Below are 72,089 nucleotides of genomic sequence, written 5' to 3'. Positions count from 1 at the left end.
ATGGTTGCAGAAAAAGCCTTCAAATGGAAAAGCGGATTATCAGTAGGCTTGAATTTGGGAATGTCAGCAGTGGAAAACTTCTCAGGAAGCTTGTCCCTTATGGACGAAGAGGTGACAGGTTGTTCCACATAAGAGAATTCTTCAGAAATCTTACTCATCTGTTCCTTAATCTTGTCCATTGCAGCGGTAGTGACATTGTTTTGATTGTCTTGATCTACCGTGTTGACCCTAGTGGTGAGTGTTTGCATCATGTTAGATAACATTTCAATTGTCTTGTTGATGTTCTCGATATCTTCCTTAGTAGCCATTGGTTGAAAGTAGACTAGAGATGGATCTTGTGGAGATGATTGTGGTGGTTTCCTTGTACGCCTCTTTGGTATAAGAGGTTGTTGAGGTATTGACTCGAACCATAACAATCTACCCCTGCTTCTTGACCAAGTGTTGTGACACCCAAACAAACACACCTTTAATGACCAAACTTAACCTTAACCCATCAAGAAAAATAAAGAATAAAAAAAATTGAATTTTAAAAATCTATAACTTTGAAATTCTATTTATTTATTTTTTTTATTTAAATAAAATAAAAATATGGGAGGATACTGTCCGACCTACTCCGAAAAAAACGACACAAAAAAAGACTACCCTAAAATACGGTCAAAAAGTGGTGCACGACTAAAGAAGAAAGTGTGTGAACATGATATGTGAGTGATTAAGTGAGGTTATGGACGCGTGTTTTGACCGTACAGCTAGACATGACACCAAACTGGACATATAAACTACATACGTACGCACAAAAACCAAAAAAAGACTACCGGGACACTTTTCCTGGGCACCGTGTCATGGTGCAGTCTACCGTCAGACGGTAGAAAGCGCCGTGGCACGGCACTGTTCACCGTGGCGCGGCAGAACATGCCGTGACACAGTGCGCAGTTCCAGGTCTGTTTTGTGATTTTTTCAGATTTTAATCAATTTTAGGTCCTTACTAATTACTATGTGGAGATAAAAACTCTCGATCATGGATTAAACAAAAAAGAGTAAACACATGAAGGTTAGCACCAAACAGCCATGTAGCACTTAGTCACGATGATGTAAAAAAAGTTCGCAACCTAGAGTCAAGATCTATGTTCAACTATTGGTCAAGCTTTGGGTGTCAAAAGGGTACCATGGTTAAGAGTTTGGACGCGTTAGCAAGGCAGCCTCCCTTGAGGGTGTATGCCAACGGGCGGCTCCGCGAGTTCGTGATGAAATCGAACTCGACTCCATGGTTTGGGTGGATTTAATAACTCAGATGAACCCTTATTTCCATGAGCGTTTTTGGGTTGATAGAGCTTAAATCCCCCGAGGCTAAGACACATGTAGAACACACACTTTTTTTCAAAAAATCGAAGGAAGTTGACTGTGAGAAGAAAATAAGCCACCGGACTGATTTTAGGACTGCTGTGACATAGAAAAAATTCTCGTGCCATGGTACTGCACACCGTCAGACGGTGCACTGTACCGAGACACGGCAGCTTCTGCCGTGGCACGGCAGTCAGAAAATCTGACTGGTGCCCAATTTTCCTTCGTACGCAATCAAGTTATTCAATTTTTCCTATGGGACAGACCTAAATGCGACGTTAAAACGTCTATGAATATACAAAAATGCCAAATTAATCACAGGAATATTTTTCAAGAATCTTTCAAGTCTCATCCACTCATCTTAATTAAATACCGATTACTCAAATCGATAAATAACCAAGAATCCTCCTCAGTGGAGTCGCCAAATTGTAGGCGTCGTTCGAAGTGCGCCTACGTAAAATCATGTGGTGAATATGCTTGGCACTCATAAGTGGGAATTGACATTACGATTAGGGACAAATAAAGTAGGGAGCCGCCAACAAGTTTTTAAGAAACTTGTAAACCGTTCACGGATCATAAAAGGCAACCACGATAAAGGGACAATGAAGGCAACAACGATTGACCCGTGAAGGTTACACCCCATTCATAATCCATGATATTACTAACTCCATATGGTTCGGAACCATGAAAGGAGGATCGGGGATGATAGTACGAAGTGAGTCATGGAGTCACATTCGCCCGTATTGGCCTCTACTCGATTCTTATAGTGAAAAGTGATTCCTGCGATCTCAAAGGCATACAAACAAAGTATTCAATTTGCTCCAAACTATTATTAAGCTAAATTGGTTTAATATTAATGCAACATATAACTCTAAAATATTGTGATCACTTGAATTAAACAACAAGATTAAAAAGGAACCTAAACCGGCTCTCCTAATTATCTTATTAGGCGTGATTTTTAATTACATATTCCCTTTAAACATGAAATATGGTGATCATAAAAATAATAGAATAACATCAATATTGGAAGCAATCTAATAATGATTCTAACAATAAAAATCGTTAGAAAAATAATAGAAATAAAAGGAACATAATTCTTACTTTGATTATGTTTGTTTGCAACTACAAAATAATAAACGAGTTAGTAACTTCAAAGAAATAATAACAAAACAACAATTAAATTAAATTAAATTAAATAGAATTGATTTAGGGCCAAACCCTCAAACAGTTCTACCTTTCACGCCTTGGCTTAAGGACAGAACCACGAGTAAAGTATGGACTCCTTGGAGTACTTGAAGAAGGAATTTTGAAAGAAGAAGGGTAGACTAGTGTTTAGGCTAAAGCATAGAAGAAAGGAAAATATCGAATTAATTGATGCCCCGTACATCAGAAATGAGGGGGTATTTATAGAAAAAATGTGCTGAGGGAACACACGGAACCCTAAAATAATAAAACCGTAAAAAAGTATCCCGCGACACGGCAAACTGTACCGTGACACGAGAAGTCCCACCGTCAGACGGTACAAATTCCCATGACGCGGTACAAATTCTGTGTGACGCGGAAAATATTTAGTAAACGAGGGAGAAAACGCGTTAAGGGTTTACGCGGAAAGGACACGGAAATTCCTGTGTCACAGCATGTTTCCCGTGTCACGGGAAATCCCACCATCAGACGGGAAAGTTTCCCGTGACACGGTAAACAGCTGCCGTGGCACGGGAATTTCCAGTCCGCTTTTCCGTCTAAATTCATTTTTAACCTTAATTTCGTTCAGCATTGTAAGTGGCGATTGATAATTTCGGGCCTTTCCTGATTTATTATTATTTGGGCTAAAAAAATAAGAAAATAAGTGAATAAAATAAATAAAAGGTTTGGGATAAAATTAAATAATAAAACAATTAAATAATAAGTTTGGGCTGAAATTAAAACTATGTTTTTACCAAACATCAAGACTAATCCGTGGACTATTCAAAAATACGAATTTAATAAAATACGATTTTTTAAGCACTCTCGGGATTAAATATTGAACCCTACCAATAGTGGCGGTGAAAGGTTGTTCATCATCGGGTTTGGTTTTGAGGAGACATTTTTAGGTGTCTACAATACTGTTATGACTCATCTAGTGGAATAGAAAGATATATTTTGATTATGATGATAATGATATTATGTGCATACATTAAGATAGATCTTGCCAATTTACTTTAAATCACTGCATCTGAAGTGTAGTTTGTATAATCGGTTCCAATAGAAATATGCGATATATGGCAAGATAGTGCAGTTGATACTTTTAAAGTATAATAATAGTATATTAATACCGTAGTGTGAGAAACAACCTTGATAGGTGGTATAGATATCTGAATTATTATAATAGATGGTCTATTATGTAAGAAAAGTTATGATGGTACCAATGAGAAATGCATTAGATATCATAGTAAAATAGCATGTGAAATGTACGCAATTGGAATTTTATGATACCGGTATACAATGGAACCGACAAATAATATGCATATGCATGATAGAATGGACTAGTTAATAAGGGATCTGAAATATATGTCCATTTTGTTGTAGACATAATGATAATGATCAAAAGTTTATTATGGACCAAAAGTCCAATGAAATAATGATTTCTAAATCCACACTGTACATTGTCTTACATTATTTTGAGTCTTAATTATGTATATGTCATGTATGAGTCATAGGTTAATGAATTACTTATTGCATGTGTAGGAAGTTGTTAGATACATACTCATTATATATTTTGCTCAATATCTTATCATGATTTCTATATCTCATATTTCATGCACTAGTTTCTATATAATAATTGTGGTATGTGTGAATATTCGTCCAAAGTATAGTAAGGCGTAATAACAACATTGATGGGAACTTACAAAGAAATATTCCAATGGGCTTACAGTTGTGATGAAATTATTAATGATGTTGATTTAATAACATGTTATGAATCATGTAAAAGGAGTTCCTGAAGAACTTATATACGATGTATTAAATGCCCAGCCCTACAAATTTTTATGCCTTGAATATTGCAATTATTATCAAACTCTTGAAAAGTCTATGTGACTACATTATTGACATCTCAACCTGAAATTTGAGCATATGAGAGTTAGTAAGATTTACTATTTGTATTTACAAGAGAGCTATCATGTCAATTATGAAATGTCTAAATAATATCAATGGAATACTTATGCGCGAGAATGTTTTTTCATGGTCCAGAAGAACCATAATTAACGTACATAATTATATATGTGATATTATAATTCATATGAGATTAAAGAATGACATTAAAAATATCAAGTTTTGTCATCAAATTATTATTAATGAATGTTAAATCAAATAATGATGACTAATATTTATTATTAACTAACGACTTCCAGAAGAAGTCATAACCGCATGAGTATAACCTTTATAATCAACTATTAAATAGAGATTTGCAATGGTGATATTAGATATAAACACATATATGGTGACATGAAGACACTTTACATGTCCACATGAAGACTTGAAGATGCAATTTCAGTTTAGGAGGATCGAAGATCAACAAGTGGTATTTTACCAACTTATTAGAAGATATCCAACATATTGGATTCATTGCTGCGACACTAGAAGATCTCAAGTTATGTATTCATTAGGGGGAGAAAATACGCGCTGCACTCTTTTTCCCTTGACCATGGTTTTGTCCCACATTGGGTTTTCCTGATAAGGTTTTAACGAGGCACAGTCTTCGATAATGGACATCAAAGGGGGAGTGTTATGAAATATTGTGTGGATGCCCATTATACTCCTTGTATCATTCCAGAATATTCTAGATAAATCTAGGGTTTATATTCTTATCTAAGAAAACCCTAATTATATTGTATATATATACCCCATTATATGGTATAGAAATAGACTGATCTATTCTCTATCAATCTCTCTTATATTTCTCCCTTTTTTATAACAATTATTAATTTCTTTTACAACTAAACAATTCAAATGGCACGTAAGCAAAATTGGCGAATGAGATTTTAAAGTTTAAATTAATTAAATACAAAATATTACTCCCTCCGTCCCTAAATTACATTCCTGTATGTAAAATTACACGGGAATTAAGGAGGAAAGAATAAGATAAATAACAATAATGAAATATTTCAATGGGAAATACAAAACATTAAATGATGTTTTTGAGTGAAACAAAGATAGATTAATGATTAATGATGTCATGTCATCAATCCTTTACAAAAAAAAAGGACCAATAACATGCTTCTAATTGAAAATTAAGAACCAATCATATCCATTAGGTTAGTTATGAGAAGTACAAACTTGAGAAAAAAGATGGAGAGAGAAAATAAGAGTGAGATTAGGATAGTAAAAGTGAGAAAACATTAAATACACAGCAGAAAAAGAGACTTGATTTTGGATATTTGGAAAAAAAAAAACTTACTCAATATGAAAAGGAGGAATGTAATTTTGGAAATACCTAAAATAGAAACCAAGAATGTAATTTAGGGACGGTGAGAGTATCTTTTGAGATTAGGAATCTTATCTAATATTTTACAACTAATATAATAACAATTTTAATCACATAAATATGAAAAATATATATTTTTTTTAAAAATACTAACAAATCGTATATTGCACTAGTTTTTCCTTATTTTTTCATTCATGGGTGAATGAAGAAAACCTGCCGTATCATTCACTCACTTAATACGAGAGAAAATCTCTTATTCCATCCTTCCAAAACTTTGAAAAAATCGAATTAATTTACACAAATTTTAAAAAAAAACCGGTGTTCATTATTTTAATGAATGGCGAAATTTTTGGACAAGCATCAACTTCCAATTTAGTGGGTTTGGCACGTGCTTCCTAATGATTGCCAAAATAAAGAAAGAAATAGAACTTTTCTCTCTTCATTCATTCACTATAGCTTTCTCTCTTCGTTTTTCTCTCTCTAAAAAGCAAGTAACTGGCGATTTCGAGCGTTTTCTCTCTCCTCCATTGTTGATTTTCGAGCTTTTTCTTTCTTCTTTTTCACTGGTGAAGTTGTTATTTGCTTAATTCAGGTTCGTTTACTTATTTTTTTGAGATTTTTGTTAGTTTAAATTGTTTTGATTCTTCGATTTTTAGGTTTTTTGATTTTGATTTTGTTTTCGATTTTCGTAGTGTTGATTCTGCAATGGTGAAGAAGAAGATTACAAAGAAGGCTGTAGATGCTGAAGAAGGTGTGTTTACTTAAATTTTTCATCATTTTTTCAAATTTTTCAATTGAAATTTCGCTTATATATGTCGAATTAGTAGTGCATGTTATTTTTTATAGTTTTCAGTTGATTTTTTATGCATATTATGATAATTGAATTTGAATTATGAAGTTATTATGTTTAATTTTGCTTTATTTTATTGTTCATTGCATATAATTGATTCAAAATTTTGCTTATTATTCTTCAAATTTTGTATGTTAGGTTTTAGTCAGAGAATGCTAATTAAACTGATTATTTGTTTAGGTTTTATGTTTTAGTTAGATTATGTGTATAATAGGCATATTCGCATTGTGTTTGTGCATCTGTGTTTGATTAACATGCATATATGCATTGCTCATTGTGTTTGAGTAATAGACATGTGTGTCATTTATATGTTTTGACAATGTTCACTTTATGATGTTAAAAGGGTGACTTTATGCTGTTAAAAGAGTCACTATATGTTGTTAAATGATTAACTTTTTCAGTTAAAAGGGTCACTTTTTGCAAAAAAAAAAGGGTCACTTTTTGCATATAAAAGGGTCACTTTTTGCATACAAAAGGGTCACTTTATGCTGTTAAAAAGGTCACTTTATGCTGTTAAAAGGGTCACTTTGTGATGTTAAAAGGGTCACTTTGTGATGTTAAAAGGGTCACTTTATGCTGTTAAAAGAGTCAGTGTATGTTGTTAAATGAATAACTTTTTCAGTTAAAATGGTCACTTTTTGCATATAAAAGGGTCACATCTTGCAAGATGTAGACCCTATTCATTGGAAATATTGCTGCAGAACTTTAGTCCTGAGCAAAAACAGGCTGTTGAAGAAATTGGTTTTGGAGGTTTATTACATCTTAAATTGAAAACTCTTAATCGTCAAATGCTACCTTGGCTTGTTGAAATGATATGTAAGTGGATTAGGATCGTTTTGGAGTGGCCTAATTCAATTAGAATCAAGTTCGTCACAAAAGAAAACAAGATAAACACTCAATGTAGAAGCGGGTTCTAAATTGCGTGTATGGTGGATAAACTTGACCAAACACAAAGTAAGGCTAGATTATCAAGCTTATACTAACTAAACACTAAGTAAAGAAAGTATAAGTTCGTGAAACACAAAGTAACACAAGAAATTCACAAAGAAAATCAGATTTTGTTGTTTTTAATCACTCTTGCCTAAAACGAATGGCAAGTGTTCTATTTATAGGAAGCTTTACAAGCCTTAAAGGAACTCTTCAACTTCCTAACTTACATGCCTAAAACAGAAGAAACAAGCTTCAATAAAAGCTTTGTAACTCCTTTTACATGCTTAAAAACAAAACTAAAAGCTAGGCATGATTCAAGCCTAGAATCACGCCTTTACCAGGCCACGAAAATGGCTGTTTATTTGAGGCCTTAATGGCAGCTATTACATGCATTCTTTGACAGAAAAAATAACCCCCTAATCAAAGCTTTAAATGACTAAAACAAACAGCAAACAACTCATAATCATTCCCCACAAAAATCGCCATGAACCAAGCTTGTAACCCCCACTTAAATGTGGCTGTTTGAAACTCCTTGTGGCTGTTTGAAAGTCTTCTTGGATGCTCCTTTAACTGGTTACTTTGTCCCCTTTGTCCTCTTCCCATTTAAGGCAAGAAACAAAAGGATTCTTGGAAGAGAATCCCACGAAATTAGCATCCAAAGACTTGGACTTTTCGTGGATGAACAAAGCATGGACCGTAGCTTGAACTTCTTGGACTTTAGTTTGAACTTGATTGCTTGCTGCCATATCATTCTCCCCCTCTTCGAAAAAGTTTGCCCTCAAACTTTCATCATCTAGATATGGACTCAAGTCTCCCACATTGAAAGTTGCACTTGCTCCACCAAATTCACTAGGTAGATCAATCTTGTAAGCACTTTCCCCAATTTTCTCCAAGACTTGAAAGGGACCATCGGACCTAGGCATGAGCTTGTTTTTCCTAAGGTTAGGAAAACGTTCTTTCCTTAAGTGTAACCAAACCAAGTCACCCTTAGCAAATGTAGGTTGTTTTCGGTTCTTATTTGCACGGTCTTTGTAGACTTTGTTCATAGCCTCAATCTTCTCTTTGACTTTGGTGCATGTTTTCTGAAATGCTTCCCATCTCTTCTTAGGTTCACCATGTATCAAGTCTCCTTTAGGCAAAGGAATTAACTCAATAGGTAGTAAAGGATTAATCCCATACACCACTTCAAAAGGACTACGAGTAGTGGTTGATGAAGGGGACCTATTGTAAGCAAATTCGGCATGGGCTAACTTAACATCCCAATCCTTTTGAGTTCTACTCACTAGACTACGTAACAAAGCACCAAGGGTTCTATTAGTCACCTCCGTTTGACCATCCGTTTGTGGATGATGAGAAGTACTAAATAAGAGCTTAGTACCCACCAATTTCCACAAGATTCTCCAAAAATGACTAAGGAACTTAGTGTCCCTATCCGAAACAATGGACCTTGGAACCCCATGTAAACGAATGATTTCTCTAAAGTATAAATCAGCAACTTTAGAAGCATCATCCGTTTTGTGGCATGGAACAAAATGAGCCATTTTAGAAAAACGGTCCACTACCACCATGATACTATCTTTCCCCCTTTGAGTCCTAGGAAGACCCACAATAAAATCCATGCTCACTCCTTCCCATGGAACATTAGGAACGGGTAATGGAGTGTAAAGACCTTTGTGAAAAGTACTCTTGGATTTTTGACAAGTAGAGCACCTTTCCACAACATGAGTCACGTCCTTCACCATATGAGGCCAATAGAAATGTTCTTGAAGCATCTCCAATGTCTTATGTATGCCGAAATGACCAGCAATCCCTCCCCCATGGATTTCACGAACCAAAAGCTCACGCACACCATTCTTAGGCACACAAAGTTTGTTGCCTTTGAACAAAAACCCATCTTGAACCGTATAGTCTTGAGTAGGTTTCTTGAATTTTCCCGAAAAATCCTCATCTTCTCCATAGTGACCTTTCAAGTGTTCAAACCCAAGAATCTTCGTATGCACCATAGCTAAGAGATAGCTTCTTCTTGACAAAGCATCCGCCACCACATTCTTCTTGCCCTCCTTATACCTTGAACTAAATGTAAAAGATTGAAGAAATTCAACCCATTTAGCATGTCGGTAATTAAGTTTCTGTTGGCCATGAATGAATTTTAAGGCTTCATGATCCGAATGTAGAACAAACGGTTTAGGCCTTAAGTAATGTGACCAATGATCAAGAGCTCGAACAATGGCATAGAATTCACGATCATAGTTTGAATAATTAAGCTTAGCACCACTTAATTTTTCACTAAAGTAACAAATTGGTCTTCTTCCTTGTATAAGAACCGCACCAATGCCCACGCCACTTGCATCACACTCAACCTCAAACAACTTATCAAAATCTGGTAATGCAAGAACCGTAGTGTTGCACAACTTTTCCTTGATTTCATCAAAAGCTTTTTGGGCAGCTTCACTCCATTGAAATGCACCTTTCTTCAACAATTCGGTCAAAGGAGCCGTGATGGATGAAAAGTTCTTGATGAAAATTCTGTAAAATGAAGCAAGACCATGAAAACTTCTTACTTCATGCACATCTTTCGGCACCTTCCATGTTGCAATAGCCTTGACTTTCTCGGGATCAACCTGTACACCTTCACTAGATACAACATAGCCTAGGAAAGTAATATGGTTACACATGAAAGCACACTTTTCTAATTTCCCATACAATTTGTTATCCCTCAAAACCCCAAATAAAGATCTTAAGTGAAACAAATGTTCATCTATGGATTTGCTATATACTAGAATATCATCTAAATATACAACAATGAATTTGTTTAGAAAAGGACGCAATACCTCATTCATGAGTCTCATAAACGAACTAGGAGCATTGCAAAGACCAAATGGCATGACAAGCCATTCGTACAAGCCTTGCTTAGTCTTGAAAGCTGTTTTCCACTCATCTCCCTCACGAATTCGCATTTGATGATAACCACTTCTCAAATCAATTTTACTGAAAATTTTGGCTCCACTCAACTCATCAAACATGTCTTGAAGCCTTGGCATAGGAAATCTGTATTTGATAGTAATGTTATTGACGGCACGACTATCAATACACATCCTCCAAGTTCCCTCTTTCTTAGGCACCAAAAGAGCAGGAACGGCACATGGACTAAGGCTTTCACGTACATAACCTCTTTCCATAAGTTCTTCTACTTGTCTTTGCAATTCCTTGGCTTGATCGGGGCTACACCTATAGGCTGGTTTGTTAGGCAATTGAGCTCCCGGAATCAAGTCAATAGCATGTTCAATACCTCGCAATGGAGGTAATCCTTGTGGTAAATCATTAGGAAAAACATCAGAAAATTCTTCTAGCAATTCCTTCAAAGACGGTGAGTTAGTAACATAGGAATAGGTATCATCAACAGGTTTAACAACAAGTAAAAACCCTTCCCCTTCCATAGCAAATTCACGCTCAAACTCACTCTTAGAAACCAAATAGTTAGGTTTCTTTTCCACCATAGGTTCAACCTTTGGAGGTAAAGGAGGTAACCTGATTTTCTTTCCCCCATGATTAGTGACCGTATAGACATTAGAAACACCATCATGCAAAGCACTTCGATCAAATTGCCATGGTCTACCAAGCAATATATGACACGCACTCATAGGCAAAACATCACACCAACGTTCATCATGAAAATTTCCAATTGTAAAAGAAACTAGTGCTTGTTTCTTAACTTTCAAACCGGTTTCGTTATCTAACCAATTTAACTTGTAAGGTTTAGCATGCTCACGAGTGGGTAATTTAAGCTTGCTTACAAGTTCAGTAGAGGCCACATCCGTACAAGAACCACCATCTACAATCACATCACAAATCTTGTCCCGTACCTTGCACTTCGTATGGAAAAGATTCTCTCTTTGTTGCACATCCTTGAGAGGCTCGGAATGTAGGATCCTTCTCACAACACCACACAATGGAGTGGCGTTTTCTTCAGCCCCATACTCCTCATATTCCTCTTCCTCTTCCTCATTTTCCTCGGAATCATACCCTCCGTCATGGATGGTGAGTGTGTTCCGTTTTGGACACTCACTAGCAATATGTCCTTTCTCATGGCATTTGTAACACGTCCTCTTGGGGATTTCTTGCTTGGAATCCGTTTTTCCTCCATAACCTTTGGACGAGTTAGGAGTAAAAGTGGATTTAGAAGCAACCTCGCCTTTTCCCATGGAAGGAAAAGCTTTGTAAGGAAGCCTAGATGTAGGTCTTGGCTTATCTTCTTTGTGTTGTGCCTCAACCTTTCTAGCAGCCTTCACAACCTCTTCATAGGTGGAATAAGGTAGGAGATCCACCTTATTAGAGATTGGTTTAGACAACCCTTTAGTGAAACGGGCAATTTTGAGTGGTTCTTTCTCTTGCATATCACACACCAAACTGAGTTTCTCAAACTCTCGCACATAGTCATCAACACTTCGTTCACCTTGAGCTAGGCGAGTCAATTTGACATATTGATCTTGCACATACTCATGTGGAACCCAACGTTGTTCCATCTTCTTCTTGAGTTTCATCCATGACTCAATCTTATCTTTTCCTTCTCTTCTCCTCTTGGCCTTTAGATTATCATACCAAAGCCCAGCAAGCTTGGTTAACTTAAGAACCGCCATTTTACAACTCCTAGCATCATCATACTCCTTATACTCAAAGAGACTCTCCATCCTACGTACCCAATCAAAAAAAACTTCCGGATCACTAGAACCATCAAAGTCGGGAAGGTCTAGCTTGACACTTCTATCATCTTGGTGACCACGGAATTGTGATTCACCTTGGGTGGGTGTGGAATTTCCTAATTCCTCTAACCTTCTACCTTGTCTAAGGCATAGGTCCGCAATGGCATCCATCCTTGTTTCATGCTTTTTCATTTCGTCATGCATTTCTTGGAGTTTTCCAAGAATGTCTTTCATCACTTCGTGAGATGGTGAGTTGGATGAACCTGGAGTCATTCTCCAAGGCCTTGCTCTGATACCAACTGATATGTAAGTGGATTAGGATCGTTTTGGAGTGGCCTAATTCAATTAGAATCAAGTTCGTCACAAAAGAAAACAAGATAAACACTCAATGTAGAAGCGGGTTCTAAATTGCGTGTATGGTGGATAAACTTGACCAAACACAAAGTAAGGCTAGATTATCAAGCTTATACTAACTAAACACTAAGTAAAGAAAGTATAAGTTCGTGAAACACAAAGTAACACAAGAAATTCACAAAGAAAATCAGATTTTGTTGTTTTTAATCACTCTTGCCTAAAACGAATGGCAAGTGTTCTATTTATAGGAAGCTTTACAAGCCTTAAAGGAACTCTTCAACTTCCTAACTTACATGCCTAAAACAGAAGAAACAAGCTTCAATAAAAGCTTTGTAACTCCTTTTACATGCTTAAAAACAAAACTAAAAGCTAGGCATGATTCAAGCCTAGAATCACGCCTTTACCAGGCCACGAAAATGGCTGTTTATTTGAGGCCTTAATGGCAGCTATTACATGCATTCTTTGACAGAAAAAAATAACCCCCTAATCAAAGCTTTAAATGACTAAAACAAACAGCAAACAACTCATAATCATTCCCCACAAAAATCGCCATGAACCAAGCTTGTAACCCCCACTTAAATGTGGCTGTTTGAAACTCCTTGTGGCTGTTTGAAAGTCTTCTTGGATGCTCCTTTAACTGGTTACTTTGTCCCCTTTGTCCTCTTCCCATTTAAGGCAAGAAACAAAAGGATTCTTGGAAGAGAATCCCACGAAATTAGCATCCAAAGACTTGGACTTTTCGTGGATGAACAAAGCATGGACCGTAGCTTGAACTTCTTGGACTTTAGTTTGAACTTGATTGCTTGCTGCCATATCATGAAAACTTCAATGCTGGTAGCTGCATGTTTACCATCGCTACTGGTAAAGAATTTGTTGTTACTAGAAATGATATATGCGATGTGTTTTGCTTGCCTTTGAGTGATATTTGTGTTCCTGGACTTAATAAAAATTCTGAAAATGAAAGTGTAGATAAACGTATCATTCAGGCATGGAGATCTAATTATGGTCTTTCTGGTAAGAAACCTCTTCATTTGTCAAAATTGGAGTCTAGGATAGTTGATTTGGTTGATGGAGGGGAAGAATTTAAGAGGTGTTTTGTTCTTCAAGCTATGTGTAGCTTTTTAGCTCCTACTACTAATAGGACTGTTTCATTGAAGTTGCTGAAAGCTGTTGAAAAAGTTGATGAAATTAAAACTTTTGATTGGTGTTCATATGTTTTAAAAAAGTTAAAGAAGGCTGTTCAGAAGTATAAGGATGATGAAAATGCTCAAAATGTTAGTGGTTGTTTGCTGGCTTTGCAAATTATGTATTTTCATCGTCTAAATTTTCAAGGTGAAAAGGAAAGTAGTACTCTTCCTTTAATTCAACATTGGACGGATGTAAAGATTAAGAAGCGAATTAAGTTAGAGATCAAAGCTGGTGGTTATGGGCAGGGACCATTGGATACTATTACATATCCTGTGTCACAGTTTAATTTTAGGGGAACTGTTTTTAAGCCAGCTCCTACTTTGGGTTATGATAAGGGTCCTTCTACAAGTGGTACCACTGGTCGCATTGTTGCATTTGAGCTTCCAGAAGGTATTATGACCGATGAAGAAATTAAAAAAATTTCAACTGATGTAAGTGTTCTGTTTTCTTATATGTTTAGTTATTATTGCTTTTTGTTTACAAAAGTTATCCTTTTTGTGTACAAAAGTTACCCTTTTTGTGTACATAAGTTACCCTTTTTTGTGTACAAAAGTTACCGTTTTGTGTACAATAGTTACCCTTTTGTGTACAAAAGTTACCCTTTTTGTGTACCAAAGTTACCCTTTATTTGCACCGAAGTTACCCTTTAGTTGCATTAAAGTTATCTTCAATATTAAGTTAAAAGGGTTACTTTATTCATACAAAAGGGTAACTTTTTACATTTAAAAGGGTCAGTTTATGCATTTAAAAGGGTCACTTTTAGCATATATTTAGATTTCCTACTTATTTTATTATTTTTATTTGTAACATTTTTTTTTCATTGTTCATATGTTTGTAGGTTGTTCATGAAACGTTTCTTTTGTTTAAAATAAATATGGATGTTTTATTATTTGTTCAGTCAACTGGTTTTCAAACCTTGAATGATCTGATTACTTCTCGCAGAAGTGTTTCATTATCTTCTGATGATTTTGTTTCAGTTTCTCAAACTGAACTGCTACTCTCTGATCCTCATTATTTGAAGATTTTAGATGGTTTAATTGATGAGTGTAATAAAATGAAGTCTGTACATGATATGTTTCGCAGTTTTTATGAACCTACAGAAGGTAACAAAGATTTTGTTCCTGAAAAAGAACCTGCACAAGGTTTCAATGAAAATATTCCTAAGGATGATGACAATGGTCATGGAAAAAAGTTAATGAAGGCCTTAATGGTTCTGGACCTTCTGCTATCATTCCTGGTCCTACTCAAAATATTCCTGTCGGGCATATTGATCAAAATGAACCTCCTCGACTCAGAGCAAATAAATCTCTATGCTCTCTGGACTGTGGACATGTAGGTGTGCAGGTGCCTTTTGTAACTCTTTTTGTAAAGAGCAATGCTCGGATTTTCAAGAATTTGCCTCAGTTACATTTGGAAATTCTCGATTATTGTTTGCTGAAGGTTGTTTCAATGGATAGGAAGTTAAGTGTCCTTTTTTATTATAATTATTTTTTTATCTGTTTTTTTTCTTATATTTTTTTTAATGTTGATCTTATTTTTTATTGTTTCAGTGAAAGCCTTGTTACTTTTGGAATGAACTTTTTAATTCCAAGAGAAGACATGGTGTCCCTTGTTGCTCCACTCAGGATTCGATGGTGCGTTATTGATTGCTTCTGTCTGTATTTGAATGAGAAAGCATGTTTTCAGGCTACTGGTCCTCGGAAATTCTTCTTCGGTGTTAGGCAGAGTGTAAGTTATTTCATTCCTTTTTTTATATCTTAACACATTTACTTTATATATATATATTATTGAGATCTTATACTTTAATAGTTTTCATTCTTGCATGTTTGTGACAATATTGGCAAAGGTAACATATCTAGTGCTGTTAAGGATTTGCACGACATATGGGAAGGTTGGGTTAGCTATGAGAATCCAGAATGTAATATAATGGATGCTGATCTGGTATTTTTATTCTAAACTTAATGTAATAAATTTAAAAGAGTTCTCTTTATGATATGCTCTGTTTAAATCTCTTTAATTTTGTTGTTTCAGATCTATTTTCCTGTTCTTATTGAGAATCACTACATTTTGTATGTTATTGATCATACAAAAGAGTTGGTATATTATCTTGACAACATTATCTGGACTGATTCTGCTCTTGTTTATACAAAAGAATTGTGTTCAAAGATGGTATGTTTATGTTTGTTTTTTTTGTTATGTTACTGTTGATTCATTGTTTCCATTTTAACTTTTTTTATTTTAATGTATTCTAAACTTTTATATTTTATGTCAGTGTGTTCAAATGGGTGCTTTTCTTGGCAAAAGAAATCATCCAAAGAGTTCTCAGCTACCTTCTTATGGTTTTGAAGTTGTTGAGTTGGAATGGAGAAAAGAAAAAGTTGACAATTTGGACTGTGGGGTCTTTGTCATGTATCACATGCTCCATTTTTTTGGTGAATCGTTCAAATTCAATGATCTCAAAACAGTAATTATCTATATAGTTTATGTAGTTTTTTCCTTTCTAATGCTTTTATTAATTACATATTGATAATTTTTATTTTTTTTGCTGTTTTGAGATTAATGGAAGGAAATTTTTACGAGGAGAGATCTGTACCACACTGGTACTGTGTGATTTGAATGAATCTAGGAACGATGTGTTGTCAGAATTACACAAGTTCAATGAGAAGAAGAAAGATCATGCTTATGTCAATGGATTTGAAGAAAGATTAAAGGCTGCAATTGCTGCAAAGAAGAAGAGAGAAACAGAAGAAAGAAAAATGGCAGCAGAAGCAGAAGCAAAGGCAGAGGGAGAAGAGGAAAATAACAACGGAAAAAGGGCAAAAAAGCAGGCAAAAAAGTTTACTCCTTCTAAATAGTGAAATAATTGATAGTTGTTAGCTGATTAGTTCAGGGGGTTTTTTTAACAATGAAAAAACTTAATGTATGTGCATACATTAAGTTTAATGATATAATTAAACTTAGTTTAAAGTCTTTAGTTGTTTTTGGAATACTGATGTATGTGAATACATAAAGTAATTAAAAGGTTTATTTTTATGTTTTTTATGGGGTAACTTTTATGCAGAAAAGGGTAACTTTTATTTATAGAAAGGGTAACTTTTATTTATAGAAAGGGTAACTTTTAAGCAAGAAAAAGGTAGATTTTATTGTTAGAAATGGTAATTTTAGCAATGAAAAGGGTCACTTTTATGTAGAAAAAGGGTCACTTCTATTCATGAAAAGGGACACTTTTTTCTGTAAAATAAAAGGGTCAAGGGTTTTATGCATGAAAAGGATAACTTTTAGTGATAAAAAGGGTAACTTTTATTAACAGAAAGGGTAACTATTAGAAAAGAAAAGGTTGATTTAGTGGATAGAAAGGATAACTTTTATGCATGAAAAGGGTCACTTTCATGCATAAAAAGGTTTACTTTGTAGCATAAAAAGGGTTACTTTTGTGGGTAGAAATAATAAGTTTATACATGATAAGGTATACTTTTGTGGGTAGATAGTGTAACTTTTATGCATGAAAAGGGTAACTTTTATTGATAAAAGGGTTAACTTTTATTAATAGAAAGGGTAACTATTGCCAAAGAAAAGGTTGATTTAGTGGATAGAAAGGATAACTTTTATGCATGAAAAGGGTAACTTTTATGCATGAAAAGGGTCACTTTTATGCATGAAAAGGGTCACTTTTATGCATGAAAAGGGTCACTTTTATGCATGAAAAGGGTTACTTTTATACGTTAAAAGGGTAACATAAGTTGATGTGTTCCAATAATTAAACATGTGCTAATAAAAGTGTCAATCACATTTTCATTAAACTAGTCATAGAGTAAAAAAAACAAAAGAAAAATAGTTTAACAATACAAGGTATATTAATTTCGAAAAAAAAAATGTTCTAAAAAAGATCTTAAAAGAGTCGTAAGTTAGGTGTCTTTGATCCAAATTCTGAATTTGGAGGTGGCAGTGCTGGTTTTCTTTTTCTCTTGCTTTTTTCAAGTCCTCCTTTTGCTCTCTTGCTTCTTCCTTTTGTTACAGCCCTTTTAGGATCAAGAATTATTGGTACACATGTGCTTGTACTCGATGCTGAAGAAGCGTCAGTATTGCTTTGAGTGTTGTCTGCCACATCAGGAATGTTAGAAGCAGCTTCTGCACTTTCTTTCTGAGCAGCACTAGCAAGTAAGTCTTCCACTATTTTAAGACTGTTTCTGAAGCTTTCTTCCATAAATGCTCTTGTCTCTTCATTTTCTTGACTTTTTAAGATTAGATTGTAGTATTTCCTCATCATTGTTTGCCTCCATGGAATATATTGCTGTTTAGGATCCTGATTCTTCAACCTATCCCATGCCTCTGTTTTTGCAAACTTAGTCCATCTTTTTGAAACATACTTGTCTGGTATTCTTGTTACTGAATGCAAATGTAGAATTCTGATGCAATGATAACATAACCATCCAGATGCTTCAAAGTTTTTGCAAGTACACCATACAGTTTGGCTCTCTTGTATATAGTTTACTTGATGTGCAGACCATGGCTTGTCTTCTAGTGTTACTTGATAAAGTAGGCATTCTTCATTACTGCCTAACATTTGAACAGTTCTTTCCATAGAGTATCCAAACTCCTCTTCAAAATTTCTAAAGAGTGATAAAGTGAAAACCTGTACATCAAAATCATGTAGCTTCATTTAAATTGCCATATATTAGGTGTAATTTATGTACTTGTCAGTTAACTTTTTACCTGTGCGGCATGCTTTAGCATTCCAGATAGAGGCAATGAAGTGAATGCTATTGACTTGCTACAGGTAAACTCATCATATTTCTCTGTGCTTCTCCAACGATTAGTTGTCTTCTTAAATATGGTATAAAATTCTGTCAAAGTAGTTTCTTTACTTGCTCTGAATCCTATGGCATGATTAGTGCTTTCACTCCTTTGTGACGATAAGATCCCTGCTGAAAAGAAATCTCTACAAAGGGCAGGACACCATTTGTCTTTCAACTCATACACTCTTTTGTACCAAGAGTGTTCTGTCAACTCATATTTTTGCAACATTGCTTGCCACTTTGCTTCGAATTCTTGTTCTGTCACACACATCTTTAAGCACTGGTTGAATGCAAATTTGAATTCTTTGTCTTTTTTAAGAGCTCCAAATCTGGTTATGGCATTTTGCTCCAAATGCCATATACAAAGTCTATGTCTTGTATTAGGAATCACCTGCATTGAAAATAAAGGGGTCACTTTATGCTGTTAAAAGGGTTACTTTATGCACTAAAAAGGGTAACTTTATGCAGCTAAAAGGGTAACTTTATGTGAAAAAGGAAAACTTTATTGTCATAGCTCAAATCTGTAAGATGTCAATATAAATCTTTTACCTCCAGTATAGCATTTGCCATTGCTTGGTCCTGGTCAGTGAATATTGAAGTTGGTTTTCTATCCTCCATAGCTTTGAAGAAGGTTTGTAGTAACCACACAAATGAATCGGTCGTTTCATCCCCAATAAAAGCACAAGCAAACATACAATTATGCCAGTGGTTATTTATGCCAACAAATGGAGCACATATAAGATTATATCTGTTGGTTCTGTATGTTGTATCAAAGACAAGAACATCTCCATATATCCTATAGTCTTCTAGCATCATTGAATCTCTCCAAAAGATATTGCAAATTCTTCCTTCTTTGTCAAACTTCACTCTAAAAAAGAAGTTTGGATCCTCTGATTGTTCCTGACTTAAAATGTTCACTAAAGTTTGAGCATCTCCAGCCTCAATTTGTTCCATTCTTAACCTTGAGCAGAAATTCAGGTGATCTACAACACTATGGCCTATATTCTGTTCTCCTCCAGCCTCTGTAGCCATGTAATTGTAAGTGTCCATTGTAGTTAGACCTAAAGATTTCATTGTTTTGATTGTTACAACTTTTTCCTCTGTCATTTTTCTTTCAGAACGATGCAAATAATGCCACTGTGGCTTTGTTAGCTCGTGGTTATGCTGAATAACATGAGCCACCACCTCAAACTGTCCTTCTTTATTCACTTTTGCTCTTATGCATGCCTTGCAATTTGATCTTGTAATGGATACTTGTCTTGGCTTTCTTGTTTTTACATTTACATCCTCTTCATCAACCATTTCAACTAACTTTGTTTTCTTCTGACCTGAATGTCTCTTTCCCTCAGCAGAACACACATAGTTTTTTCTCAGTTACTATTTTTGTGTGTTGTTTGAATCTAGTTGTATGTTTTCTTATTGAAAACCCCAGTATAGCAGCATGTTTTTCATACAATTCCAAAATTTCTTCAAAAGTTTCTCTTACCACACCAACAAATGATCCTCTAAGATCTAAACCATAAGCATCAATTGGATTTGTATCTGTTATTTAATACAAACAAATCAGATAATAACCACAGGCAGCATAAAAAAAAGGGTAACATTCGTTTGAAAATAGGGTAACTTTTATGCATGAAAAAGGTAACATTTAGGCATTGAAAGGGTTACTTTTTGCATACAATCTGAATTTTCAGCATACAATCTGAGTGTAACATTTGAGCATAAATAGGGTAACTTTTATGCATGAAAAAGGTAACATTTAGGCATTCAAAGGGTTACTTTTTGCATACAATCTGAATTTTCAGCATACAATCTGAGTGTAACATTTGAGCATAAATAGGGTCACTTTTAAGCATGAAAAGGGTAACATTTAGGCATTCAAAGGGTTACTTTTTGCATGCAATCTAAAAAGTTCTGCATTAAATATGAGGGTAACATTTAGGCATAAGTATGGTCACGTTTATGCATGAAAAGGGTAACAATTATGTATTCAAAGGGTTACTTTATGCATACAATCTCAAAAATTCATAGAAATTACCTTCAGTTGCATCTGATTTGGTTGTTTGTTCTGAATTTGAATCAATTGATTTATTAGGAACCACTTGATTTTCTGCATTGTGAATTGCGTCTTCTGCATTCTCAATTGCTTCATCTGCATTATCGATTGCTTCATCTGCATTGTCTGGATTGTTGAATATTGGTACGAATTCATCTCCAAAACAATTAGTTTCTTCTTCTTCTATAATCGATCGATTTAAATCGATTTCAAATTCAGTCTCAATTTGCCTCTGTTTTTGTAGCAATTCGTGAATGAGATTTCTGCAATTTGTTGTATCGAAAGTCGAATTCTCCATTGATGATCGAATTCTGCAATTTGTAAGTTTTCTCACTTTCTTTGTCTTAATTGATGATCGAATTCTTCTATTTGTGCGTTTTCTCACCTTTTTTTTTCTCCTCGATTGATGATCGATTTCTGCAATTTTTGCGTTTTCTAACCTTTTTTCTCCTCGATTGATGATCGTTTTCTGCAATTTTTGCGATTTCTCACTTTCTCTCTCCTCAATGGATGATTGATAGCTGCTTTTCTCACTTTCTCTCTCCTCCATTGTTGTTCTGCGTTTTTTTTATTTTTAGGTATTTGAAATTCTGCGATTTTTTTTTTTTTAAAAAAAGCACGTGCGAAAACCCGATGTACAGTAAAAATACTGTACACCGGGTACATGCAAATGGGATTGTTTAATTTATTCATTATTTGAAAAAGTAAACAAATAGCGCCCATCATTTGATTTTTGAAACCCTAATTACTTTTTATTATTTTTTTTTTCCTTTTCAGGGTCTTGTTTCAACACGCTACCAGTTACGCGATTTGACTCAGTTCAACCTTTCAAGGTCCCAAATAATTTCTTGTGATTTTGAGATTCTGGGTATTTTCCGATTCTTAAATCTATTGTTTAATTTCCTCCAAATTACGTGGGTTTTTGATTGCTTTAAGATTGGTTAATGAATTTTGATGGGCTGGAAAGTGCATAAATGTAATACTTGGTGCGATTTAGAAGCAAGTTTTGAGCTGTGAATTTGTTGAGTTTTTGGGAATTGTTAGAAATTCTATAATTTTGTGGTGTTTTTGCATAATTTGTTGTTGATTGGAGGTGAGTGAACGTATGTACATATTAAATTGAGCGTTCAATTTAGCTGTGTCATTGATACACCAATGGGGTGTGTAAGTAGTAAGCCCAAGGCTGTGGAAGATGGTGGTGGGAGTCCTAGGCAGAGAGTACCGAGTAAGAGACTGTCTCGAACGACGTCTTCGAGTAGAGAAGGAGGTCCCCAAATGATGAGCAGAAGTGATAGTAGAACGTCTTTGATTGATAGAAAAGCAAACACTTCGATTCGATTATGTGAGGACCGTTCTGAGAAGAGTAGACTGAAACCTGAAGATGTTTTGGTGCATCAATCAGATATTATCGTAGTTCCTAAAGCTTGGGAAGGTGAGCAGGTTGCTGCTGGTTGGCCTTCTTGGCTTGCTAAGGCGGCTGGCGAAGCTGTCTTAGGTTGGATTCCTCGGCGTGCAGATTCTTTCGAGAGATTGAACAAAGTATGTGCCTTCTTTCCAATTTACTCGCGTTTCTACTTTCTTAATGTCCCCCTTACAACTATTTAAGAACTTTGATGTTCCTAAGTCATTATTGTGTATTTGTATACTTATAAAGTTGTAAGTAGTGGACCAGTGACTCTTCTTCATTTGGTTAGTTTTGTGATATAAATTAAGAAGAGATACCTAAAGGGAATAATTCAGGCTAGTTAGCATGGAGACTTACAAAAGATCTTATTTGGTTTCCATGTCTTTATCTCTAAAACTCTAGATGTTTTAAGCTAAGCCGAGATAAAGCTTTGATTTCGAGTGGTGCCTTGAGCTTTTTTGAACTTAAATTCTCAACATCGACCTACATTAAAATTCAACTTGAGTTTTTAATCTTTTTTGTTATGTTAGCTCATATAACTACATTTTTGCTATTGCTTTTGGATTTCTTAAGAATATTGTAACAATATTTACTATTTATTTTAGGTGAGCTGTTATAATATGTAAAATAAATACTTATAACGTAATTCTAAGCTTTTTAATCCTGTGAATGAGTTTTTCAAGTCAAGCAATTGTGTCTTGTAATATTTTTGAGCCGTTTAGGAGCTAGTTAGGATCATAAATGCCCCTAAGTTTAGACAGATGGCTAATATTTTTTATGTGTATCTGCTTGAAAATTTTGTAATTGGATTGGACCTAAGGTGAAATCGATGGCAAATATCAACTACCTGCCATTGTATTAAATCTTAGCCTTATCAACACATTGCGATCATTGTAAAGGAATTTGAGCATACTGCGACACATATATTAGGTTGCAACTACCACATTCCACCCACATTGCGCAAAAGTGGTTATGTGGCTGTTACTGTGATCGCGACCGCATTTGAAATTTAACACCATGCTACTTGCTTCTTACAATTTTTCTTGTGTCATGATGATAATACGAGTGTGATGACTATTATCTTGTGCTAACTTTTGTTGCAACCATTTCAATTACATTTAGTATCAATATTGGTGAGATAATCATGGACTAAAAATTATCTTCTCACGTTTCTCTCACACCCCACTAAGATTGACCCATGTCACTCTTTTTATTTCTTGTGGTTGCTCATGGGGCGGGGGGGGGGGGGTTTAGGCGGAAATGCTTATTGGTTTTCGTGATGTTTGACATCACGCGGAACAAAACCCTCCCAAAAACCGCATACAAATTAAAGTAACTAAACATGCATATTAATTAATAACCACCCATTAATTGTCAAAGAGAGAGAAAGAGGAAAAGACTGTCATACCCTTGATGCGTGCTTCGCTCTTTCTTAGAGCTCTAACTTGAAAGCGTAGTGCCCCGCAAATGCGCAAGGCTCCAACGTTTCACACCCTCGAGACCCGACTCGAACGGCCCCTACCCTAAAGCTTAGTCGGGGCTAGCCAAGAAAAATACTAGATTATTACAAACTTAAAGGTTTTCTCACGGGGAGATGCTTATTGAGTTCAACTCAAGTGTATAATCCTAGTTCCTAAAGTTGGTATATATAGGCAAGGCTCCTAAAAAGGCAAAAAGTTCAATCATCTTTCCATGTGTGATAAATGATAGAGTGAGAAAAGTAAGTTATTAAATATCAAGATAAATAGTCAAACATTACTTTGCATACATGGGAGGGGTTAGGTGAGGAGACTAAGGACCACAAGGGGAGGACCACTTTCCCCTTGCTCCCCAAGCAACCCGTGAAAACTGGCTCCCCACTTCGGCCAACGAGGGCGTGCCACGGTGGCACCCAGGCACCAAGGCGCGCCATGCTCGATTGGCTGCTAGTGTGCCCGCATGCTTGTGCGGCCCAGCAGGCACGCCTCACATGCTTGTGCGGCCCAGCAGGTACGCCTCGCATGCTTGGGGGCTGCTACTGCTGGGCACGACATGCTTAGCGAGGCCCCCGACCAAGCCCAACAAGCTTGCCGGAATGTCGGGTGCCTAATGCTAGCTAGCTGTGGTAGTGAGCTAGCAGCAGCTGGTTGGCCATGTTGGCCATGCCTTGCACGCAAGGCTCACTCGGCGAGCATGCTCGGCCATGCAACTTGCATTCGAGCCTTGCCTTGCTGCCATGGCTCTAGCTATCCATGCTAGCCATCCTAGCCCTCAATTGGCTAGGCCATTTGAGGCTAGGTTTCGTCCGCGCTATGACGGGCCTGATCTCATTACTAAAATGAGCTGAACTGAATTGAATATTTTATAAGAGAAGGAAATTAGGAGCTGAACTAAGCTGAGCTTAATTGAGCTGAACTGAACTGAATTTCAACGTAAGAGAACAGACCCTTAATGTTTGCTAGATTTCTCGTCTCGTCGATTCATAAAGTCGACTCGACTTATGACGCCTGGTTTCGACGCTCTAAGCTCGAAATCCGACGTCTTTGTTCGTAATACTCTTATGACTCATTTAATCTTTTGGATTAATTTGTGGTTTCGGTTTGGTTACTCGATTGAGTGTGACTCGGGTTTAGCCAAGATTAAACTGAAATACTAATTAAGCGGCCTCCAGCTAGGCATTCATTAATAATTATCTTTCTAATAATTCCAAACCCTCTATCGGAATAATACACTTGTTCGAAGGACACCATTCCTTTCAACGTTATCATAGGAATGGGGCAAACTCAATGGGACATCCATACCTTTATCTCAAGATTAAAACAGTAGGTTCATATAAATTTGAGTAGGAATTTATATTTTTACTACTACAAATGAGTTCTAGTAACTTTAATTTAGGCCCTATTCTTTAAAATTATTTTTATTGATTAAAACTTATTTTTACTGATATTATATTATATTTGTTCTTTAATGTTACTGATTTTTACTTGCTTTATTTAACTAATCTAATTTTAACTAATTTTTGTTGAACTTATATATTTTGAACTTAGCTTAGTTTTATTGAAATTATTTTAGCGAATTTAAATTATTTTTGATGTTTAATATTTCAATATGGGTAAGAGAATAAGTCCAGTGAGATAAAGGTTTTCACGTGGAAAAATTGAAGCCGGATACATTTTCAAATTCGTGCACAAATTTTATCCTCAAGTAATTTTCCTGATCCCAGCAGTACAAACCTTTAGACATGACTCTTTTCACACTTCCTAGAAAAATTTAAATTATTGTGGCTCGAGTTTCTCTATGACTATTACTTGGGGATTTAATTTACTACTTTAGAAGCTAATTAATATCTCATGTGTTAACTATGTAGAGACGCTCGTGACGTGAATTTTTAGGGTTTCTTGAATATTTTGTCCTGCTTGCAAAGCAAAGCTATACAGGACAAAGTCTTTTGCTCATATAGTCTTATTACGGAGAAAACTTAATTGTCTATTAGTCTTTTACTCTTATAGTCTTATTGCGGAGAAAACTTTATTGTCTATTATTAACTACTCTTCTTTTTTCCTTATAATTTTACGTCAATGTTAAAAATTGTGTTTGTTGCTCTGTAATTTGCTACTCTATAATTAAATCTAGAATACTACCTTCATTAATTATACATAAGTAAATTACAGTGGTTGGATTATGCATATTTAGTTAAGGTATATTTGTATCTATTCTTGCAGATTGGGGAGGGAACTTATAGTAGTGTCTACAAGGCACGGGATCTTATTAATGGCAAGATCGTTGCCTTAAAAAGAGTGAGATTTGATAATCTCGATCAGGAGAGTGTAAAGTTCATGTCAAGAGAAATCCTTATACTACGTAGACTTGATCACCCTAATGTAATTAAATTGGAAGGCCTAATTGCATCTGCTACGTCTAGCAGCTTATATCTTATATTTGAGTACATGGAACATGACCTTACAGGAATTGCATCACTTCCAGGCCTGAAGTTTACAGAGCCACAGGTACCAACATTATAACTGTTTGCTTGTGTACTTGTTTTTATACTATATTTGTTGAATGTATTATTCCTCATTTCAAATAGGTTTTCTTTGTTAGGTAAAATGTTTTATGCATCAGCTTCTTTCTGGCCTTGAATATTGTCATAGACATGGTGTATTGCATCGTGACATAAAGGGTTCAAATCTCTTGATTGATGATTGTGGAATCTTGAAAATTGCGGATTTTGGGTTAGCAACTTTCTTTGATCCTTCGAAGAGCCTGCCATTAACAAGTCGAGTGGTAACTTTATGGTATCGACCACCTGAACTTTTGCTTGGAGCAACTCATTATGGGGTTTCAGTAGATTTGTGGAGTGCTGGTTGCATTCTTGGAGAATTATATACTAGAAAACCCATTATGCCTGGAAGGACAGAGGTAATATACATGGTGTGTGTGTGTGTTTTTTTTTTCGTTGGGGGGGGGGGGGGTTGTGGAGTTTGTTATTTTTGTTATCAGTAAAGTTATGTGGTAATGAAGGGACAAAAGACTGGTAGGAAAATGTTTGAAACTGTAGAAACCCACATAAAATTGCAAGGAGTGGCCACTAAAGACTCTCGTTCTTATTCCCCTTTGACCTTTTCAATTCAAAATATGCCTTTCTTTTAATTGGTTTATCTTTACAGATCCACTGCTTGAGAAACTAATCAAACAATAAATTAACCCACCTATTAATTACTGCTTCACTAGTATAGTTTAATGAGTTAGAGCACTGAGCAAAATTCCTATGGTGAATTATAATCTAAAAATGTATACTGAAAAACCCCACTCCATGAATTTAAAAATCACCAACCTTTGAATTTTGATTCTATTCCCATTCTGCATACTTAAGAGATTTGTGATGTAGGTAGTTCTCAGTGAAGGCAAAAGGAGAGCAAATACAATAAAAAGAATGTGTTTGTTTACCAAAACACTTAATAAGGTGTATGTGGAATATGATATGGGATGAGGGGATTGCTGCAGTGCTGCTTGTACTGGGTAAATGCTTAAAAAGTCATTCTAACATGTTCGTCATGGTACAGGGATTTTTTTTAACAAACTCCCAAGGTATTAAAAGAATTATGACTGTTGAACATTTATATTTCTTTTTTTTTTTCCTACTTATGCTGCATCAAAGTTGCATTGTGAATGTTCAATGCCTTAGGAAGAAGATGACAAACAGCTAAAGTATTTATTGTATGAATTTATTGATTTTTGGCTACTGAGTTTATAAGCTGATAAAATAGGCTTGTATGTTGTGTTAGGGACTTCTTATAACTAAAGTTTTTCCTTTCGGTAAAATTATTTTCTAATGGAAGTTTGGATATGTTAATAGGTTGAACAGCTGCACAAGATTTTCAAACTTTGTGGCTCTCCACCCGAGGAATTTTGGGAAAAATCAAAGTTACCCCATTCAACGGCTTTCAAACCTCAAAGACCTTATAGAAGATGTGTTGCTGAAAGATTTCAAGAAATATCTGCTCCTGCATTGTCCCTTGTCGAGACTCTTCTCTCTATAGACCCTGCCTCTCGTGGAACTGCTGCTTTTGCTCTTGATAGTGAGGTGTGTGAATTGATTGATGAAGTAAATTGAATCCTAATAAACTCTGGAAATTAGGATCTGGTATCATGTTATGAAATAATCTCTTTGCAATTACACTTAAAATTGAATCTGAAGTATCTTAGATTGTGATTTGTGAGTGTTCTCAACATTATATTATTAATTTCCTGTTATTTAATTTTGTAATCAAATGTCCTTCTGTTTACCAGACATTACAAAACATCCTTGGAATTATCAATAACATGTAGCTGATACCATCCTCAAAAACACTAGTTGTTGTAGCATGTTGAACTCATTGTTGTGTATTTGAGCGCAATTTTGTCAAAAGATGGTCTTGCTCACTTTGTTTGGTTGACTATTGGTCTTAAAGTACTTCATCCATTTTTTTAGTTGCATCACTTTTGTAATTGGGGACTCCTACGCGATATTTGGATTAGAGGGAGATAGAGAGAAAAATAAAGAGGGCCTATGTGATAGGAGAGAGATAGGGAGAATAATATAACTAAAAGGGAAAGTGATGCATGTAAATTGAAGCTTCTATTTTTAGAAAGTGATCATCTAATAAAAAACGAAGGATGTATTGACTCTTTATCCTTTTGATCGAGTATGTTAACTTTGCACTGAGCTAAACAAAGAGGAGATTGCTTGCAGGGTTCCCCCCTTCCCCCTTCTCTATCCTCCCGTTGTTTCCCCTGTTATGGGTGATAAAGAGTAAGGGATGGTTGGTGAGGTTATTGATTATGCTGTTTGAGTGTTCGATTTATATGGTCTTTCTCTATTATTTCCTGGCAGAAGATATTGTGATTCTCAAATTTGTTTGACTGTTAGCAAGGCGAATGGGACTCTAGATAAGCCTGTAAAGATTAGTGAAAGGCTGTTGAGGTTAAGGGAGAAGCAAGAACGGATGCATAATATTCTACAAAATCGAATGCGGACGATACTTCTAAGGTGTCAACTCATAAATAGATTCTTCAGATTTTTTTTCTAAAGGCTGATGTGGCTCTAGAAAAAGATCTGGGATTTTGATTTTTATGAAGATGAGTCTTTGTGAGAAGCAGATTGTTATTTGGAAAAAGGTCTGTTGTTAGAAAAACATAGGAGTAGAGACTCCCATGTCTTGGACTTGCCAATGGTGGATTGACAGTGTCAAATTGTTTCATGATGATGTGCCTTGCACTGAATACCAGTCAAGCGATATGAATCCTTAAAACCCCTTGTATGCTAGTCCTAGTGAGGAGATTCCTAAGATCTTTCATATCTCTTCTTATATAATTATTGATTATTCTGTCACATCACACCACAACATTTGCTACCGTCTCCTCATAATTAAGGCTTTGTTTCTGTGGCTTGCAATTGTCAAATTCCTCAATGTTGCAAAAATAGGACAGATTTTGTTGTCTTAAACTAAACGGTAGCCGATATAACAGTACAGGTCCGTTTGCATTATATTAGTGTCGAAATGAGCTAGGTGCAGCTCCCAAATTGTTTTAGACCATTTAAAGTGCATTTTCTCTCAAACTAATTTTCATCCAAGACTTTTGACTGTTGGAACACCTTGTCAAACTTGTAATACTATTATTTCATTTCTCTTGAGCTAAAAATTCTTTCTTTTTGATCGAGAACTACTGCCTGTTTTACGCTTTTATTTCATCTTGCTTTGTACTCATATGCCTTGCTCTACCATGTGAATGTACTTGATTTTGTTTGTCTATCTTGCTTTGGATCTTCAATGAGCACATATCAAAATAGGTAGTTGCTTTTCAGTTGGTTAATTGTGTCGTACCTGCTATTATTTCTTGATGTCATTTGATGTTTTAATTTGCAGTTTTTTACGTCAAAGCCCCATGCTTGCGATCCTTCAACCTTGCCTAAATATCCCCCTAGCAAAGAGATAGATGCAAGAAGACGTGAGGAAGAAATCCGAAGGTACTTTCCATTTTCTGGAGCTTATTGTTATTATATTACTGTCCTCTGTCTGTAATCATATTTCGTAATGATCTATATTTGATGAATCACCTGCTCTTTACCATAAAGAAAATTTGATGAATGGAGGGGAGATAAAATACGGATTTAGATAGTCTTGTGTTGATGATATCAAGAGTCAACTGATAGGAAAAATGGTCAGCAATTGGGGTAATAAGCTGATTTGTATTCTGTTATGGGCAGTTACGAGTTTATGACAAACCTCAGCCTTTGAGAACGTTTGGAAAAAGGATTTCGATGCGTGATGGTATCAGTTCTAGAAACCAGAAGTTAATGCATGGTTCCAGAAATCCAGAGTATTTACCCCTTACAACAAGTAGGTTGTTCTCTAAAAAATTGGTGTCAACCTTTTCTTGAGGGGAAGGAGCTTTGGTCTACCATTATTTTATGCAATAAAAAAGTGAAGTATACAAGCTATTACAGACCATTATTTTTTAACAAGCTGCTTAAGTAAGCTTTTACAAACAAATGTTTATTAATATTTTTATCATTTTTTTTGGGGGCGGGGGTGGACGCTGGCTAGGGGTCTTCGAGTCTGCACTAAGATAATGATGCCAAGTTGACTGTGGAGCAATAATCAAATTTGATTAAAAATTATTAAAAATTGCTTACAGCCCAAAGTATTAGATATATGTCCTTATCTGGCGTTAAAGAACATACATCAAGTGAAATTTTAAAATCTAAATTCAACTCAAGAAGAGAAAAAAGAAAACATAATTTTGGAAGGAACAAATCACTTTTTACTAACTCAAATACCAAGTCAAATTTGTTATGGATTATTCCCTTGTCTTTATAGAACTACATACCTAAAGAAAGGTTAGAAATAGTAAACTAAAATCTGAAATTTTTTATAAATATCAAACATATATATATATATATAAACTGATATGTTCCTTGTTAGACTCCTTAATCTACCCAAAGTAAGAAGAAAATAGTCAACTCATTTGTTAACTTTTCAAAAGTTTTGATGAGAAACAGTCTTAGGTTAGGCAACAGAATACGTTACCGTGTTGACTTTAAATTCATAATGCCATAACTTCATCCTTATAATATTAAAGTTATTGATTACTCGCTGGAAAAGTGATTTCCGGATATATAAAGTGATTTCCCTGTGCATTCATACTATTTACAAGCAATGCACAGCCACCTGTGTTTTACAAGCTGTTCCTTTGGAAGAGTAACTTTCTTTCAAGAATATCTGAATTGGTTTTATTGTGTCAGTTACTTGTAATTGCTCCCAAATCATTATGATAGAATTAAATTTATCCTATTTAGGATTTTTTTGGGCGGTTGGGCATGGCCAGTTGCTAATTTAGTATTCTGATATTGGCTGATCCACAATGCCCAAATCTCAAATTTACTTACAATTTCAGTTATTAGACTAAGATTGAGTACTTGTAATATAGGTATTGTCATGGTTGATTACTTGTAATTTTGTATTCTTTCTAAGGAAGCAATAATATTAATCCCTTAATCTGAATTTCAAATTTGAATTTTGCATGAAGAAGTTTTGACTATTGGATAGAAAGAATAAAAAAAGTAAGAGAAATTGTGGAGATAAAGAAAGAATATATTGTTGGGAAGCAGAGAAAAAGAAAAAGTTCAAAATTTTAAAGCTTGCTTGAAACACAAAATTGAAGTTTATTTTGCACATCCTAAAATATGCAAAGTGAAAAGTGAGTAAGATGATTATAAGACATAGCCGTTCTTTTTTGGTTTGTTTTGTTTCAAACTTCTTGTCACTCTATAATATATTAATATCAATGAAACCTTAAATGTCAATGTAAGATTAGCCATTTAAAACCATCAACATTTATGTCATTTTACATTATTATTTTTAGGGAAAAACTCAATGGTAGTCCTCTACTTTTGCTATAATTTTTTTTTTCATTGGTATTAATTTTTTATTTTATTTATTGATTATCAATGGTAGCTTTAAACATTTATAATTTATCAAATTTGGCTTTAATGATGTATTTTTAGTTAGAAACTAGTTTTTAGCCCGAAGGTCATTATAATATGAGGTTAGAATTGCTGTCAAGTATTTGTATTTCTAATGCGTTGGATATTAATATGTTGTCAATAATGTTATGAGATTAAACATAGTGGTCAGATTTTACAACAAGAACAAGAACAATAACAAAACCAAGTGATACCACGAACCAAACTTTTGAGAATTATGGATAAATAAAAAATAATACAAGACATAACATGTATATGTAATGGAAAAAAAAGACTGATTATTAGTGCATTGAGATTAATTATTGCTTGAGATTTTGTTGTTGTTTAATTATTGAATTTAAGTCCCTTACATATAAAATTCAAGATAGTAGTTATGGTGAATGAATGGATATAAAATAATATAGCTTAGATGGTAAGTTAGATATATTATTAGTGAAAGGTTTTAAGTTCAAATCTAAATAAACTTTTTTTTAGAATGATAAAGTTATTGTAGATTGAAGATTAATATAAGACTTGCACTCGCCATGTCATTGCTCATGTGGCACCAAATAATGTTGGAGGATGGATGACACATAATAATAACTTATTGTTCTTTGGAGTTTTAATATGGTTATAGATTCTATTAAATCTTACTTTTTAAAAATGAAGGCAAACTCAGTAAATAATTTATTAATATGAAAGCCCTTGTCAACCCCACTCAATTCTCCTTTTTCCCCCCTCAATTCCTTATCAAACCACCACCTCTATTATAAGACCTAACCTCCACTACTGCATAAGCTTCCACCGCTGCCACTGCTACCCCCTTGTCTGGTTTGTATATTTCATAGGAGTGAAGACCATTCTGTAATCCTAGCTATATGATTTATGATGATTATAAGGTTGTGTTGTTGGGATTTGTGATTAAAAATATAATGTGGATGATGGTAATGTATTGAGGTGTACTGCAAATCAAAGAGCAAAGAAAAAATGGAGTACGGTTAAATCAATGCTTTGAAAATCCAAAAAAGAAATCTGAAAATTTCCTTGAAAAATCCCCAATATTAATATCAAAAACTTCTTTGAATGAAAAAATCAGAGGATTGGCGTAGAATGAATTGAGAAAGATTAATTGGTTTTGTGTTATATTTTGAATTATATTAGATTTTTAAAAGAAGAGAGAGAGACACGAGATGGAGGTGAAGGCAGAGGAGAGAGAAAATAATGGTGATAGTGGGAAGTTGATGTAGGGTAGTAGACAATGGAGATAGTTCACCATGGTTAATTAAAGTTAGTTTTAACATATAGCTAACCATTCATGAAAGTAAAAAAGTACGGGGCTTAGAGTTTCTGGTGTTTTTTTTTTAGCCTTTGAGTAGATTAATCAATATATCTAAATTTATTATAGTATTTGCTCGTGACATATTATGTCATTATACTTGTTTAAATGCTGTTAAGTGCCAACTTTTAATTCCCAAGCACCTCTCATACAAAACTGGTAACTTTTACTGCTGGTTAATACAACTTAATTTGGTATTCAAGTTCTGATTATTTTCATGAAGTTCATTAGAATTTAGAACCAATCATTTTGGTTATATACTGAGTGATTTGGCGCAAGTGTTTGAATGAGTTAAAAGGCAGGTTTGATCTAGGTTGCACTGATACGGATACGGGTACAAAAAACGGGAACAAATACGGCAAAATCAAAATTTCCAAAAACGGGTACGGCTAGGATACGGCAAATAAAAATTCAGCAAAATGTAAATCCTTAAAAAGTTTTTTTTTTTTTTTTTTTGTTTGTAAATCCATAAACTCATAACAACAATTCATAACTCATGAAATTCATAATTAAAGTACCATAATCATAATCATAATCACATTGCCATTTAAAATGAAATATGGGGGTTTAAAAAAAAACAAAATATGGGAAAGAAAAAGCACCGTGTGATTTCTACTTACCGCCATCTATATTCTACAGTAACTTTAAGTTAAAAAAAAAATCAAGTAATCACATGCTTTGTAGAAAACATCACTCCATTATTCACATAAATAAAAAAAATAGTTCGAAGAAAGAGAAAAAAGGAAACCAGAAGCAGAAATGTTGAATCAGGCCGGTTGCTGGTGTCGGAGGGGTCGCAGGTAGTCTTCGGTCGCAGCAGACGGTTGAATCAGGCCGCACAATCAACGTTCGCAATTTTAGGGTTTTGATAATTGGGGGAAATCGACATTTTGGTGAGTAATTTTGGGCTTTTTTTTAAAACATGGGATGGGCTTTAATGGAAACGTCAGAAAATGGGCTTCCCCATCCCTGATACGTTTCCAAGCAAGAGGTTAAACGTCCCCAAAATTGCTTCCCGTACCACTTTCGACGGGGACAGCTTAGGGACGTTTTCATGGCGTATCCGCACCGTACTCGTCCCCGAAACGTATCGGGTACGGGAGACGGCAACAAGATGGCGTATCTGGTTTGATCATGATCTAGTTTGGTGTATCTGTGGATAGATTGAGTTATGCTTTGGGAAATTCTTTCAAATTATGTTTTCTTTGCCAATTTAGGGTTTTTGTGTAGTTCACAACTAATAAATCAGCCTTCTCGTGTAAATCATTGTGCTGTTATTTTTGGCATGCAAGTTATATTCCATTTGCTTCCAAAAGATTTATAGTCCTCGTTAGTTGTGCTTTCTTTTGGTCTCACTAATGCAACTATCTCTTATGTTTAATTTTGTTACATGCATAATATTTACATGTTTAATTGTGTTCTAAAGATTTGACAATTTATAGCTAAGATCTTTATTCTTTATGATTAATTTCACATGTATAGCTTGCAATCCTCAGTGTCTCCAACCCCCCCCCCCCCCCCCCCCCCCCCCCCCCCCTCTCCCTCCTCTCTTTTCATCAGGTATGATTTCCCTAACTTTGGTCTGTTATGTTTTTTTGGTTGATTTTGTAGACGTCATGCTTCAGGAGGCAGGCATGATAGGGTTGACCAAGGAAAACTAAACTTACAAGAATCTATTGCTACTGTATCTGCCAAAGTTAATGCGGACTTTGTTTCATCATTGCAGGTAGTGTAAACTATACATGTTCTTTTAGTATGAAGTATGAGGCTATATTACATACATAATTTGTTAGCTGAGTTATCTCTTGCTGCTCAATTTAAGCTGAACTAACTTGCGTACGGAGTGTTGGAATGAATCCCAGTAATCACATTAGAGGATGCAGTCCCAAGGATTTACAATGATTAAAAAAATAATCAGACTTCGAAAATAGAAATAACAGAACTTTAATGTGGCTCAGCCTTTTCACTTGATTACCATTTACCAATAATAATAGACTAAAGAGTTATTACAACAACAATGCCAACAAAAATAAAGCCTGAATCCCAAAAAGATGAGGTTTACATGAACTAAGATATTATCTATTGTGGTCCTCCAAGAATATTTTTCCTTCATTCACTACTATCAACTGTCTAGTGCTATATTGATGTTGGAGCAAGTATACGACTTTTATTAATTATTATATGTATATACATAGTTATCAGAATCGGGATTCTACCTTGAATCGGTGATTGGGGTAGAATTAAATCAGTAAAATCAAATTGTAGAACCGTACAATTCTACAAAATTGTAAAATTGGGCTTCAAAAGTAACAAGTGACTATATACATAATTTTTAAGCAATGAGAATGATATCAATGTAAATTGTTGATAACATAGTATTGACAATAAAAAAAAAAAGTTTTGGAAGTAATTTTGCACGCGCATAACTCAAACAAATACACAATACACTATAAACTATAAAGTCAGATTATTGGTACACATTCTTAAGCATGAGCGTACGAGACAATTGTTGTTAAATAATGAAAAGATAAAAAAAAAGTTGTTGACTCGCAAAATTATTTCCCTTAATAAAAAATCCAATAATAATAGAAAATTAAGTGTCAAGTTAACTCATTTAATGGGATTGCTAAAGAATGACAATTTCAACAAACTCATGTTATAAAAGTGTTTTTTATATGCCCTGAGTGCATTAGACTCATGAATATATTCTTATGCCTACAAAATTTAAGTGGTTGGATAAGATCTTAAAAGTTATTTAAATTGATGTTTCATAAGCTTTATTATGATTTAGATTGAATGATATATTAGTCATTGACTAAATTTAGACTCAACTATGATACTCTTACACTCTTTAGGCTATAACATAAAATATATAAATTATATGGTACATGACCAATTTTGTTAGAAAGTAGACTTTGAGATCTTTCTAATGATATATTATAAGCCCAATTATAACTTCGCAATTAGAAGATATGGGTTTTGGAAAATCAGACTTTTTGCAAGAGTGGAATCGTTAGAATCGGTACCGATTTCAACAATTCTAACCGATTCTATGAGCGATTCTACGGCCGACGATTGGCCGACGATTTGCACAGTTTAGGTGGATGTATGATTCTACTACCGAATCGCGGTTTAAATAACATCGTATGCATATATATATATGTATGTATGTATATATATACATACATATATATATGTATATATATATATGTATGTATGTGTATATATATATATATATAACGAGTGTTTTTTTTTTTTTTACACACACACATATATATATATATATATATATATATATATATATATATGCATACGATGTTATTTAAACCGCGATTCGGTAGTAGAATCATACATCCACCTAAACTGTGCAAATCGTCGGCCGTAGAATCGCTCATAGAATCGGTTAGAATTGTTGAAATCGGTACCGATTCTAACGATTCCACTCTTGCAAAAAGTCTGATTTTCCAAAACCCATATCTTCAAATTGCGAAGTTATAATTGGGCTTATAATATATCATTGGAAAGATATCAAAGTCTACTTTCTAACAAAATTGGTCATGTACCATATAATTTATATATTTTATGTTATAGCCTAAAGAGTGTAAGGGTATCATAGTTGAGTCTAAATTTAGTCAATGACTAATATATCATTCAATCTAAATCATAATAAAGCTTATGAAACATCAATTTAAATAACTTTTAAGATCTTATCCAACCACTTAAATTTTGTAGGCATAAGAATGTATTCATGAGTCTAATGCACTCAGGGCATATAAAAAACACTTTTATAACATGAGTTTGTTGAAGTTGTCATTCTTTGTTAAATATATAGTTTGATCATCATTATATTTATTTGATTTATTTCATTAGGGATCTAAATTTATGTTAGGAAATTATCAATGGTGCTCTTAAGTTTTTTATTTTTCTCAATGGTAAACATCAAATAATCAAATTAATTTTGTTTATCGACAATATGTGTAATTAATTCAGTGGTGACATTAATGAGATTAATCTAATATTATAAGCTTAACTATAGTTAATCAAAGGCAAAATGACTAACATATCCTTGAAAATCAGATTTTTCTTTGTTATTTTAACAATTAAAGTATTTTTTAAAAAAACCATCAACCACACTTTCCCCCGCCACCACATCCAGCCAATCACCCTCCCAACCTCGATCCCCCTTCCTCCAACGTTGGCCGCACTCAGAGCACGAACCACGAAACTCTATACCCTTAGGGCACAACCCTAACCCTCGAAAAACCCCAACCATCCCCAACTAACCCTAACCCAGTAACCCCAACCTCGTCGATTTCGACCTAGGGTTTGTGAAGTTAGCTCTAGAGTCATGTTACCGATGGCAAAACCTCCAACGAACATCTAAAAGCAAATCAAAACCACGCTCTCCAACGATCTAAAATCGATTTCTGGCCGTCGTAGTCAAAATACGCCTACGGAAATTGACTCGATTCGTTGAACCGGAAATGTTTTAGCTCAGTTCGATCTTCATCGAAACCTAGCAATGTTGTTAATGGTGAAAATGATGATGATGATGGTGGGTGTTATGTTAATGGTAAAAATGATGATGATGGTGGTGGGTGTCGCGAAAGAGAGAAAGAGGAAATGACCGGTGGGGTTGCGCTAGCGTTGGGGTCGTGGGTACTGGGTAAGCCGAGGCTAGCTGGGTTGGGGAGGGGGAAGAAGTTGGTTGATTTTTTATTTTAATGTTTTTAAAATAGGGGTATTTTAGGCATTTCACTATTCACTCCATTTTAAAACGTTAACCATGGTTAATATTTTCTAATAATGCTTTACTAATGTTATCACCGAATTAGTTTTTAAAAATTATAGATTACCGAAGTTAATTTGATATTTTATTGTTTACCATTGAGGAGGAAAAAAAAAAAAACCCTGACGAGTACCATTAAAAATTTCTTTTATCTTATTATTTTTAAGATTGATTTTAGCTGAATAGAGCTTTAATGCTTAAATCTAAGTGAGAGGATTATCGTAGAGTTCGAACATGTTATTAACCTGGAATTCAACGTAGTTGCCATTACAGTCACCCTTAGAACCCTTAGAAGTTGTTGTCTTCTAATTTATATCCTAAGGTCGTCAAGATCGGCATCATATATGCTCATGTAAATTCATTTTCATTACTAGGTTTTCATTGTTGGTGCATCTATTGCTCGCTATTGCACATCCCAAACAAAACTTGCAGAATCACTCTTATTATATCCTCAAATGTTCAACTTTTATTCATAAGGAATTTGATGCATTTGAACTAAGATTAAAAATCTTCTCTCAATTTTCAAAATGAAAGGGTTATAAATCTAATTTGGAGCTTCACATATCTGAATTATATAATTGAGGTTTAATTACTTATTTAAATTCTAGTATTTTTCTTCAAAACCTAGACTAAACATAAACAACCAATCATTAACTGGGTTTAGACTTGATAAGGAATTTTTGATAGAGTTATAACATTCGAGTTATATATTACTGTAATATTGAAGGAAAAGCAATAAAGATGAATTCTTTAGGGAAGTAGGAAGCTATTTTATTGATTAATAAAGGGAAAATCTTTCACACACTAGGAGGCTTGAGGCCATCACTCTCTCACTAGTACCTTGAGGGCACAAATCTCTACACTCAAGTGTTTACAAATTACCAGCTACCTAGCACACTCCTACCCCCCTTTTATATGTACACAATCAGCCAAAAGAGTAAGATCACAAAAGCTGCAGCTGTCGCCTGGGGCTGCTGCCAGCCTTCATTCACAGCAGTCCTTGGCTGCTCTGATTTGGTGGCTGCTCCTTCCCTGATTCCTTGCTGCTGTCTTTTCTTCTTCCTTCACTCATACGTGATCTAACCTTTGTTCTTGTTGTTCAAGGCATTCGTTACATTTCCTTCCCCTACGAGAGTCACCTTGTCCTCAAGGTGAAAGGATGGAAACCTCTCTTGAATTGTAGCAGCTTCTTCCTTGGTGGCTTCAATTACGGGCAGCCCATTGCCACTGAATTAGGACCTCCAGAATTTCAGGGTTGCTCTTGGAAGTCTTGATATCCAACACGCTTTCAGGTTCAACTCTGAGTTCCAACTCCACGGTCAATTGGGTAGGAATCATGGGGTTAGCCACTTGATCCCCTAGTGCCCTTTTGAGTTGGGACACATGGACAACCAGGTGGATACGGCACGTTCCTGGCGGTTCCAACTTATTGACCGATGCGCTGCACCACCTTGAAGGGCCCATGGAAACGCGGAGCCAACTTTTCATTCGGTCTTTTTGCAAGAGATTTCTTCCTATAAGACTGGAGTTTCAAATAAACCCAGTCCCATGAAATTCCTCCTCTCTTCTTATTAGCGTTAAATTTCATCCGTTGGGCTCGAACCAAGTTCACGTTGTTTGGTAAGTTGGGTCCTGTCTTTTAGCATGCGGGAGAAGTGTGTTCCTAACTTGCTATTGTGAATTCCCTCCTGAATGTGAGACCTTATTGCTGAATGGCATTTTATCTGGAGAATTATTGACCTATACAGGTCTCTGGAACAACCTTTTAACCTTCACATTTTGAGTATTTTGATTCAAATTTTGCTGCCTCCGGTTTTGCAAGTCCCATATTAATTTGCAAATGATGTTGTGTATATATTTATGGATAGGCAATTTTGTCTATACTCTTTTGTATATCATTTTGTTCTTGTATTTCTCCTTCTTTAGAAAGTTCCTCCAATTTGTTGCTTGACTTGCTCATATGCCCTCTTGCTCATTATACCATGATTAAATTGCAGAAAAAGAAGAGTCAATCCCAATTAAAGCCTGAAAATGAGTTATGGCCTGTTCAAGTGGATTTTTCTTCTGGTTCTATGGGTAATTCAGAAGCTGTCAAAGAAGTGAGTAAAGAAATCTTTGACCGCCTTCATCAGAGAGGTGTTTATTCAGGTCCATTAGCTCGTGTGGATCGATGGTCAAATGGTGAGAAGAAATTGAATAATCCTCCATCATTTTCAAGGCTGCCAAATGTAACTTCATCTACTTTGGTGCCGAGTAGGACTTCAGTTATTGATGATAATCGCCGAAGATTTGGCCTTTTGAAAAATAAAAATCAAAAGGCAACTGATGCAGCAGAAAGATTTTCAGGGCCTATTAATGGGTTGGATGGAGTAAGAAATGATGATTGGTTGCATTACTCTGGAAGTATGATGGGTTCCCATCAGCTTGAGGAAAATACACATCCAAGGAGACCGGCTTTGGTAAGTTTAATCCTTTGTGTGCGTTACATTAGTCAATTATCGAGTTTGAGTGTAAACTGCATCATTTGATTAGAGTCATCATATTGAAACTTCCTTTCCTTCAACATATATAACAACATTTATATGCTCTGCTGGCTGTCTTCTACTTGGAAACTCAAAATTTTTCTGGAAAGTACACTAGAAATGTTTAACTGTCAATTCATGCATTATTTCTTCTGTTTCCGTCTATCCAGCAAAGTCTTGCACCTGACAGTGACAGAATTCACTTATCTGGCCCACTACTCTATCCTTCAAAAGATCTGGATCAGATGCTTAAAGAGCATGATCGTCGATTTCAAGAGGCAGCTCGTCGTGCTCGTCATGGTAAATTAAAGCACAACAAAGTGCTGGCTAGGTGATCCGAATAGATGCTTTAAGAGCATGATTAGTCATTAGTGATTTCAAGAGGCAGCTCGCCATGATAAGTTTAAGCACAACAAATTGCTGACTAGATAATCTGAGTAATTCATAGTGATACAGGTCAAGTTTCATTCAACCTTCCATGTAAATACACATATCATCAACTTGTTGGGTGGTGATGAAGAAGTTATATATCAAGCAATATATATGTATATGCAAATTGGGTATTTTTATTGTTATTGTTGTTGTAGATATTGTTAAAATATAAATATAAACGATTCAAATAAGCATTTCACATGACTATTTTTTATTATATCTATAAATTACAAAAGCGAGTAAAAGTGTACTATGTGAATAGTATAAAAGTCAAGGTGTCAACTAAAAAAAAGGAGCAAGTGTATTATATTTTATTTTGTATACTTCCTTTGTTCCATTATAATTGCACCACTTGCTTTTTAGTGAAATTTCATAAATATTGCACTATTTCCATTTCAAGAAACAAAATATGTGTGTTCAAACTGTAATTATCTTACTTTTAACACTTGATTCTTTACTTTATGTTTACATCACATGACTATTTTTGTGCTTTCCCAAAGAAATGTGTGCGCCCTTCAACAGCAGTCAAAAGCTAACTCGACCTGAAATACCAACCCGAACCCGATTATTAACAGACTTGCCTGAACCTGAAAAAATAGTGACTCGAACCCGAGCAGATCCGACTTGAAACCAGCTCTAGATCCGAGTTAACTCGAGTATTACAGACCTGAACCCGAAAATAAATTGACTTGAAGATGACCCGACACGAATATAACTCGAAAATTATTGACATGAATTGAATCTGACCTGAACCAAAATTGACCCAAACCTGTTTTAACTCGTCTTTAACCCGACTTGAATTTAACCCGGTTTGTTATTTAACTGATTCGAATTCAACCCGACCTGAATTTTACCCGACCTATGACTAACTCGACTTGAATTTAACCGAATCTGTTACTAACTTGACTCAAAATCAAAACGACTTGTTTTTTACCCGAACTAAATTCAACCCGAATTGTTTCGACCCATTTTAGAACTCAACCTAACCTGTTATTGGCCTGACCCGATTTCAAATAATCTTATTCAATTTAGAACACCTTATTAATATTGATAAAAGTAAAGTTATATAGTTATGTTGTCACTTATTATATCTTATGTATATCTTATCTAAACTTATCTGAAATTATTTCTCTTACAATAAATGAAGAAATTGAATCATTCCATGAACTGTTAACAAATTGACCTAAAAAATGTACCTAAACCCGATATGACCTTACCTGAAATCAACCCGAAACCCATATTAACCCAATATTTGAGACTTGAACTCGAACATGACCCGACTTGGAAATGACTTGAACTGATTGTAACCCGCAAATTATTGACTTGAATCAAACTAGACTTGAACTCGAGAATGACTCGGCCTGATTATTTTGCAAATTATTGAGTTGAATCGAACTCGATTCAAACCAAATAATGATCCGACTTGATTATAACCCGCAAATTATTGACTTGAATCGAACCCAGAATGACCCTAGCCTGTCTAGCTTATTATTATCCGACCCGAATGTAACTGACCTATTATTAACCCAACCTTAACCCGACCCAAACCCGATAAAATGTATGACCAGACATGACTCAATTCAAGCATGACCTAACCCGAACCTGATCCGCATAGGTTACGACATTAACCCGAATTGATCAGACCATAGTTGACCCGACTCACACTTACCCGACCCAAACCCGACTTGTTTACCCAAATTGATTGCTCTATGCCCAATATTTATGGTGCAATAATAAAAAAAACAAAAGAAGTATTAAAAGGTGTTTCTTTCAAAGAAAAGGTGTCACGTGACAAGTTCAAAGTATATACACAATGCCACGTCACTATCCAAAGTATATGTGCCACGTAAGCTTGCCACTTCACTTAACAAAATAAATTATGATTTGAGCTAGATTCGAACCTATATCCTCCAACACATAAAGGTTATACATTTATCTTCTCAACCAACATTAATTAATATTTTAAATTTCACATAATTAACATTTTATATTCTTTTCATTTATTAAGTAAATTAGAGGTTATAAAATTCATTTATTTTCATAACATTATAAAATAAATACATATGAGGTAAAACAACAGAAACACAAGAGACAAAGTCCGAACCACACACTGACTATATAAATAGTCAAACACAATTATAAATTAAAGAAGTACAAACTGGTAATCTGAGGCATCATTCTGGCCACACACTAGTTCACTTAATAAAGAAAGATAATGTAGGAAATATTTTAAACATCCCACACTTGAGCCCTACTGTGATCATACACTTAAGTATGGTGGCGTCTAAAGGGAAGGAAACTAGAGCAAAAAAGTCGCCAACAAGTTTTAAGAACTTGTAAACCGTTCACAAGGTGAAGGTTACACCCCTTCAAGATCCATGAGATCGCTAACTCCATAGCGGTCTGAACTATGCCCTAAAAATAAGCCTATACTTTATTCTTCTCATATTCATGTGCGCTTTCTGACTAACATACAATCAATATATTAATCATAAACCTGTTTAATCTACGTTAGTTGAATATTAATGCACAAACAAAACTAATATTGGCGATCACTTGAATCGTAATCATATTAGCCTAAACAAGATTATTAATTATCTTATTAAGTGTGATTACAAATACAAATTCCCTTTAAACCTACAAGAGAGGGCGTGATCAAGCGATACCAATAATATATCAAGCAACATGATAATATTAATCATAATAATCTCAATCTCATCAAAGCATAATAATAATAATAGCAAGATCCTAGGCATGAAACTAACATGACCTAGCATGTCACTAAACATTAAAGATCAAATCTTTAGCCCTAACATGATACTAAAATGATAGAAGAAATAGGAAGCAACCTAAACATGGTACTAGAAAGCAATAAAAGTATCATAACATGATACTAGGAATTAAAATAATATAAACACGCTTTCTAAAGAAATATAGCAATTAAAGCAACTAACTTTGTTGCCTCTTATCTCTTTCTAATAACAAAATAAACACGTTAGTAATTTCAAGGAAAATATTAAATTAAACAATTAATTTAAATAATTGAAATAGAGATTTGGGACCAAACCCTCAAAAATTATCAACCTTTCACGTCTAGGGCGAAGGCAACTTTGAGCTTGGCTAGGTGTGTCTAGAACTCGTGAACGCGGTATTTTATTTGAAAAAGGGAAGTGTAGACACCCAAATGTGTCTCCCCAAAACCAAACCCAGTGATGGATACCTTTCATGTCATTTGATTATCGAACAAAGAGAAAGTGTGAAAAGTCTAGTGATGAGGATGTTTTTATTAAAATAACTCTTCTTTCTGTTTTTGAAAATATTTCTTTTCTTATCCTATTTTTGAAAAACGTGAATTCCAGTTTAGTTTGGTCCATGATATGGGTCCAATAATGGAGAATTTGGATGGGCTTGAAAATACCTTTCCAATGATAGATTATAAGCCCAATTCCGATGAATAATGAGGAAGTTATGGCCAAAATACTAAACTGGGCCCAAATCGGTTTTTACCTACGACCCAATGATCATATGGAGGGTCCAAAGGTCTAATCCTATTAATAACTAATTAGGATTAATTAAAAGTTTCTATAAGTTTCTAAAAGACCTTAATTATCCTTTTTGAAAAAATAAGATTAAAGAATTTGAGTTAAATAAAAACTTTCCTTTTTTTAAAATCCTAATTCTATTCGAATTTAAAGATGTTCAAAGACGGTCAGATTTTATTTTCGTGCCTCATAATCTTTATCCAAATCTTATATGGTTTGATAAATCTTGAAATTATCTTTCCAATGATATATTATAATACTAATTCTGAGCTATAACGAAAAAGACATGAATGAAATATGAAACTCTATCCAAAACTGACACCCTTCCACTATTTCCGCCATATATTTTTATCTACAAAAGATTTAAACCTGATTCTAATTGGGTTGGAAAGTAGACTTTAAGATCTTTCCAAATACATATTATATTCCTTATTTGGACCTCTAGATCAAAAGATATGATAAAAACAAAATCCGCAAAAACTGCTGTCCATCGAGTTTTATTTCGATTCGAATTCAGATTCTTTTCTTATTCTTCGACCCTCTTTTTTCTCTATAAATAGAGGTCTTATCTCCCCTTTTTCAAATCACCAATTCTCATCAATAATTTCTTAATTCTCTCTCTCTCTTTCTAAGCCAACCCTTTTACAAACAAAATTCCTCATACATTAGCACTAAACACACCTAGTCAAGTTCGAAGTTGCCTTCGCCCTAGACGCGAAAGGTTTTAATTTCTGAGGGTTTGGTCCCAAATCTCTCTTTCAATTATTTAATTTAATTGTTTGATTTTATTATTTTCCTTGAAGTTACTAACGTGTTTATTTTGTTATTAGAATGATATACGAAGCATCAAAGTAAGTACTTTATTTGATATTATGATATAGAAATCATGTTTAGGTTGTTATTTTGATTCCAAATATCATGTTAGGATTCTTTCCTTAGTATGGTATTTAGGGTGATTTGCTTATATCAATTATGATTTCTATGATGCTTCCTATTGTCTTTCTTAATAGCATGTTAGTATCAAGTTAGGGCTATATATTTGTTCTTTGATGTTTAGTGACATGCTAGGGTATGCTATTAATCTTGTTAGTATCATGCCTAGGATCTTACTATTATTATGCTTTAACATCATTATGATTATTTTAATTATTATTATCATGATTATTGTTTTGGGTGTTTTTGTCCCTCGGGAGAGTTACGTCACAAAGATTGGTCCGACTGAGCTGTACCTGCAAAAACAACGGACACTCCGGGTGGTGAAGCCCCGCCTCCGACGATCAAGTTAGTAACTTAAAAGGGAATAAAGAGTACGAAAATTTAGGTGGAGATCTGCTTGGATTCCAAGCTCAGGTGTTTCTTTGATGAGAGAAAGTAAGTGTAATAAATGATTGAATGTGTCCCCAAAATGGGGAAATATCTCCCTATTTATAGGGTCATTGGTAGAAGTGCCCCTTTCTAGCTCACTTGACCTAGGTTTTAGTGGGCTGCGCCGATTTACGGCGCTTCTTGGGATTTGGGCCCTTGAAGGCCACCATTTCAGAAGCTTATCTGAAGGGGACACGTGTCAGGAGGCTATTGGGCCACTGGGCCATCCTGAACTTGACACGTGGCTTCCTCTCATTGATCCACATGTCTAGGGTATTTTTACCCTAAACAATTATGATTATGATTATGATTATGATTTTGGTTATTTTTATAATTGTTATTATTTTGATTATTTATTATGTTGCTTGATATTTATTTTTATTGCTTGATCACACTTTTTATGCATTTTAAAAGGAACTGGTACTTGTAATCACGCTTATATAAGATAATTAATAATCTTGTTCAGGGCTAATGTGATTATAATTCAAGTGATCGCCAATAATAGATTTATTTGTGCATTAATATTCAACCAACATAGATAAACATGTTTAGGGTTAACTTATTGATTGCATGTTAGTTAGAAATGGCACATGAATACGATCCGAATAAAGTAGAGGCCTATTATTAGGGCAGGTTCAATCTCTTTTAGGTTGGATTTGTACCTTCATCCCCGAACTACCAGTCATGGTTCCATATTTATTGGAGTTGACAATCTCCTAGATCGTTAAGGGGTGTAACCTTCACCCTGTGAACGGTTTACAAGTTCCTAAAACTTGTTGGCGATTTTTTTCTCTAGCTTCCTTCCCTTTGGACGCCACCATGCTTAAGTGTATGATCACAGTGGGGTTCAAGTTTGGGGTAATGCTTGAAATATTCCCTACTGGAAGGCTTAGAAAAAGGGAGAAAGAAAAGCTATTAGCTTGAGAGAGAAGAGAATAGAAGATTGTTAATGATTGTGTATGATGTTGATTGATAAAAACGGGGTATACGACCCTATTTACAGAAAAAATAGCCCGGAGACGATAAGAAAAAGACCGAATCCTATTAGGAATAAAACTGCCCCTGTCGCAGAACAACAAAGTCCAACGCGACGCGACAGCCCTGTCGCTGTGCGAAAGGCTTGTCGCTTAGCGTTAGCTTTGTTGTTCCGCGCTGATTCACGCGTTTTCTAAAAACTCGTACGGAAACCTTAATCTAATTAAATTCGATTAACAACGTCCATACTTTGAAAATCAGATTTAATCTATTTAAAAACACTTGTTTTAATCGAAATACAATTCATTATTTTGATAAAAGATATAATTATCATTCCTAATCTCATTGGAACTCAAAACAACCTTTAGATTATTCTAGAAGATACAAATCAATCCTAATAACTTTAGGAATATTAATTAATGGGCCCTCCACTAGATCATTGGGCCATAAAACTATTTCAGGCCCAATTTAGCATTTTGGGCATAACTTCCTCATTATTCATTGAAATTGGGCTTATAATATATCGTCGAAAAAGGTCTTTTCGAGCCCAACCCAACTACACTATTATTGAACTCTTATTATGCACCAAACTAAATTGGAATGAAAATTTTCAATAAATAGAGTACATTTTCAAAACAGAAAGAAAAGTAATTTTTATAAAAACAACCGCATCACAAGACTTTTAACACTTTCACTTCGTTCGATAATCAAGCGACGTGAAAGGTACTCATCATTGATTTTGGTTTTTGGAGAGACTCAATTAGGTGTATACAGATACCCAACTTCTCCTTTCAAACAATAAGGGCGGATACAAGTTTATCAGCTACATAAATGAATTTTTTGTTTATCTTTGTTAATCTGGTGGCATTTCTGTAAATATATTCAAAAAGCATGGTCATTTATTCAGTACTTTTGGTGAGCTGTCCAAAGACTATTTGCAACTTGCATTTAGGAAATTGCACATGTACCCCTCAACTTCTATATAAAAAGACGCATGTACCCCCCTAATTGTACTTGAAAAGACGATTATGCCCCAGATAAACAAATTTATATGGAAAATTAATTGGGCACAACTCATAGAATAAGAACTATTTTAATTGAAATAAATTGTCTAAAACAAAAATAATTTATTAATTTTTTCGTGTACTGTACATTAATTTTCCCAAAAAAAGAAAGAATTGTCAAAAATAATACAAAGTTTGAACGGTCCGTTAAAAACAAGTCAATCTTTTAATTATTTCTAAATAATACAAAGTTTGAGGGATACCCGCTTTAAAACAAGTAATTTTACCTACAACTTGTTTGGCCGGTTAGTTTTTTTTATTTATCTTATAAAGTTGTTTAATAGTTTAAAAAAAATACAATGTCACGTGTTCCATAAAACCTGTTCATGAGGTAACTAATCGGTTTTAACTTGTTTTAAGCGGATGCCCTCAAAATTTGTATTATTCAAAATTAATTAAATGATTGAATTATTTTTGGTCGACTGCTCAAAATTTGTATTACTTTTGACAATTTTTCCAAAAAAAAAAAAAAGCAAACCTACATCATTAAACTATATCTTAAATTAATATTTCAATAACAACTTAATTTTACAACTACATATGTAACTTATTATGCGAAGTACAATTGGAAGGATAACGGAAATTTAGGGTATACTTTAATTTGAGTAATGCAACAAAAAATAACCCAAAAAAAACCCAAAGCAAACAAAAAAAACAAGTGTAAATTAACCAAGAATTGTAGTAGATGATTTAACTCTGTGAAGATAATGTTTTTTAAAAAAACGAACGTTCATGAATTAGTAATCTTCCAATATAGAATTATATAGTTGATGTTTAGGCTAGAATCTGATCGCTAGATTTGACTAGAGTCAATAGGACAACATCTAGATTAATAAAGATGCTAATGATTATGTAGGTTCAATGAATAAGGATAAATAACTACAAAAGATGAGCAAAGAGGGAAGACATGGAAGAAGAGACACAAGATGATGATACTGAAAACCCCAGGAATAAGGGTAAAAACCGCAAGGGGCGTTGACTCCACCAATCTACTAGTACGTGGGCGTAAAGCCAGTGAGTACAATTACATTGCATATATGATATTTGATAGTATAAAGTTTTGAGTTAAAAAATACAAAAGGTTTTAAAAGGAATGAGATCAGAGAATATACGGTGCTTTGATGACGATCGGAGGAACAACTGCAGGATTATTATTTGTGTATTACTTAAAGTGCATGTCAGAGGGGTCTTCGCATATATATAACTTTGGATAAATTATAGTAGGTTGGTTAGTGGATTATACAAATGCATATTGGAGTAACAAGATAGCATTGACAAGAGTATTTACCAGGCTACGAGTGATAGAAGGTTTGGCATATATTTTTTAGTGGAATGTCTAAATGGATGCAGTGGTTATTTAGGGAGTTAGTGTACGTAGGAATGAATTGGATTTGTGGGAGAAGACTTCTCTATTTTTAAGGTACTTAGGTAGTAGTGGGAGAGCTACATGAATGCAGTGGTCATTTAGGGAGTTAGTGTACGTAGGAATGAATTGGCTTTTGTGGGAGAAGACTTCTCTATTTTTAAGATACTTAGGTAGTAGTGGGAGAGTAGTGGGAGTGTCCTCGGAGAAGTAGTTTGGCTCTTTGATTTGGTCTTTGACGAATGTGGAATGGTTTGTGGTGCGGATAAATTTACATTTCCAATTAACTTATTCATGTTGGGAAATATCCCTTCCTTGATTGTAGGAAAACTTATAACAAGTTTAACTTGTTCAAATTTGGATTTTCTTAGAATATTCCTTGGAAATATATTCATTTAACTTTCTTGGACTTCTGGTAACCTAGTCGTTGACATCGTATCAACTTGTAACATGCAATCTAAAAACCTACAGACATCTGAAACTGTAGTGAAAATTTTGGCATAATAGTTTGCCCTTAGCTTGTCTGTTGTGTTTTGGGTATTTTTACCCTACCACTTGGACCTCTCAGAGCGTGACACATATCACCCTAGGAAGGTGTCCAAATGGACCAACTAGGGTGCGACACGTGGCAGGCGGATACCCCATAAGGGATTGGCGGCCTTCAAGGCCCAATTCTCAAGATCCCTGCAAAACGGCGCAGCCCATGTTCCTAGGTCACTAAACCCTAGAATAAGGGCATAAACTTCTAGGACCTTATAAATAGGTAGATTCCCTTAATATTGGGTCAACTTACAATCATTACATCATTTATTACTCTCGAAAACAGAGAAACAACTGATCTTGGAATCCGAGAAGATATTTACTTTTCCGCATTCTTTACTTCAAACCTCAACTAACTTGATCGTTAGAGGCGGAAATCCGACCAACCAAAGCATCAATTGTTTGGAGGTACGGTCGGCCTGATTCCAGTCTTAGTGATGTAACTCTCTCAAGGGACTAGAAAAACCCCAAAACATTTGGCGCTGTCTTTAGGGAGAGTATCTCTAAGATGGTTTCACAACACTCTGTACTGCTTCCTGATCCCACACAATCGGCAGTTGATGGGGAGGTCCATTCAGACCATGATACTGATAACGACGTAGAAGTGAAACATGTGTGGCCTCTGACGGGTCACTCAGAACAAGGCGCATCCGTCGCAGGGATAACTTGGAACAAGGCAAAAGCCAAGCAGGTCCGAGCAAACCATCCGGACAGCTGACTAGGGAAACCTAGGCGGCAAGAGGGAAGACTCCCGTCTCTAGAGACGAACTCATGAAATTCATGACTAGTTTAAAGCGAAGATCAAGGACTTGATCATCAAAAGGACAATTAGCTCTAGCAAGGGTCAGTCGGCCAAAAAGTCTCCTCATGCTGAGGGGAATTAATAAGTCCGTCAGGAACCGACAACCAACTCCACACCATAGTCATAGGAAGAAGGCCTGGACCTTGATTGATTGGTCTAAAGTCCGTATGCTCGAGATGGACCACAAGAAGGTCATTCGGAAAATTCAGCCGGACGGTAGCAAAAAATCATTTTTTGATGCTCAACATATCATCGAGCAAAAGAAAAACAAGACGATGTCTTACTTGGCTTCACGTCGATCTTCCTAGACAGCTTCAAGAATACCTCGGCGAAGTATTCTCATTTTTTTCATGAGAGCCATTCAGGTGACAAGTCCATCCATACATGCCCTCAAATTATAAACTCAGCCCCAATTGTGCCCCAGATGTCATACGGGCCATAAGGGCAACCTTACATGCAGCCGGCCCTCTTCGGAGGTCAGGCAACACTTAACATCCAACCTTTATAATGGCAGCTTCGTCTGCTTAGACTTAGTGAACAACCCTCTGTGTTCACCAAGGAAATAACCAAGGCGGCACAACCGACCAAGGTTAAAAATATATTAGTGGGCGCCTATGATGGTACCACCAACCCTGATGACCACCTCATGGCCTAAGCCAACCTCATGTATTTACAAGGGTTGAATTATGCCAGCTGGTGTAAATGCTTCCCGACTTCATTGAAGGGTATTTCCTAACAATGGTTTTGTAATCTGATGGCCGGATGTATTGGCAAATTCAAGAGGCTTGCCTTCTTGTTTGCTTCTAATTTTTCTAATGAACATCCTAGTAAAGGTCTTATTTGAGTATGATAAGTGACTTTTATTTCACTTTTAGGGGTCCGTATATGGTCATTTTCTAGTTATTTTTCTAATAATTTCACTCTTTTTATCCTTTATTTCTATTATTTTCTTATTCTTGTCTTTTGTCTTTTTGTCTTTTGAGTGTTTTGATTAAGTTTCTAGTTTTTTTTGGTAATTTTGGAGTGTTTTAGTTTACTTCTTTATTTTATTAGTTTTAGTTTTATTTCTCTTATTTTTATTTTGTTTGTTTTTATTTTTACTTTATTTATTTTCATTTTACTTTTATTTTACTTCTCTTCTCGATTTTCTTGATGTGTGTAGGTATGCGCGTGGGTCAAGGTTCGTGTTCTAATTTGAGGCCGTGTTCGGAACTCCAAAGTTGGGCTTTAATTCAAGCACTCATTTACTAGGCTGCTTCCGTTTCCTGTTCTTCACCCCACCTTCTTAACCCCCACTACACCAATCAGATCTCCCCTGCTCCAGCAAGAACCGAAGCAACCCACACATACCTCCACCAAAAGCAGCAACTCAATCTTCAGCCACCACCACAGCTGCCTCCTCTCACCACTGAAACCACAGAGAAGCCCCTGTACTTCTCTCACGCATCTAGCAGCCCTGACCCACCTTCATTTACCACCGCAATCAACCACTTTCAGCCACCCAAATCGGGAGCCACAACAAACCACCGTCCAACCCGCAACATCTCTGCACACTCCTTCCTCACGCACCACCGCAACTCAGAGCAGCAGCCACCGCAAACCCGAATCAACCCCATCTCTCCTCTCGTTGCCCCTAAATTGCAGCAACAACTTCTCCAACCACAACAACAAATCGCACAACAACAGCCACAAATCAAAGAAAATTCAATTTCAATTGGGTTTGAGCAAACCGCATAGAAGTTCGATCGAAATGCCAAAAAGTGTCAAAAGAGTCAGAAACATTGGATGTTTTCTTATTTGAAGAGGAGCGGTCGAACACACCCACGGTTCTACCGAGCCAACCTCGTAGTTCGGTCGAACCTGCTCTTGGTTCGATCGAACCATTTCACGAGCTTCGCAAATGATAATTAATAAGATCGAAGATGATGCTCCATGATAGCCATTGATGATGTGATGTGCGGTGGTGATGCGTGATGATGAAGAGTAAGAGCAGCTGAAATTCAAAGAAATTAAGGGTCACGTTTTGATTTGGGGGGGGGGGGGAAATTCGTTTTTTATTAATTTTGTTTTCTTTTTATTTATTTCCTTTTATTTATTTTTCTTTCTTAGTTTTATTTTATTTTATTTATTTTTATTTTCCTTTTCTTTCCTTCCTTTATTTTTCTATTTTCTTAGCTTAGTATAAATACCCATTTTTGGGGTAATTAAGGGGAGGAATCAATTATTCTATTCTCTTAATGAGTTTTAGGAGAGCTTCTCTCTCTTAGGGTTAGATTAGATAATTTTAGAAAGAGAAAGTAGATTATTGCTCAAGTTTTTCTACTGTATTCAACTTTTGGTCAAGTTCATTTCAATCAAACAATTCTTCCAAGTTTTCATCTTTAATCAAGTTCATCTTTAGTAATCTCTAAACCCTTCTTTTAGCTTTTTTTATTTGCTATATTGTTAATTATTTTCATTCATCTTCTTAGGTGAACTAGTTGGTATTGTTTTCACTGTTCTTAATCATGCTTAGTTTTGTGTTTCTTGAATTCATGTTTAGTATTGTTATTAAGCTTAATCTCCCTTCCCTAGGCTAATTTCTTAGCTAGGGGAAGGGGGTAGAAAATATGTGTTGATATTGGATAAATGATGATGGTTGGATTGAAAGACATGATTTTTGATAGCTTGAGATTATTGTGGCACTTTATTTGATGTTCTCTAGTTTAAATGCATGAAAGTGATTTGAACTAGACTAAGATCATCTCTATTTTAACGATTACATGAGAATGAGTTGTTAAAGTAGATTTTTATGGATTGTGCTTCTTTATTATCTTGATTTGATTGTAACTAATAGGATGTATGAGAATGATCCTAATTAGTATAGACCTCTTTCATTGATTAGCCTAGCCTATTGCATGTCAATGAATTGTTTAGGTAGAATCTTGTGTTCTTTGGCATGTTCGTCATGATAACCATTATTGTTCCCCTCTTTCTAATCATGTTTGACACCCCCGTACCCCTAGCGTCGTTCTATTTAGATTTTAATCATCATTGTCTTTGCTTGTTTGTAGTCTTAGTGCTTTTTATCAAAAAGGCAACAAAAACATTCCCCTTTTAATTTTACTCTTGCATTAGTTAAAATTGATGTTGAATGAGTGAGCTTCAATTCCTTAGTGGTTCGACCCTTTACATGCCCCTATACTTGTATTAGGGTAGTTTAGGAATATAAATGATTAATTTGATTAGGGTAGTAGTTTAACGACCTATCTAACCTTCGATCAAATTTTGGCGCCGTTGCCGGGGAAGCTACTTGTTTAACATTTATTTTTTCTATTGTTAGAGTCATTTCATTTGCCTTCTTTGTTTTTTATTTTGCTTGTTTAATCCTACTTGTCGTTGCTAATCGTGTGCTTAGCTTTGTTGTATTCAAAAAGAGATATGGCAAGGCAAGAGGATGACCTTCTTTTTAGGGAGCTTGGAAATCCGGAAATATATGAGCTCATGAGTGGAATACTTCTCCCAACCACCGAGACTAATTTCACTATCCATACACAATATGCTAGGATGGTACAAATTGAGCAATTTTCTGGAGGTGCAAGTGAAGACCCATTGAGCATTTGGACCGATTCATTGAGTTGTGTGCAATGATGCAAACCAATGAAGTGAGCCAAGATTACATTCGTATGCATCTCTTTCGGCAATCTCTCACCGGAGGAGCAAAGTAATGGCTCAAGCTTTTGAAGCCCAACTCTCTCACCACATGGAAGGAAGTTGCGAAGGCCTTTCTCAAGAGGTTCATTTTTGATGAGCAAACCGCAAAAATGAGGAGGAAGATAGCTTCTTTTGAGCAAGAACCGGATGAAACTCTTGGGGAAGCATGGGAAAGGTTTAAGGATTTGATTAGAGCATGTCCTCATCATGAATTCAACCATAATTTTCTCATGAGACTCTTTTATGATGGCTTGGAGCCAATGTCAAGGACCAATCTAGATGCGGGTGCCGGTGGCCAATTGATTAAAATCCCTCAAAGCCAAGTTGAAGCTACTATTGAAGAAGTGGCTACTAGCTATTCTTGGGGAGGACAAAAAAGGTCCCAAGGGAAGCAAGGAGATCTTTATGAGTTGGAGAAAGTCGGCCAACTTAAGCACATAATTGAGCTCTTGAATGAAGGTCTTTCCAAGTTGAACTCAAGTGTTGGTTTGGGTTCAAAACCGTCGCAAATCATTGATTTCTCATGTGCTTGTTGTGGTGGGATGAATCATGATGCATCCTATTGTAGAGAGTTCAATCCCAAGAATGGTGAGGTTTTGAATTTGAGGGAAAAAGAGTTTGTAACCCAAACTCAATCTCAACAACTTCAACAACCTCCAAGACTAGAAAACTCCTATCCCCATGATAGACCTCTCTTTAATCTACCAACCCAATTTTTTTTCAACCCTTCCATCCAAATAGGGAAATTTCAAGATCAACATCATGACCAAAATCCTCAAGCGTATGAAGAACAATCCCCACCCAACCACACAAAAACCCAAATTCTTCAACAACGTCAAATTATCACTCAACAATTCCAAGAGATCAAATCTCACAATGAAGTTGTTGATTCCCAATTAGCCAAAATTTATTCTCTCCATTTAACCACAAAAATCCCCTTACAATCATCTACTAACCCTTCACATACTTATCAACCCAAAACTTTCAAGGAGGATGAGAGCAAGGAGGACAAGGTTGTAGAAGATGTGGTTGAGAAGAAGGTTCAAGAACAAAATGAGGAGCCATTTGATTTTAGTGAACCAAACAAGTTTGAAGGCCCAGTTCCCTTTCCTTGTAGGCTAGTTGATAATGTTGTTTTGAAGAGCCCTATGGTGGTGAGCATATGTAGAGTTGATGTGGTCAATGGTGTGATGGCTAATGAGAGCTTACCTCCATGTGATGATAAGGTGACAATGAGGTATGATGACTTCCTTGAAGTTCCCGTTTTGTTTGAAGGCTCTTTTGAGGAAGGTGAGGTTGACCTTCCTAATATTGAGGATTCTAAGCTTAATCGCCCATTTAGATGGAAAATAAAGAAGAGAGAAAAAAGAAGAAGAAACAACAAGAAGAAGAGAAAGAGAAAAGATGAGCCACCATCGGCTATTGATTCATTCCCTCCTTTCCCTTGTGGTTATGTGAGACCTCAAGGAGTGCTAGTTCTCAAGCTTGGGGGAATCTATGATTCAATCCTCAAGTTGATGAGGGTGATGTTCTTTAATCCACCTTAAACGAGGTGAAGGGTCAAGCTAGAGACCATAAACAAGCGCTTCTCGGAAGGCAATCCGGAGGATTTCTAACCCTTTTTCTCCCCCTCCTTTCCTTTTCTTTTTATTTTCTTTCTTTGTTCTCTTTTATTGTTTTCTTTTGTGTCTTGTCTTGCCTTGTAGGTTGCTTTTTGGAAGCTTGGAGCTGAGTGACATTTGATGAACTCTATTTTATTCTCCTTTATTCTTTTAAGCCAACCTCCCGGTGAGACCTTTCTTGTTTTCACTCTTTTAATTTTTCTTTGAGTGCTTAGCTTAGGATTAGTTTAGGAAGAAGTTGAATGGTTCGAGGTTGTTTGCATTGGTTTTATGGAACCTGGGATCATTGATGTTGTTATCGAACGATCAATTGTTTAACGATTGGGACTTATTTGGAATTTATGCCTCGTATGTGAACCTTTTAGATTTCTTTCTCTTTATTTTATTTTTTTTTTCTTTCCCTTTTGTGTGACAAGCGTGACTATGTCAAGATGAAATGAATTTGTTTTGGAATTCGCTCATGCATTTGGAATTGATTACTTTGATAATGTGCCAAAGAATGTTTCTCTTCCTAATTGTTGATGGCCTACACGGACTGAGAGTGCTTGTGGTTGAGATAGACAAATTTTTTAGATAAGGTAGCAAGGTTAAGAACTATTGAGGACGTTTGAACCCTTAGTTCATGGGAAAATGGTAAGACGGTGTTGCTCTCTATAGTGGATAGGATTCCCTTTAGTTGGTATTTTCTTACTTCCCATCCCTTGTGAGGTCTAATATTGTTCAAGCCTTCATCAATCTTGTTGAGCGGCATTTAGGATCCTTGACTATGCATATCTTAATCCTTGTGTTTTCCTCTAGCTCCTAAGATCGTGACCCAGCAACTCTAGGGGAGGAAAAGGGCACCCTTTTCTCATTTTTCTTTATCTTCTTTTTGTTTTGTTACATATTTTGTTTTTATTTTGCATTTTCTCCTCTTGCTAACCCTTTGAGCCTATTCCCTTTCTTGATTATGAGCCACATTACAAGCCTTATGACCTTTCGTTTCCCTTACCCTTAGTTTTGTGAAGCATTTTGGTTTGAGAGGTTGTTTTGTGTTGTAATGAAGATGAGAAAGTATTATTCTCTTTGGACCAAGCAAGAAAGTAAATTGTATATTTTTTGTGTAATAAAGCAAATGCATCCCAAAAAAAGCCGTCCATAGTTAAAATATGCAAGGACATCAAATAAGAGTAAAAAAAAAAATAATTAGTAGGTTTCATTTTCTTCCCTAAGTTAAGCATTGAGGACAATGCTTCGTTCAAGCTTCGGGGGAGCGTTACTTCGTTTTTGTTTTTATGGAGTGTTGGTGTTGAGTAAGCTTGGGGGAGATGGCATTATTGGTATTTTTGTTTGATGTTTGGTGACTTCTTGAGTTTGTTTTTAAGGTTTGATCTCCCTTTTGCTTCACTTAGGAAATATCACCAAAATTTTCAAATTTTTACCCCGCCTTAACCCTTTGCCTTACGTTACAACCCTAGTTAAGACCCTTAGACTTTAGAGGGGTGAGGTCAAATTCCAGTGGAGGTAGATAGATTTCAACCCTATGGAGAGAGTATGCATAGTTGAGATGTTGGGATGACCCACTAATTCCACAAATTGAATCTTTTTCCGGTTCCTTCATGGAATCATGAGGAGCTAACTAGGGGGTGATTTAAAGCTAGTGGAGAGAACGTGGACCGTCTTGGATGGGACTAGTGCAGAGAATGAAATCACTAGTCCTCTATGCTTATCTTAGGTTTGTCTCTTTCAACCATGAGCATCTTGGAACGTGTATTCCCTCGTTTAATTGAGAAAGGTGAGTTTTCTTTGGCGCATGACTCTTCGTTGAGTCCAAATGGAGCATTTTTCGTCTTAGTGCTTGATTGGTTTTCTTAAACCTTGTCATGTTATGTTGGTCATGGTTGTTTTTGCTTTTCTTTTTCCTTTTGTTTTGTTTTGGTTTTGTCCAGAGTTGTGGGTTAAGCTCTTAGGAAACCCTCACGAGAGCACACTCGTCCTCTAGGGCGATTTAAGGGTTTAAAGGGCTTGTCTTTAGTTGCTAAAATTGACCGTGATTCTTGAAAGGAATGGTTGAACAAGTGTATTATTCTGATAATGGGTTCAGAATTATTAGAAAGCTAATATATTCAGTAAGGTCAAGTGTTCGGAATGCCTAGGTGGAGGCTGCTTCCGATCATTAATATTAATGTATAATTAATATTACAGCTTAATCTTGACTGAACCCTTCGGGTCACACCCAAGCAATTAACGAACTGTCTCGACGAATTAATTCGGAAGAAATTAATCAGTCAGCCGAGTAATTAATATTTAGACGTCGAAAATTCGAGCTTGGAGCGTCGAAACCGAGCGTCGGAGAATCTCAAATGTCGAGCCAAAATTGAGGATTTGGCAAGACGGGAAAATGCTTCAAGTAACAAGTAAAATCCTAGCCACGCGAAAGGCTAGGAAAGCGCGCCGAATAGCAGCGTGCCATGTTGGCAGCGTGCCACGTGGCAGCACGCCATGGTGGCAGCGCGCCACAGTGGTAGCGCGCCACGGTGGCGGCACGTATGGCAAGAAGGCCGTGGACCCGGGTGACGGGTCATGGACACGGGCCAAAAGGAAATGGCCCAACCGAACCCAACTTGGGGGTCAAGGTTGGGTGACACATGCTTAGTTCACAATGCATGTGAAATGCCCTGGGGACCAAGTGAGAAAGTGGTCCTCACCTAACCATGTGACACTTGTTACTTGTTCCTTGGTTTATTTAACTAAGGGTTGAATTCATCAATCTTTCCATGTGAGATCTTTTTGTGAAAAAGTCCCACATTGAAAGATGAGTGGAATTCACAAGCTATCCTTCCTTATAAATAGCCAAAGCATTGCTTGAGAATTCTTTTCTTGAGTATGAGTTTAATAGGGCATTGCATTTGCAAAAACCCTTAAACTCATATAATACTCGGGTTTTGGTCGGACCTCGCTAACCTCGAGGTAACGGACCTAAAAGTTGGTAGTCGTTTTTGCGAGTGGATCTCCGTCGGAGGCTCTCGTGTTTTCGGGGCTAAGCTTTCAAGTAAGAGCCCAAATCGGTCGGGCGAAGCACGTGACAAAGGTATATTTCCTATTTTACCCTTTTGGTGTTTATTTTATGCATTAGTGATATTATTTATTGTGAGCGTGATCCTTGGTTCAAGTTTTTTTTCCGCAGTGTGTAGGACTCACCAAACCCCAACAATGGTATCAGAGCCTCTCTTGTTTATTTTTAAAATCATAATATTTTTCAAGGTATTTTTATGGCTTAATTTTTCTGGTTATAAGTTGCTAATTAGATTAGTAGCTCGTTTTATCCATTTTAACCTTGTATTAGAGCTGACTTCAGCTCCTAAACCCAGATTTCAACCCAAATATAGTGAATTTTGGGTGAAAAAGGCGTTTTCGAAATGGTTTTACCCTTTTAGGACTCGTTTTTTAGCCAAAAAACAACCAGAAATGCATTTTTCGAGGGGTTTTTTGTTTTTACGAAAAATTTAAGTCTTTCTAACCTTGAAAATTAATTGCATATTTATGGTGGTTATATAATTGGTTTAATACATATTTTATATGCAATTTTAAGCCTCTTTAGGCACGATTACTTGGTGGTAATTTGTGTTTGAAAACTTGGTTTTATTTTTCACATAATTACAAATTAATTGCATTAAGTGTGAAATTTTTGTTTTTGAGGCTTCTAAAGTGCTAAAGATTCAATCTTTAATTATGTTAAGTGATTGAAACTTTAAAAGCTACTAAATTCCATGAATTTTATGCTGAACTTTGTTGTTTTAATCATTTTTGGTTGATTGGAAACATAAAGTTTCAAACTTTGTGATAGAAATTTGGTTATCTTCATGTTGGAAGATATAATTTCAAGGATTCACAAATGTTAGTAGTTGGATTTTTCATTTGAACAGTAAAGTTCATATTTTCCAACTCCCTCTTACTTTGTCAAAATCTCAAGATTAATTTAAATTGATTAAATTAATAATGAGAAATTGCCTTATTTATTTTGTTGCACCAAGTTATACCAATTTAATTAAAGAATGGTTCTTGGGAATTATTTTGGTTGAATGCACCTTGATAAATTTAAGTTAGACTTGTTTAAATTTTCAATTTTTTGCACATTGAATTATTTCTAAAATTAATATAGAATTAATTATATATCACGCAAAATTGGGATTGAAATCCGAGGCTATGAAACGCAAAACGAGGCAAGAACATCACTTGGCTAGCCGGGCTGCATAGCAGCCCGCATGTAACTGCCAAGGATGCAGTCTGTACGTGCGTGCATCCATGTGCGTGGCTAGTGCACCAAGCCATAGCACCAGCACCAGCCAAGCAGAAGCGTGCTGCGGCAGTGCTGCGTGCGTGCGTGTGTGCGTGCGTAGCGCAGCACATAGCTCCTGTGGTGCGGCAGTGGTGCACGAGCAATGTGTATGTTTTGTGTTGCTTGGTGCGGCAAGGGTACGTGTGTGTGCTATGATGCGAGGATTGCAATGGTGCGCATAGCTAGCATATGTATGCTTTACATGGTACGTAAATAAGGATAATATACGTAGACATTGTTTACGAAGAAATGTGGTGCAATGAACTTGCACGACAAAGCCACTGTGGGCACGATGGTGCGTGAAAGTTCGCTAATGTGGTCGGTGCAACGCTTAGCAACACAGATTCACTCCCACGTTTGTTGAACATCACTCGGTTATGCGAGAAGTGAGCACTCCAAATCGTAGTGCTAGGCAATTGGATAATTTGGACTACGTAATTGTTTGCTTATTTTTCCGTTTTATTTTAATTAATCTTGTTTATTTTAATTAAAATTTGTGAGACTAGGCCTCGGTTTTGAGCGGCACTGGCAAAAATTTATTTTGACAAATTTTGGGTTCTACCAGCTTAATTAATTGGATTAATTAAGATGGATGCGGAATTTAGTGGGAGCTTCAATTATTAATTACGCAATTACATAATCGGTTAAACAACTTTGACTAGTTTTAATTAGGCGTGTTAATCAGATTAACCACCTAGATTAGTTACTAGTGCGGGCGTGTGTTTTATGAATGGTTACTTGTTTATCGTTGTAAAATGCATGGGCCATTCCCATATAGTGAATGGATGGATGGAATGTATATTCTCTCACAGGTTTTATGAAATGACAACTAGTGGGACCCGATTAGGATAGAAAATACGGACTGCGTGTCGTGATGTATTTTTGTAAATCTAAATACGGTCTGCGTATCGTTGAGTATTTTTGTACCTTAATATTTAGATTAATCCTAATTGCAGATACTAGTAGTTGCATTATTTTGGTTAAGTCTTGAAGACGGAGGTTCTTGGAAGACGAAGCCTTGAAATTGCAAGAGAAGACCTTTTGAAGACTTGAATAATTCAAGGGGTCATGCTAGTTGCCAATATGCATCTTATGCTTATGCTTTATATATTTATGCTTGTGCTTATATATGAATGATATGTTAGATGCACGTTTAAGTTTTCATTATGTTGCGATGGTTAATTAAGTTCACTTAAATCAACTAACATAGAAAACCTAGGTCCCTAATAATATTGAGTAAAACTTGCCTTTACAAAACAACACTTGCACACCGAATGAGGGTAATGGTGGGCTACGCCAAAGCGAGGTACCATCACTACTCCAAGGAACGTAAGGCACACCGGGTGTGAATGTTGGTTTTGGTTGTACTCAACGATATGAGTGATGGAGTCCATACATGTCGTGGCAAATTAAAAGAGATATATCGTCATGACGCATTAGATGCGACGATTATCTAACCAAGAGTGGCTTGGACCCATTAGCAAAGAATTTCTTAACTTAGGGTATCAAGTGGTAGGACAAGCCAAAGCATGCCTAATTACTCGTTGATCCCTTGGATCTTGGAATCGCCTTATTCTCGCCAAATAGGGACAATTTTATGCGTGAATAAGACGTTTAATAAGATTGAAGTTTGCACGAATGCTCTTAAATTTCAAACTTATTATATTCTTGATAAATGGTTATACTTTGCACTTATATTTATAGTACTCTAAATCAAATAATATTGTTTCTATGATTGGTAAAGGAAATCCTTGAGAATAGTTCTTAAAGAAAGGAAAAGCATTTCTAAAATACTATTCTCTTCAATGACTTTTATAAAAGTCCGAAAGGACGGTTGGACATCATGTATTCAAAATACTAGGTAGTTTTGATAAAACATGAAGTATTGAGTTGTAAACCCCAATTGTCAATATTTTACAACCAACATCCCTTTTCGCTTCATACATAAATGAGTAGGACTTATTGATGTAGTAATTCGAGCATGAATTAATGGAAAAGTTGGAACTTTGTTTTACGGCGTACTAGATGCTTGATTATTCCTAACAAAGTATAAAAGTCAAAGACTCTTAAAGAAATGGTTCTTAAAGATTATGAGATAAAGTATTATAAGAAATATAGAAAACGAGGAACAAAGAAAAGGAATGAGATTCCATTTTACTAAAGAATTCATGTTATTGAAGTTAACTTAGCAACTCATTATCTTCACAAAGTATCGGATACTGCTTGAGTGTTCCACTTTCAAAGTAACCTCAAACTATTGAAGTTAAGCTAAGTTATCGACTTACATGATTATAATGAAGCAAGGAGAGCTACATAAGTTGTAAGGTCGTATGCTTTGTTTAAAGACCTTTTAAGCAAAAGGCTGGAAAAAGTAATGGTTATTATCATGTTCCATAATCAACAAATGATCCGTTCACACAGGGAAAGACTCACATTCAAAGTAAAAGTGCAATAGTTGTAAATTTGTTTGAATGGCATGGTTATCCAAGCGTTGAGTCAAGAATGCTTAATTATAGACAAACATTTTCTTAACATGATAAACTGGCAAAAGCTCAAAGTCATGGGCATGATTTGCGTCCCAAACATCTTTAGCAATGTCACATCGACAAGAACGTACTCGAGGCTCTATTAGATGGGCTCTTGTTAGTTGATCGATTCGGAATCGTTATAAGACAAGCAAGTCTTTCTTGTTGAAACCGACAAAGCAGAGAGCTATTGTTCTTGGTATAGACAATTGACTTCGGAAGATAAAGAGGATTCAATTACTTCAACGTTACATAAAAGATTTTGAAAGAATATGGCTATATTAATCAAATGTGAACAAACTTGACCTGAGTAGCTCAAGAGTCCAATGAAGTACAAAATCAACTTGGCAAGATATTAAAACGTCTAGATTAGATCGAGCGATGTTTGCTTGAGCCAAGCATGACCCTCACAAATTTATGAAATTGAAATTTTCATAAATAACTCCACAAAGAACATAGTATGTCTTCACGGAGACCTCGATGCCATTTAAAAATGACTCAAACAATGATGGATCACATCCCTTCCTATAAAGTTCTTAAAGATTTGCACAACTGACTAATGTTACACTAAACAAAATTTCAAAGCTAAGAAAGGACGCCATATTCAGTTATGGATAGAATTATCTTCTAAATGTCTTTTCAAGTATATGTCTAAAACTCTTAGCCACAGTGGGAGTTCACTGGCTCAGTGGGAGCTAAGTGACTCAGTGGGAGCTCACCGGCTTAGCAAAAGCTAAGTGGTTGAGTGGGAGCTTAATGGATCATTAAAGGTTAAAATAGCTCAAGTGGGAGCTAACTGTTTGTTTTACAACGAACTTTTACCCAAATACAATATGCATGTCTCTTTGTAAGCATTCAAGTGAGACTATGGGCATTACCTCCACAACCTAATTGAGAACATAAAGTTTGTAACTCTAAGTAGTGTCTTTCTAGAAAGTAACATGTTTCCAAAACGACAAGTGGGAGGAAAATGAACTCGATGACCATCGAGCTTAGCAACAAACTAGAACTGAGAATCTCAGAAGAGCTTAAAAGGACTTCGTGAGAATGCTTGATCAAGAATACTCAAAAGGACTTTACAAGTGCCTTAAAAGAGAATTCATTACTCACAAAACATCATAAATGTTGGAGTAAGATCAACACAATAAAAGGCTTTGGAAGCGCCTTGAAACTCAATGGTTGATGCAATTGCCCCGTATAGGTATAGAATTCACCAAAGGCTTGGATTGAATCCTATAAATTTCTATTAAGTTAGAAATAAACCTAAGACTTACAAGCATACTATTTAATATTAGATAGTAAAGGAATAATGTCTTGTAAGATAGGTACGACAAATCCAAATTCCGAATAATGGTTAGAGGCCATGAAAATCCGAAACAAACCCTATGTTTGAAAATCATGTTTGAAACTTGATTAATTTGCATGAAGGGTGAAGAACCCATTGATTGCAAATAAGTTTTCAAGGAGAAAACTAACAAATGTAGAAATGTATATGCATACATAGCTAGATTGGATGAAAAGGATACAACTAAATTCACGAAGTTGATTATAATAAAAACTTATTCACCAATTGGAATGCTTAAGTCTTTTCGTGATTGATCTAGCAAAATTACACATATGAAATATGGAAAAATAGATACCAAAACTGCCTTCCCAAAATAGGATTTTGGAAGTGATTATGGAATAGTCTAAGGGTTTTGAAAATCTAAATAATGCTAGATTTGAAAGCTAGCTCAAGGAATTCATCATGGGATTAAAGGAAGCATTGCATATAGGAATGAGAACATGTTTTCTCATAAAGTTAATAAGAGGATTGGATTATGGAGAAACATTTATAGAAATTCTTATGAATAAGAAGTTTAGTGGGAGCAAAAGTAAAGGTCCAACGAGAAGTTTACGGACTCTATTGTGAAACAACTATCAAATGCTAAATGTTTAGATTTGAAAGTATTTTGACAATGGACCAAGCTAAAGTCGATACTTGGTATACATATAGGGAATTAAGTTCTATGGTATAGACTTAATTAAATTTTTAAACAAGTAACGGAATTTACCATATTAAACATGAAGGATTTTGAAAGGATTTCGACCCATATGTATAAAACTAAGTAAACGTTTGAACTAAGTATAAGCTAGGCTAAATACTAAGTCAAACAAGAAAGACTCTAGTAAGAGACTTTCAACCATATCACATAACGAACAATTTAGCAAAGACTCAGTGAAACTGAATGAGCTCAAATGTCAAATTGATGGGATAAAGATTTAGAATCATTCTACAATTAAATCCATCATGTAAAGCTATGATATGGAATCGTCACACGACTTACTTTCTTAGAGCATGTGAAGTACGTATATAGTACCAATAAATTTGAATCTAATTATTAATTATAGTCAAGAACATCCAAAACACTTGGATGAGTTAGAGGATGAGTTCTTGACGCATGGAAACAAATATAATTTGAGAATTGATGTTCCAAGCACAAACCTTAACAAGGATTAGATCCTTAACAAGGAAGCCGTTTATAAGCACGAGCTAACAATAAGTCGTGGCTTGGAAATGGTAACATGGATGTGCATCCATGTATAATGTGCGGAAATTTAAGGTAAATTTCCATGATCACATGTGATTAGGGTATTCCAAATCCTTGTCAGCCGTTGGGAGTGAACCCCAAGAAAGGCATCATCAAGAAGTCTACAAAAGTATATGATGAGAATATTGTTGCCTAAAAAAGCAATAATAAGGAAAATGTTAAATGGAAAGTTCGTTATTGAACGTTGATGATAGTAGGTTGTCAAGCTGAAGGTCACAAATCATGAAAAATGAGTGGGAGCCATTGCTTGGAAAATAAATCCTAGATCACATGTAATCCATTAACACTCTCAAAATTTTATCATCATATTATGGAAATGGTGGATAATGAAGATGCTATGATTTGCTAAGTAATTATAACTAAACCTATGCAATAAGTGAATGACAACATTTTCAAATTGCGTGAAAGAAATCAAGCATATTAGATATGGGTGTGATTTTTATAAATGTTTTATGAAGAGTACTACTCTTAAAACATTTAAGAAAACCATTTAACATAAGATAAAACATTGTGAAGTTTCATAGTGGAATAAGTTTTTTCTAAATATTCCACAAAACTATTTAATTGTGGTTTAGAATTAAATAATGAGTCAATTTGATTTTAAAGAATATTAAAAATAGGGAATCAAGACAATATCTTGGATAAAGAAACACCTATTTAGTGAACATTGAATATTTTAATAAAAAATTATCCCTGATCAAGGTCATTTAAATGATGGACGATTAATGACCAATAGAGATTGGTGTGTAGTATGATTTATAGCACTGTTTCTTGTGCTACGAAGACATAAATCATTTTCACAGGTATTGGTTTAGAACCATATTGGATCGACCTATGAGAATACTTTAATAGATTCAAAACCGTCAAAAGTATATTTCTCATTATTGCTATCGGAACTTTTTTCCTTGACCATGAGTATTGAGAGGTCTCTTGTTTGAGTACTAGTCCGTTTTTGATATTGGTCAAACGTCTGCCGTAATTGGGGATTATAACGACAGCTATCAGGCGGCTAGGTCCTCTTAGTAAAAGAAGCTACATTACAATACTGGGAATGTCCCCCTACTAATAATAGGGAACATGTCTTGTTGTTTACAAGGCCTCTCGAAGAGCAAGACTGTGAAAATGCATGGCCGTGCTCAGATGGATTTTATAAATCATCTGCTTATTGACAGTCAAACTTGAATTTCGAGAAACACTTCTGGACATAACATAGATGACGAATAATTTTACCCTGTAGTTCATGAAAAGACATAAAGAGACATAGGAAAGGGGATATACACTGAATGCTCACTTGTCCGGAAGGACAAGTGGGAGATTGAAAGGAATGGTATCCTTCAAACAAGTGTATTATTCTGATAGTGGGTTCAGAATTATTAGAAAGCTAATATATTCAGTAAGGTCAAGTGATCGGAATGCCTAGATGGAGGTCGCTTCCGATCAGTAATATTAATGTATAATCAATATTACAACTTAATCTTGACTGAAACCTTCGGGTCACACCCAAGCAATTAACGAACCGACTCGACGAATTAATTCGGAAGAAATTCATGAGTCGCCTGAGTAATTAATATTTAGATGTTGAAAATTCGAGCTTGGAGCGTCGAAACCGAGCGTCGGAGAATCTCAAATGCCGAGCCAAAATTTAGGATTTGGCAAGATGGGAAAATGCTTCAAGAAACAAGTAAAATCCTAGCCACGCAAAAGGCTAGGAACGCGCGCCCAATAGCAGCGTGCCATGTTGGCGGTGTGCCACGTGGAAGCACGCCATGGTGGCAGTGCGCCACGGTTGCAGCATGTATGTCAAGGAGGTCGTGGACCTGGGTGACGGGTCATGGACACTGGCCAAAAGGAAATGGCCCAACCGAACCCAACTTGGGGCTCAAGGTTGGATGAAACATGGTTAGTTCACAATGCATGTGAAATGCCTTGGGGACCAAGTGAGAAAGTGGTCCTCACCTAACCATGTGACACTTGTTACTTGTTCCTTGGTTTATTTAACTAAGGGTTGAATTCATCATTCTTTTCATGTGGGATCTTTTTTTTAAAAAGTCCCACATTGAAAGATGAGTGGAATTCACAAGCTATCCTTCCTTATAAATAGCCAAAGCATGGCTTGAGAATTCTTTGCTTGAGTAGGAGTTCTATAGGGCATTGCATTTGCAAAAACCCTTAAACTCATATAATACTCGGGCTTTGGTTGGACCTCGCTAACCTCGAGGTAACGGACCTAAAAGTCTGTAGTCGTTTTTGCGGGTGGATCTCCGTTGGAGGCTCTCGTGTTTTTAGGGCTAAGCTTTCAAGTAAGAGCCCAAATCGGTCGGGCGAAGCACGTGACAAAGATATATTTCCTATTTTGCCCTTTTGGTGTTTATTATATGCATTTGTGATATTATTTATTACGAGCGTGATCCTTGGCTCGGGTTTTTTCCGCGGTGAGTAGGACTCACCAAACCTCAACAATTCCTACGAAAGTGAGTTAGTGTACATTATTTCTCTTTTTAGTTTTTCTTGCTTGAATAAATCATTCTCCTTATCTTGTGTTTCATGTTTATTTGCTCGAGGACGAGCAAAAGATTAGCCTGGGGGAGTTTGATAAGTGACTTTTATTTCACTTTTAGCGGTCCGTATATGGTCATTTTCTAGTTATTTTTCTAATTATCCTTTATTTCTATTATTTTTTTATTTTTGTCTTTCGTCTTTTATTTGAGTGTTTTGATTAAGTTTCTAGTTTTTTTTGGTAATTTGGGAGTGTTTTAGTTTAACTTCTTTATTTTATTAGTTTTAGTTTTATTTCTCTTATTTTTATTTTGTTTGTTTTTATTTTTACTTTATTTATTTTCATTTTATTTTTATTTTACTTCTCTTCTCGGTTTTGCTTGATGTGTGTAGGTATGCGCTTGGGTCAAGGTTCGTGTTCTAATTTGAGGTTGTGTTCGGAACTCAAAAGTTTGGGGTTCAATTCAAGCACTCATTTACTAGGCTGGTGCCATTTCCTATCCTTCACCCCACCTTCTTAACCTCCACCACACCAATCAGATCTCCCTTGCTCTAGCAGGAACTGCAGCAACCCACACATACCTTCACTAACAGCAGCAACTCAATCTTCAACCACCACCGCAGCTGCCTCCTCTCACCACTGAAACCACAGAGCAGCCCCTGTACTTCTCTCACGCATTTAGTAGCCCTGACCTACCTTCATTTACCACCGCAATCAACTACTTTCAGCCACCCAAATCGCAGCCACAACAAACCACCGCCCAACCCGCAACATCTCTGCGCACTCCCTCTTCACGCAACACTGCAACTCAGAGCAGCAGCCACCGCAAACCCGAATCAACCCCATCTCTCCTCTCGTTGCCCCTAAATTGCACAGCAACAACCCCAATCAAAGCAAATTCAATTTCAATTGGGTTTGAGCAAGCCGCATAGAAGTTCAATCGAAATGCCAATAAGTGTCAAAAGAGTCAGAAACATTGGATGTTTTCTTATTTGAAGAGGAGCGGTCGAACACAGCAATGGTTCGATCGAACCAACCCTGTAGTTTGGTCGAACCTGCTCTCGGTTCGATCGAACCATTTTAAGAGCTTTGCACATGATAATTAATAAGGTCGAACGGTTGAGATTGAAGATCAAAGATGATGCTCCCATGATAGCCATTGATGATCTGATGTGCGGCGGTGATGCGTGATGATGAAGAGTAATAGTAACTGAAATTCAAAGGAATTAAAGGTCACGTTTTGGTCTTGGGGGGGGGGGGGGGGGAATTCGTTTTTTATTAATTTTGTTTTCCTTTTCTTTATTTCCTTTTATCTTATTTATCTTTATTAGTATTATTTTATTTTATTTATTTTTATTTTCCTTTTCTTTTTTTCCTTTATTTTTCTATTTTCTTAGCTTAGCATAAATACCCATTTTTGGGGTAATTAAGGGGAGAAATCAATTATTCTATTCTCTTAATGAGTTTTAGGAGAGCTTCTCCCTCTTAGGGTTAGATTAGATCATTTTAGAAAGAGAAAGTAGATTATTGCTCAAGTTTCTCTATTGTATTCAACTTTTGGTGAAGTTCATTTCAATCAAGCAATTCTTCCAAGTTTTCATCTTTAATCAAGTTCATCTTTAGTAATCTCTCATCCCTTCTTTTGGATTTATTTATTTTCTTTATTGTTGATTATTTTCATTTATATTTCTAGTTGAACTAGTCGGTATTGTTTTCACTATTCTAAATCATGCTTAGTTTTCTGCTTCTTGATTTCATGTTTAGTATTGTTATTAAGCTTAATCTCCCTTCCCTAGGCTAATTTCTTAGCTAGGGGAAGGGGTGGAAAATATGTGTTGATATTGGATGAATGATGATGGTTGGATTGAACTCATGCCATAAATTGATGAAAGACATTATTTTTGATAGCTAGAGATGATTGTGGCACTTTATTTGATGTTCTCTAGTTTAAATGCATGGAAGTGATTGAACTAGATTAAGATCATCTCTATTTTAACGATTGCATGAGAATGAGTTGTTAAAATGGAGTTTTATGGATTGTGCTTCTTTATTCTCTTGATTTGATTGTTGATATGTCCGATTTATATAGTGTTTTACCCCCGTCTCTTGGTCATAATTAGTATTGTTTTAGGCTCTTTAGAGCCACTTTTATTACTAATTGGTGTTTTCTAGTGTTTTCTTAGATTTGGTTGACTTTTGTAGGGACTTGCACTTTTGGAGCATTTTCCCGAGATATTATGGAGCGATTACGAGCACTAGAGAAGCATGACAAGTTTCTATAGCCCAGGGCCGGTTAGAGCCATCGAACCGGTGATTAAGGGCTCGGTAATCGGGATACCGAGGTATTTGGACGGAATGATCAAGACCCTAAGTGGATATCCGGATTGGGCCGAAGAAATAAGCCCAATCAAAGTTCCAAGCCTCGAGGTGAAACAAGGGCCCGATCGGGCAAGCTTAGCTTGATCGGGCGTGGCGCGAGAGTTGTGCTGGTGCGTGGCCAAAGGCGCGCCCGACCGGGTGAGCTGCTAGCTCGATCGGGCGCGGCTGTTTAGAAGAGTACGCGGAGAAAAAGGCGCGCCCGATCGGGCGGCCTTTAGCCCGATTTGGCGCGTGTTATTTTAAGGAGTTAATTTTTGACGATTAAGTTTGTTTTAGTTTAGGATTATTGCTTAGTATAAATACTTTTCCGTTAAGCACGTTTAGGACTTTCATTTACTCTGTCTTAATTCTTTCTTAGGTTTTCTCTCTCTACTTAGCTTTAGATTAGTTTCTCTCTCTTATAATTCGTTCTTAACTTTATTCTTAATTCCAGATTTCTTTGGTAACAATTTCTCTTCCCTTAGCCTTAGTTATTTATTTTGTTCCTTTTATCATGTGTTGTTTTATTACTTTGATTTGTTTAGATTTAATTATGTGCGAGTAGTTTTATTTCTAGGGTTTATGGGGATCCATAAATAATATGAAGGGGTAATTTATTGTTGTTAATTGTCAATGCTAGATTAATTTCCTATTGATTGATTTAATGCTCTGTGACTAGATTTGCGCAGATCTTTTATGCATGAGTTTGACAATATTGATTCGAGATTCAAAAGATGAGAATTGATGTTTAGGTTTAGTTTCAATAGGCAGGTTAATTTATAAATGGTTAAGTCGAGATTCGAGAGATGAGATTTAATACCGGTAAATTAATTGTGTGATTGTAATACGTAGCGAAAGCCCTTTATGATTTGATTAATGTATGCATTGATGATTGATTATTATGTTTTACCCTGGAATATTTTTTTTTGGTGAACCTATGCCCTAGACCTTTTATTCATTGTTTTCTCCTTATTCTTAATCTTCGTAGTTTAGTTTTATAACCAAATTTACATATTGGTTACTTGATAATTTAGATTATATTAATTAATTAGGAATAAAAAGACTCGTTTCCCTGTGGATTCGACCATACTTCCCTATCTATTATTAGTTAGTGGTTTTAGGAATTACTTTTGATTTAGTGATACGACTTGAGCCTGTCAAAATTTGGCACCGTTGCCGGGGAAACGATCTTATTTTTATTTCTGATTATTTTTGTAGTCTAGGTTATTTCTTTTTGTCTCAGAGAACGTTAGTTCTTTGAGGCAAGTCTCATATTTGCTTTTAATTTTTTTTTTGTTTATGCCCAGGTGTTCTAGATCTTGGTACATCCCATTCGATCCTGAGATCGAACGATCCTTCCATAGACAGATGAATTTCTACAAGCAAATTCTGGCAGATTTCTGGCGATAATAATAATCACCGAGATCCTCCAACTGATTCTAGCGATTCAGAGGTATCATCAGATCCAGAATCAGAGATGACGGCTCCAAAGAAGCTCAGTGATTACTCACAACTAAAGCTTACAGATTTTCCACACCTTATTCCTACTCCGGCTCTTGATGGGGTACAGTTTGAGATTAAACCCTAATTTATAACGATGATAGAAAGGAAGAAATTTAGTGGAACTAAGGGTGAAGACCCAAATCTTCATATTGCAGACTATTGTCAGTACTGTAATACCATCAGGCAAGCTGGGGTCACACAAGACCATATCAGGGAGATTCTCTTTCCTTTTTCTTTAACTGGAAAAGCCAAACTATGGTTTAAATAGAACTGCAGTTGGTATAATTGACTGGGAAACTCTTGTTTTGAATTTTTATAACAAGTATTATCCTACAGAGAGAACAGCCGTACTACAGAGTGCAATTCAGAACTTTTCCCAAGAAGCCGATGAAACCTTATACGAGGCTTGGGAGAGGTTCAAAGACCTACAAAGAGAATTCCCCCACCATAATTTGGCACAATGGAAGTTAATCCAAGCCTTTTACAATGGCATTGGAAATTCATCTAGAATAATCTTAGATTCTGCAGCTAGTGGGAGGTTTATGAACCTTAATGCTGATGATGCAGGTCAAGTTATCGAAGATATGGCGATACATAATTCCCAATATGGGAAATCCAGAGGCTTTGCTAACAAGGGGAAGCATAGTGTTAACTCTGTATCCTTTTTGCAAGCTCAATTAACCTCTATATTC

The 72,089-nt window shown here is 35.6% G+C and overlaps 3 protein-coding genes across 3 annotated transcripts; 2 read left to right on the top strand and 1 right to left on the bottom strand.

Annotated features, from left to right (window-relative positions):
* Window positions 1-17,708: 17,708 nt before the first annotated feature.
* Window positions 17,709-20,969, bottom strand: LOC110683491 (protein FAR1-RELATED SEQUENCE 5-like). The gene is made up of 6 exons (XM_021859879.1): window positions 20,715-20,969; window positions 20,295-20,349; window positions 20,102-20,157; window positions 19,165-19,953; window positions 18,533-19,006; window positions 17,709-18,452 (listed from the first exon to the last, which is right to left on the bottom strand). Exons 1-6 carry the CDS (start codon window positions 20,967-20,969, stop codon window positions 17,709-17,711), a joined length of 2,373 nt encoding a protein of 790 aa, XP_021715571.1.
* A 374-nt stretch (window positions 20,970-21,343) lies between these two features.
* Window positions 21,344-40,843, top strand: LOC110683787 (probable serine/threonine-protein kinase At1g54610). The gene is made up of 8 exons (XM_021860203.1): window positions 21,344-22,210; window positions 25,778-26,062; window positions 26,157-26,474; window positions 27,412-27,639; window positions 29,462-29,562; window positions 34,508-34,622; window positions 39,683-40,144; window positions 40,378-40,843. The coding sequence occupies exons 1-8, from the start codon at window positions 21,827-21,829 to the stop codon at window positions 40,540-40,542; spliced, it is 2,058 nt and encodes a 685-aa protein (XP_021715895.1). The 5' UTR covers window positions 21,344-21,826; the 3' UTR covers window positions 40,543-40,843.
* Window positions 40,844-54,093: 13,250 nt separating this feature from the next.
* LOC110683485 lies at window positions 54,094-55,719 on the top strand. Its single transcript, XM_021859868.1, has 2 exons — window positions 54,094-55,278; window positions 55,690-55,719. Exons 1-2 carry the CDS (start codon window positions 54,094-54,096, stop codon window positions 55,717-55,719), a joined length of 1,215 nt encoding a protein of 404 aa, XP_021715560.1.
* The last annotated feature ends 16,370 nt before the right edge of the window (window positions 55,720-72,089 follow it).

The sequence above is a fragment of the Chenopodium quinoa genome, unplaced genomic scaffold (genome assembly GCF_001683475.1).
Source record: "Chenopodium quinoa cultivar QQ74 unplaced genomic scaffold, ASM168347v1, whole genome shotgun sequence".
NCBI lineage: Eukaryota > Viridiplantae > Streptophyta > Magnoliopsida > Caryophyllales > Amaranthaceae > Chenopodium > Chenopodium quinoa.
The sequence above is the reverse complement of the archived record's forward strand: the minus strand, read 5'-3'. Positions and strand labels throughout refer to the sequence as shown.

Excerpts from the sequence above, each read along its gene's own strand:
- LOC110683491 (XM_021859879.1), bottom strand. The coding sequence starts at position 20,969 with ATGGAGAATTCGACTTTCGATACAACAAATTGCAGAAATCTCATTCAC. Across the intron at positions 20,350-20,714 it reads ACAATGCAGAAAATCAAGTG|TTACCCTATTTATGCTCAAA; the intron begins GTTCCTAATAAA and ends CATGCATAAAAG. Across the intron at positions 19,007-19,164 it reads TGGCAAATGCTATACTGGAG|GTGATTCCTAATACAAGACA; the intron begins GTAAAAGATTTA and ends TTTTCAATGCAG.
- LOC110683787 (XM_021860203.1), top strand. The coding sequence starts at position 21,827 with ATGGGGTGTGTAAGTAGTAAGCCCAAGGCTGTGGAAGATGGTGGTGGG. Across the intron at positions 22,211-25,777 it reads CTTTCGAGAGATTGAACAAA|ATTGGGGAGGGAACTTATAG; the intron begins GTATGTGCCTTC and ends CTATTCTTGCAG. Across the intron at positions 34,623-39,682 it reads ACTTTGTTTCATCATTGCAG|AAAAAGAAGAGTCAATCCCA; the intron begins GTAGTGTAAACT and ends ATTAAATTGCAG.
- LOC110683485 (XM_021859868.1), top strand. The coding sequence starts at position 54,094 with ATGAGGAGGAAGATAGCTTCTTTTGAGCAAGAACCGGATGAAACTCTT. Across the intron at positions 55,279-55,689 it reads GCTCTTTTGAGGAAGGTGAG|GTTGCTTTTTGGAAGCTTGG; the intron begins GTTGACCTTCCT and ends CTTGCCTTGTAG.